This window comes from Magnolia sinica, chromosome 3, assembly GCF_029962835.1.
Source record: "Magnolia sinica isolate HGM2019 chromosome 3, MsV1, whole genome shotgun sequence".
Classification (NCBI taxonomy): domain Eukaryota; kingdom Viridiplantae; phylum Streptophyta; class Magnoliopsida; order Magnoliales; family Magnoliaceae; genus Magnolia; species Magnolia sinica.
In genome coordinates this window covers 25,755,788-25,827,876 of record NC_080575.1, presented here as the reverse complement: position 1 = coordinate 25,827,876, position 72,089 = coordinate 25,755,788, and the positions used below count along the sequence as shown (strand labels likewise).

At 39.0% G+C, this 72,089-nt stretch overlaps 2 protein-coding genes and 1 non-coding gene across 4 annotated transcripts; all 3 read left to right on the top strand.

The window, feature by feature from the left end:
- The first annotated feature begins 12,301 nt into the window (after nt 1-12,301).
- LOC131239725 (fimbrin-2) lies at nt 12,302-46,239 on the top strand. 2 transcript variants are annotated; one of them, XM_058237565.1, is made up of 15 exons: nt 12,302-12,576; nt 12,668-12,838; nt 13,700-13,941; nt 14,034-14,205; nt 15,780-15,818; nt 16,023-16,091; nt 16,208-16,324; nt 19,130-19,341; nt 24,601-24,756; nt 24,863-25,062; nt 25,244-25,401; nt 28,563-28,659; nt 45,269-45,360; nt 45,736-45,925; nt 46,020-46,239. In XM_058237565.1, exons 1-14 carry the CDS (start codon nt 12,490-12,492, stop codon nt 45,919-45,921), a joined length of 1,998 nt encoding a protein of 665 aa, XP_058093548.1. In that variant the 5' UTR covers nt 12,302-12,489; the 3' UTR covers nt 45,922-45,925; nt 46,020-46,239. The 2 variants fall into 2 exon arrangements, with proteins under 2 accessions (XP_058093548.1, XP_058093547.1); XM_058237564.1 differs by having other exon boundaries at nt 12,303-12,576; nt 45,736-46,239.
- A 3,031-nt stretch (nt 46,240-49,270) lies between these two features.
- LOC131239724 ((RS)-norcoclaurine 6-O-methyltransferase-like) lies at nt 49,271-51,792 on the top strand. The gene is made up of 2 exons (XM_058237563.1): nt 49,271-50,082; nt 51,274-51,792. The coding sequence occupies exons 1-2, from the start codon at nt 49,333-49,335 to the stop codon at nt 51,568-51,570; spliced, it is 1,047 nt and encodes a 348-aa protein (XP_058093546.1). The 5' UTR covers nt 49,271-49,332; the 3' UTR covers nt 51,571-51,792.
- Nucleotides 51,793-69,102: 17,310 nt separating this feature from the next.
- LOC131241583 (small nucleolar RNA R71) lies at nt 69,103-69,209 on the top strand. Its single transcript, XR_009169143.1, has one exon. It is a non-coding gene; the product is annotated as a small nucleolar RNA R71 (small nucleolar RNA).
- Nucleotides 69,210-72,089: the final 2,880 nt, after the last annotated feature.

The following is a 72,089-nucleotide window of genomic DNA, read 5'->3' as shown; positions in this document are numbered from 1 at the left end:
TATTGTCCAAGGAAAGCAAATTCGATTTCAAGCCAAGTGACTCACATCACCCCTTAAGTGTTTTATCTCATTTCTTTCATTTTTCTTTTGATTTTTTATTTTTAATAGTCTATTTGATTTAACCAAATATCTCGACAATCTTGAAATCAAATTTATTGAATTAAATAGACTATGACTACCGTAATGGTTAATGCTTCAACCAAGTTAGCCAAAATTGAACCGCTTGCTGGACAACAATTTAAACGGTGGAAACATAAGCTTATGTTTATACTGACCACCCTTAAAATTTCATACATACTATCCAAATCATTTAGTATAAATCTATCAAATCAAACTAGAGTAACAGATGAAAATAATTATAAAAATTATATTATGAACTCTTTGTCCAACAAGTTATATGATGTGTATACTTTTTATGAGTCTACTAAGGAAATATGGATTGCTTTAGAAAAGAAGTATGTTTTGGAAGATGCAAGCGCTAAGAAACATACAATTGTTAATTTCCTACACTACAAAATGACATATGATAAACCTGTCATAAATTACATTCACGATTTTCAAATTTTAGTTCATGAATTGTCATTAAAAGGAATCAAGTTTGATGAAGTGTTTATGTCAAGAGCACTGATAGAAAAGTTACCACCCTCCTTGAAAGAATATAAAAATAAAATAAAACATAAAAAGAATGATGTCTCATTAGAAACTACAATCATACACATATAGATAGAGGAAGCCAATAAAATAAGGACCAAAAAGAAAATGCAAATGAGGTAAGTTTAAAGGCAAATATTGCGAAATCTAGTAAAGAAAATAATAAGAAGAAAAAGAGCAAATGTAATAACTGTGACAAGCCTGGACATTATGCTAATGAATGCAGCCTAAAAAAGAAGAGTACAAATAAGAAATTAAAAAAAAAAAAACTGTTACAATCAAAACCTGCAGGCTTAAGAAAAATAAATACGAGACCCATACTAATCTTGCAAAAATGGTTAATGAGTCTAACATGGGAGTAGTTGTAGTGTCATTAGTTTTTCTTGTAAACAATTTAGAGTGAGTGCCAAACACCGATATAACTCGGTACGTGTACAAAGATCGTAACATGTTTACATCCTACCAAGTATCAGGAGATGATGAACAAGTGTTCATGTGTAATGCTATAATTTTTTCAGTTGTATGAGAAGAGAAAGTACTTCCAAAACTCACTTTCAGAAAGACTCTAATGTTGAATGATGTCCTACATGTGCCTGACAATAGAAGAAACTTGGTCTCCGGTCCACTCCTCAATAATGCTAGTGTAAAGTTAATATTTGATTCAGGCAAGCTTGTAATGACTAAGAATGAAACTTTTGTAGGGAATGAATATTGTATTGATGGTATATTCATTGTAAATGTGTCCAATGATAATAATAAGAAGACATCTAGTTATGTTTATATCACTGAACATTTTTATTTATGGCAGATAAATTAGGTCATGTAAACGTTGCATCTTTGAATAAAATGAAAAATGTTAGGTTTATTATGTATTTAAGAATTTGATGAATGCGAATCATGCATAGAATTGAAATTCATTAGAAAACCTATTAAATTAATAGAACGATCCTCTATTTTATTAAAATTGATACCCAATGACTCAAGTAATTTTAAAAATTACATGTCTAGAGGTGGAAAAAGATATTATATAACCTTTGTAAATGACTACTCTGAGTTCATTAGAATCTTCTATTAATGAACAAAGATAAAGCTTTAAAAGCTTTCTCTAAATATAAAACTGAGGTTAAAAATTAGTTAAATATAAAAATTAAAAAACGTAGAACAAATAGATGAGAAGAGTATGAATCTTCTCAATTTTGAGACTTGCATAAAAAGAGTAGGATAGTTTATGAAACTACACCTCGTTATACACTAAAACATAACGAATAATATAGCATAAGAATAGAACTCTTAAAGAGATGATGGATGTTATGTTGAATAGTTCAGGCTTACCTTCAAAGATGTGGGGAGAAGTAATTCCGGCAACTTGTTAGATCCTAAATAGGATTCATTCTAAATCTTCTGAACAAACACCATATGAACTTTAGAATAACCATGTTTCTAGTCATAAATATCTTAAAGTGTGGGGGTGTCTTTCCAAAGTAAAATTGCCTGAAAGTAAGAAAATGAAAATAGATCCTAAAATGAGCAAGTATGTATTTATAAGGTACGCACAAAACAATGTAGCCTATAGGTTTATAGTTCTAAAGACTAAGGATACTATTCTAAATCATAATATAATTATAAAATATAGGAATGTAAAGTTCTTTGAGAACATATTTCATATGAATCTAAATCCATAACAATAGAGTAAGTTAGTATATCAGATATCGCGTCTACTAGTAAAGATGCTTACGAGCGGATAGTAGAAGAGATAGAACCAAGAAAAAGTATAAGAGTTAAAAAAATAATTAACGTAAGAGATGTTTTTTTTAATATATTCTTAATAAAAGATAATCTTATAACCTATACAGAAGCGATTAACTCTCCAGATACAACCTTTTAAAAGGAAACAATAAATGATGAGTTAGAATCTATTATATCCAATTAAACTTGGGAACTTGTATACCTACCACCTGAAAATAAATCAATAGACTGTAAATGGGTGTTTAGAAAGCAACTAAAATTAGATGAGACTATTGATAAGTCTAAGGATAAGTTAATAGCAAAAGGCTTTAAACAAAAGGAAGTAATAAAATATTTTAATACTTATTCTCCTATAACTAGAATTACAACTATCAGGCTCTTAATAGCAATAACTTTTATATATAAATTAGTGGTACATCAGATGAACGTTAAAACGGCTTTCTTAAATGGAGACTTAGAAAAGAAAATATATATGGAACAACCTGAGAGTTATAGAATATCAGGTAAAGAAAATAAAGTGTATATAGATTAATTAAGTCACTATATAGTCTAAAATAGACTCCTAAATAATGACATGAAAAATTTGATGATATTTTGAAGTCAGATGGTTATCATATGAATGATGCAGATAGATGTGTATATAGTAATTTTTTTAAAAATGATAATGTTATTATCTGCCTTTATGTTGGCGACATGTTTATTTTTTAAACTAATATTAAATTAGTTAATGCAACTAAAAAATTCTTGTCATCTAAATTTAACATGAAAGACTTAAGAGATGCTAGTGTAATCTTAGGTATTGATGTAACTAGGAAAGATGGTGGTATTGTATTATCATAATCTCATTATATTAAAAAATTATTGAGAAAGTTTGACCATTTTGATTATTTACCTATCAGTATACTTTATGATTACAGTATGACTTGCATGAAAAATATATAGTAGTATGTCTCAATTGGAATATTATAGGATAATTAGTTGCCTCATGTATTTGACAAACCACACTACACTAGACATAACTTTTACAGTAGAAAGTCTAAGTATATATACACAACTCTGGAAATACTATTGTAATGCCTTGTCTAGGATTCTGATATACCCAAAAACAGTATGGCATATGGTTTACATTATAATAATTATTCTATTATATTAGAAGGATATAATGATGTTAATAGAATCACTAATTCAGATGAGACAAAATCCATTAGCGGATGTGTCTTTACTTTGGGTGGAGGAGTAGTCTTTTAAAAGTCTACCAAGCAAACATATATCACTCTGTCAACTATAGAATATGAGTTTATTGCCTTAGAAAATATTGTATCAGAAGCCAAGTAGCTTAAAAATCTCTTAACTGATATACCGTTGTGGTCAAAGTCTATATCAGTCGTGTCTATTCATTATGATTGTCAAGCATATATAACAAAAGAAAATAATAAAATATTGATGTAAAGATCGGACATATCATACACAATATAGTGAAACACACGTTACATGATGAAGTCATATGTATTGACTTTGTGAGGTTAGAAAAAATTTGACAGATTCTCTAACTAAAAAACTATCTAAAATATTAGTCAATGATACATCGAAGGGAATGCGAGTAAGCTTAATATATAAGTTGCTAGCATCGTCAGCCCAACCTATGCAAGTGAAGATCTCATGAGATAAGTTAAATGGGTAAACAATAAGACATGGGGTAAACGATTGCAATAATATAAATGAACCCTTTTATAGTGTAGTAGTGTGAAAGCAACGCAGAAGGATAAATTTTTAAAACTCTTAATGAATCTATAGTCATATATTTTGTGGTGTATATAGTTACTATATATACTTAATGGAATTCACATATATGTGTGGAAGTGGAGGTCGCTTTTTATGAGAATCTAGATGAATTTTCTAGAGCACTCATAAAATCTAGATAACAGTGTGTGATCGAAAAGTACCGAACAACAGAATCACTTGCAGAGAAAGAGTTATGTGAGTGTCATGTATTTACAATTTACACAAAGAAGATTCGAGTTCAAGATATGATGTCACCTGATTCCTATAATCCTTTTTTGTTTCCTCTAATGTCAATTCAAGTTTATGGTGACACTAACACCATTACACAACTATTACACGTTAGCCCGAAAAGGTTTTTTATTTTGAAATATGTGTAGCATTGTTGTATTTTATTTCAAAATATGAAAAATGAAGAATTTCAAGTATTTTAGTTTTCCTTAAAATTTGAAATTTTTGTTGCTTTTGTGTTGTAAGTTTAGTCTCACATCGAATTTGCTCTATAAAGTTTTCTTGTATATAAGATAGACTTTTTTGCCTTAGAGCTTCAGCCTCCTTCAGGGCGGCATGTGAATTTGGTCGTGTGATAAGACTATGCCAATGGTCCTAATATATGTCATTGACCACACATGCGCGCACGCCAAGTCGAGCTCGAGTTTGAGTTTGTGTGCATGTGCATGACGGGCCGGGCTAAGCCAAGTTGTGGTTGCAGATGCGGGTGTACGCGCGTGGGTGTATATGTATTGGTATTCGCGGGACTATATTTTGTACGAGAGTATACTTGCACTTATGCCTTTTTTATTTTGAAACAAAGAGATGTGGCTGGTCGGTTAATCACACTTATTAAGTTTAAATCCAAATGACTAAACCCTTTCGAAATAGTGCTTAATGCATCACTTCAGAGTCTGTATAAGACTTACATTTCATTTAAAAAACACATGAAAACCATTTCTGCTCTCCTGTGAAAAATTTTCTCTTTTCTTTTTCTGTTTTATAAGTTTTTGATTGTTGAATTCATCGTCGGGTTAACTTAGCACTTTTGAGTTAAATTGTAAGCGGTTCAAGCCTGCATACAGTGAGTGCACCGCTAAGACCTGGTCATAATCGTTGTATCTTAGAGATCAATTGCTTTAAAAACCTAAGTGCACTTTTGATGTTATTTAAGGAAAGCAAATTATATTTTAATCTAAGTAGCTTACATCACGCCTCAACTCAAATTTATAAGTCTTCTATCTTTTTTTTTTCTTTTTTCTTTTTTTCTTTTTTTTAGTTTTTAATTTTTAATATTTCAACAAAAGCTTTTCCCTTTCCCATTGCATTGTCCTGGCCATCTGACTGGATCCAATCAAACGTAGACTATTAAATCGCATTGAAATGCACGGATTTCTAATGGAGAAAATACCGAGGCATGGCAAGTAAATGGTTGCTCTAGTTCATCCTTGAATCCTCATTTTAGGTGCATAGCCCATCTATGATGAGCCCCACACAAATACATAGCCGTATTCCCCAACGATGTATCCATGCCTGGAAAGATGATAGACCACGATCTACCGGTTTTCAGTAAGTACAATGATTGAATGCGACTTTCCACATGAATTGAGCACAACTAGGTGATAGCTTGAAAGGTACAAGATAATTACTTCACAAAATATAGAATGATGAGTATGAAATATGTGGGGCCCACTCGTGGGGGCTCATTTCAGCCTCCATAAACAAAACTTGCAAGACCGAGCACCGTCCATTCCATTCGAGAGTATTCAACCACCACTAACGAGTTTATCACTGCGTATAAACGCCTTCTGCATAACGTAGGATATACACAATACAAGGACCATGATTCATGATCCGGAACATTCATTGGTCGGGCCCATCAAGGATGGATTGGACCATATCATGATTTCTCTTTTAGTGGTCTATTCTGTCCATACAGAGGAAGGGAAATACATCAACGGTCCATATTCAACCGAAAAGGCCAACGTTTGGTGTCCAACATCTTCCAATCTCGGAGATTTTTGTGGCATGGTCCATCAACGGTCAGTCGGAAAGGAATTGGCTGGTGTACAACACCACTAACTTCGCTGGTGTGTTGACATCATGAAGTTCGGTGGGGCCACCTTGATGTATATTCCTTACATCCACACCGTCCATCCACTTTAACAGCTCATTTCAAATCATGTGTTTTAAAATAAAAAAAAGCAGATCTAAATCTTAAGTCAACCATACCACAGGAAACAGTTGTGATTGAATACCCACCGTTAAAAATTTCTTACTGGCCACCGGAATGTTTATTTTCCATCCAAGCTGTTGATAAGGTCACAAAGACCTGGATAAAGGGACCACACAGATATCAGCTTGATCCAAAACTTTTATGGCCCAGAAGAAGTTTTTAATGATCAATCACCAATGTTTTCTGTGGTGTGATCCACCTAAATTGAATCTGCTTCATTTTTGGGAAAATACCTTAAAATGATCATTCAAAACGTATGGACGGCATGGATGTAAGTTAAATACATCAAGGTGGGCCACAACTCAGGGAACCGCCCCTGTCAGCACCAACGATAGTGATGGTACAAAAGTTCCAGTGATCGCATGATTTGGTGCACCCCTTTGTAGCTTGTAAATAAAGAAGACCGTGTTCTTGGATATTTGGCTTGCAAGCAACGGTGGGCCATCACGTTGTCTAATCAACGTGATTGTTACACTGTCGCCCTTTTTTACTGGGGACACCATATGAATGGCTCTGCCTGGGCGATGAACGGGATTGCTTGCGAACTACGGTTCCAACAAGTAATGCGACCTACCATACTGGAACTCGCATCCCACGTGAAGTGGGATTTGTATGGATCCATGTATAAATTCGAACAATGTGGCGTTCTGCGGTAATGCAATTTTCAAGTGCATCTGCATGCGCTAGAAAAATCGCCCCACGCTGCTGCAGTGGCACATTGTTTATAGATCCGGACCGTTCATTGGGGTGGGCCTTGCATGAATTTTTCCTACCCAAAAAAAGGCCGTCCAGAAACGAAGTGGGTCATAAATTTATGAAAAAATAGGTACTTGAAAGTGGAGACTAAATGGTCTAGGCACCAAGTGCATGTATGGCTCGGATAATGTGTAGAACGACTGATATGGGGCTAGTAGAGCTTGATCTGGGACTGCTGATGAATTTTCGCCACCTTGATCTTGCCACTCTAACAGATGTTGGGCGCATGTGTTTGCAGTTTCGGATGCGAGTCATCCAAAACTCGTGAGGAAATAAGTGAGGTCGGTTTAGTAGCCCGCGGGCTACTTGAAATTAATTTAATAGTTCGAACCACCGATTTCAATGGCCGCGGGTCCCACCCCCACGGCAAAAATGTAGCGTGAACGTTTGCCTGAAACTGCACAAGTGGCAGGTGTGGACGTGTCCTTAATCTGTAACCGTGCATGTCACATGAATGGACGACGGATGCGGGTTGCGTGTAGCCCCGTTGCACGGAGCCCGCAGCAGCTTTAGGACACATCCATTCCGTGCTTCAGTTTTTTTTTTTTGGGTTAGCTTGTTAGTACACACCCCAGTACCCCACTGTTAGCCACCCGAATCGACACCATGATCTCAGTGTTGCAACGAGGTATCTTCTCTCGGTCTCTCATTTTTTTTTAAAAAAGGTTTCTTTTATGATCATATAAACGAGGTAAATAACAACACTTACGTAGCCATACAAAAAATAAAAAATAAAAAAACAGTAGGGGTGGAGCCGCCGACAGTTGGAAGCCCACCTTGACACTAGCTAGCTTGGGCCCACCATAATGTGTTTGTTGGATCCACAAAGTCCATCCATTTTGCCAGCTCAATGTAGGGCACCAGCCAAAAAATAAGGTAGATACAAATTCAGGTGGGCCACACCAAGGAAAACAATGGGGATTGAATATCCACCATTAAAAACTTCCCTGAGCTTATTGAAATGTTTATTTGCCCTCCAACTTGTTAATAAATGTCACAAAGACGTGAACAAAGAAAAATACAAATACCAGTTTTATCCAAAACTTTTATGGCCTTTGAGAAGTTTTCAATTATAAGTGTTCAATCCCAATTATTTCTTATAATAGGTATACTTGGAATATAGACATGCTTAATTTTTAAGTTCATGCCCTAAAATTAATTGGAAAAATGAATGAGTGACTTAAATAAAATGTACACATCATGGTGGGGCACACATAGCTTTGACACTAGTTGAGTGGCTGGTGTTGGGGTCATGGCGTCCCATCTAACCAGCTCCCAACTATTTAAAGAAGATGCAAATATTATACTAGTCCTATTTATGGCGGTACATGAACCGAGTTAGCTTGGTTAGCTTATTCAACTCAGCTTGAAAAAATTCGATTCAATTCGGTTTGAAATTGAGTTCGAGCCAAATCAAGCTGTTTTTTTAAGCTCGAAAAAATTTCAAATTAAGTTCGAGCTTGCTCGAGCTTGACTCAACTCAGACCCAACTCGAATCAAACTCGAATTGAACTAGTTTAGTGACTCGGTTACTTGGATATTGACATTGCTCACCAAGTATTTGATGAAATGACCCAATGAAGTGTCAGTTGATGATAAGGAAGGTTTGTATATGAAACAAATACCATATATTTTTTCTTGATTTTGATGTTGCTTACAAGATGTTTGATTAAAAACCTGTAAAATTGTTGTTGCTGTTTTGCATACAGTGAAAATTTAAAAGTACAAATTATGTGTTTGTGAAAATGCTGAACAAGTGAACTCGGCTTGATCTTAACTCGAACTCGACTTGAACTGGCCCGAGCTACTAACCGAACCAAGTCGAGCTGACTAGTCAAGCTCCGGGACCTAGCCGAGCCGAGTTCGAGCATGTGTCAGCTGGTGGCTTAGCCAAGTCTAGCTATGTCAAGCTCAACTTAATTTGACTCGTGTACACCTCTAGTCCTATTTAAAAAAGATGCATATATTATGCTAGTCCAAAATTTTTGCAGCCCAAAAATGCCTTTTTGTGAGCCTTAATCCTCAATTTCAACTACATGCACTCACATCTCCCATATATTTTAAAGCTTGCATTCCAAGAATGACTGGGCCATACCGACGGATGGAACTTCGTGTCTCCACTTCATACACCGGAGTTTGACAGACATTGCAGTGGGCCCACAAAACTTTAGTTCACCACTTCATGTAACGGGAGTCAGACGCAACTAGCGTGGATGTAAAGGAAGATCCAGACTGCACAGGATCCCCAAGCTCAAAAATCACAGAGTCCGCTCCTCTACAAATATCTATCAAAATACAAAATAAAAGCGACCGTCTAAATTCACTGCACAAAAGCGTGTCGTCTGGAAACGGGGCCCACCTAATGAACAATCCCATCTCATCCACGTGGCCCAAATAAAATTCCTTAATGGGTAGTTATTTGATACTCTGCCAAATTATTATCATTCGTACCTCAAAGCAAACCGTCCATATGTTAGGACCCACTACAAGTAGTTTATGAAAAGAAATTCTATTGATTGTCTATTCTAACCTTAGATGATGCATATGAACACGAACAATTTATGACTTTTCATCTTAGCCGTCCATTACAGATTTCAACGAATCATGCAGTTATAAAAATGATCTAAATTCGGTTCTCCGTGAGTTTTGGTTAATTGACTTATCTAAACAGGGCCAGTTTGGACGGTTCAGGTACATGTATGCTACATGTAGATTTTCCAAGTGCATGTGCATGAAATGTCAGTCTGCCAGATTATCAAAATCCTTAGTAAGTACCAATGCCCATTCAGGTAAAATAAAAATACCTTCCCCCACTATTTTCAGGAGCGAATTAGGTGAGACCTCTCCTACTCACCCAAGACGGTGCGGCCCTTACCGTGGGGCCCACCTAAATATATATTATGTATCCATGCTGTCCATCTGTTTTTACATATCATTTTAGGATATCAACTCAGAAATGAAGAAGATCAAAATCTCTGGTGGACCATGCTTTAGAAAGCAGTGGTGATTAAACACCGCCATTAAAAGCTTCTTAGGGCTACGTTAATGTTTTCATGGTATTTACTTGCCATCCAATCTGTTGATGAGGTAACAGATATCAGCTTGAACCAAAACTTTTGTGGCCCATTAATAGTCAATCACCACTTTTTCATATGGTACGCTTCACCTGATAATAGGATATGCTTTGGATCATGCACTAAAATGATCTGGCAAATAGGACGAACAATGAGAATATACATACACACGCACACACACTCGCAAATGCTTTGTGCCAACTTTTTTGAGAAATCATCAGACGTGATGTGACTCCAAAGTATGAATAGTCCATGTAAAGCAGTACCTCAAGAAACCTCCTACACCCAAATTTTACTTTGATCCAAAACCTTAGTAGGATATGAAAAATGCAAATAGTTTCCTCATTTGCATTTTTCTTTGCTATGGCTCACCAAAATTTTAAATCTAAGTGATAATTTATTCCTTACGATTTCATGGGATTCTGCATCACATGGATCATTCTGATTAGACACCCATGGCATGTGTGTAAAGGTGCACACATGAGCATATCTCTCTCTCAATATACATATCCAAGTTGGTCCCACGTAAGGGCCGCACGATTTTGGGTGGGTGAGGCCGGATCTCACTTGAACTGCTCCTCTATTTTCATAACAAAAAATGTTAAAAAATTGATACCCTAGAGGAGTGTAATGGATATTATTTGTGCATTCATAAGCTGTACGTAAAATATAAAAAATTTAAAATAAGCCATCCACATGGTCTGTCCCAATTCTGATGTATTATGAAAAGAGAAAACTAAGCTTACTTGATTAGTTAACCATCCAATTAATATTTAATAGGCATTAATTGGACAACTAAAACAAGAAGACATCCTATGTTCTTAGTCCAACAAACAAATGCTCCCAAGTGATTCGCCTTCTATTATAGAACAATGTTCTTTCCCTTCTTCTCGCATTTAATTGGATGGAAAAGCGGGTGCTAAGAAAAGATCCATAAGGTCCACTATGATGGGTGCATGGCATCCGCTCAATCCATCAACGTCTCAATTCATACACAGGACATGTCCAAAAATTAAATCCTATAAAAAAAGAACTTAAATTGGACCACATGGAAGGGAATGGTCTAGATGAGCTCTATGGTGAATTGGTGTCACTACGTTTTGTGGACCCACCATGATGTACGTGTAATATCCACACTATTCATTCATTTTGTAAGATCATTTTATGATATGAACCCAAAAGGGAGGTAGATCCAAAGCTCAAGTGGACCGCACCATTAAAAAATAGCAGGGGTAATGCTTCTCACATATGAAACCTTCCAAGGGACTACAATGATGTTTATTTGCCATCCAACTTGTTCATAGGATCACAGGACCTTGTTCGTAAGGTCACACGGGCTTAAAATGAGGTAAAAACAAATATAAGATTGATCCAAAACTTTTGTGATCCCATAAAAATTTCAATGGCTAACATCTAATTGACACTAGTTTCTATGGTTTGGTCCATTTGAGATTTAGATTCATCTCATTTCTTAGCTCAAGTCCTAAAAAGATCTCACCAAACGGATGGACAATTTGGATATAACACATACAGCATGGTGGGTCCCGTGGAGCTTGGTGACGTCAACGGACCCTTTATCTGCATCCCACATGAAACGGTCAGAACATGATGCCCATGATTGACACTTTTCTATGCGTACCATCATCTTCATAAGACATTTCTGAAGGGAAAAATCAAATACCAAACCTGATTTAAATATTCGGTGGGCCTGTGAAAGTTTTAACGGTGGGCATTTTCTTTCGCACTATATATTCTTGTGTGGTGGGTTACTTAGTTTTTGAGTGACTTTGAATTATGTTGCACAAACATCTCAGTGGGCCATATGGATATTTTGCTGCATGACCAATCAAATGTGCAGAGCGAACATTTGCAGAATACGAGGGGAGAATTGCCACAGCATTGCTCCCCACAATTTAGACGGTTTGATGTCATACACTGCATGCCCAGTGTATGGTATCTATAAGTGCCTGTGTATGAAGTGTTATACACAGCTGGAGTATCAAATGGCTCCCTGTTTTATATTTCCTGACAAACGGGAACCTTTTTCAAAACTTCAATTTCTGTCCGCGTGAAATAGATCAGATGCGTAGGGGTAGTTTCGTCATTTTTTGAATTCTCAAAAGGCCTCAGATTTTCATCAGGATTTTTCACTTTCCAGAGAGAGAGAGAGTAGTGATTCTCATTTCATCGCCTCCTGCTTGCTAACATCTGAAAGCAAGCAGGAAAAAACAGCAATTTGAAATCCATTTTGGAGAGATGGCAGGCTACGTTGGGATTCTCGTCTCAGATCCATGGCTTCAGAACCAGTTCACACAGGTGGAGCTTCGCAGCTTGAAATCCCATGTAAGCATTTCAAATCCCATTTCCTCTCTCTTTTCTCTGTCAGTTGCCTCTTTGTTTTGTTGGGTTTGAGAATGCTGCTGGTTTTTCGCAGTTCCTGTCGATGAGGAGGGAAAAAGGGCGCGTCGCCCTTGGAGACTTGCCTTCGAGGATGTCGAGACTGAAGATTGTAGGAGAGAATCTGACCGAGGAAGAGAGGGCTGCCTTTCTGCATCAGTCGTATCAGAACATGGACGATGAGGTCGATTTTGAAGTCTTTCTCAGGGTTAGTTCTTCTCCTCCGATCCCTTCCATTCTTCTTTCTTTCTTTCGGCACTCTGTAAAACAAGCTGCCGTTTGCGTCTGAAATGCTGCATTTCTGGTTTTTATTTATTTATTTATTTTAAACTGATTTGACTAAAAATGTATGTTAGAACAGTTGAAGGGAAGCTTGCTATCGGTGTTTGTGGTTTAGAATTTGCAATCATTCTTCGGTGGGCCGGAAATCGTGCCAGACTGTTGGGGACGTGGTTTGGTGATCCAGACCATTGATCTGGTGGGCCGCATCATGGATGTGGAGTGCCCTGAAAATCTCACAGATTGGAAGATCCCGGTGTCCAATCTTTGCACTTTTGTTTTCATTGAATTTGGACCGTTGCTGTATTTTTTTTTCATAACTGTGAAGGCCACTGATTGAAGACTTAGGATTTTTTGATCGGGAGTTTCCTTTTTTTTTTTTTAAAAAAAAAAAATAAATTATTTGTGCTGTCCGCTATCCATGGTTGGGAAATTCAGATCAATGGTCTGGATTACTCAACAAGGGACCTCACCATTGTGGAGGCCAAGGTTTGACGTATTCTCCGATACCAGTGATATGTGCCGGTATCGGCAATGAACAATACAGCTGTTTCGACTCATATTGGCTCGAAACAGCCCAATAAGGGGCAGGAAGGGGAGATACCACCCCGTATTGGTGGTGAACAATTCGTAAGCAAAAACCGGTTTGCAAACTGTGTTAGAGACTCAGGGCTTGAGAACAAGGGAGGTTCAGATAACACTATCTTTTTAATTGCAATAATCACACTTTTCTACTCTCTCCTTTATTCCCCATTTCTCTCTCCATGTATAATTTTAAATGTTGTTGCAGGTTTATTTGAATATGCAAGTGCACGCAAATGCGAGAATGGGCGGCAGTGCGAAGAACTCCTCTGCATTTCTGAAGGCTGCTACCACCACATTGCTTCACACCATCAGTGAGTCTGAGAAGACGTCTTATGTTGCACATATCAACAACTACCTTGGAGAAGATGCTTTCCTAAAGAAATACCTTCCTATAGATCCTTTGACTAGTGGCCTCTTTGAGCTTGCAAAAGATGGGGTTCTTCTATGGTAAATTTTGGTTAATTTTTTTCAGCCGTCACATTTATTTGAATTGAATTTGGGTTTTATTAATTAAAAGAACCATTCATCAATTACTGCAGTAAGCTTATCAATGTGGCAGTACCTGGGACAATTGATGAACGTGCGATCAATACAAAGAGAGTACTTAACCCATGGGAAAGGAATGAAAACCATACGCTCTGCCTCAATTCTGCCAAGGCCATTGGATGTACAGTTGTCAATATCGGAACACAGGACTTGATCGAAGGAAGGGTAAGTCTATCTTCCATTTTAGTATCCTATACTATTGTCAAGATTGGTCTTTTTTCGAACTCTTGTTGTTAGGTGAAGCTCTTATTGTATTTCATCTAGATTCTGGAAAGCATGAACTATCAGAGTCCATTGCAAGCTTTAGAGTGATAAACCTTGCAAGGTTTCAATGTGTTTTGGATAAATTTTGTTGTGAATGAAATGCGTGTGGAGGATTCTTGAACAACAACAATCTAATCTCATGCATCCTATCCGGGTGCATTTGTCCTTTTTAAAAGCTTAACATAGTCAAACGTGACCTATTGAGCAGTGGGAAAGAAAGCTCTCTAACGGTGCCTGACATTTACATATGCTTATTTGGAAGATTCAGAAGCAAGAAGATGCTGGCATCTTTTGAGTGTATGCTGTGGAAGTATTGTTAGTGGTACTTTTGTGGAAGTATGGACTTTATATTGCCTTACTTTTGTGAGCTGATATCAACCTGTATTGAGTTTTTTTTTTTTTTGTTAATATATTTTAAATTTTATTTGGGGGAGGCTTTGGGTTTTCTCTTTTTCCCTCCACTGAAACTTGCTAGCTAGATTTGAGGAAGAAAAAAAGAAAAAAAAAAAGAAAAAGAAATAGGAAAACAACAAATCTAGGCCTATTTGAGGGGTTGAAGTCGTAAGCACCAATTTGGGGAAAACCTTTGTTAGAGGTAAGCTTGATATTTTCTCCCATTTTCTTGCTAGATTTTCATGCATTTCATTAAAATGAGTCGTGAACTAACAAGTATGATTATTTTGAGTGACTTTTGCTTTGGTTTGCAGGATTTCATAACTTGGGTTTTACTTTTTACTTTGATTTTGTGTTTTTATTTTCTTTTTCTTTTTTGGTTTATTATCCTTTCACTTAAACTGTGCACCTATGCTATGTTAGATGGCTTAAGCTTAGACATCTATAAATAGATTATTAATCTTATATTATATGTGACAACCAACAACTAGCAAGTATTTAACTTATATCAACAGTATGCTTAACCACACTATCTACTATCACCTATATGCGTTACCCACGTTTTTTTACTTTTACATGCAAATACTCAATCTGTTTACATTACTAGTTTACAAGCTATTAAATGTGTTAAAACTCTGAAAAAGGTCAATAGGGTCACTGGAAATGTTAAAACTCAGAATTCAACACTGGATAGACATCCAATGGTTACTATACCACAAGGTAGACTGATACGGCCATACATGCATGAAAGTATCTGATAGGCATTTTCCAATTTTCTGATTTGTGTTATTTTTTCCTTTTCTTTGAGCTAAAAGAAAATTCACACCAACTCGTCCAACACGGACATTAACACAGCTGATCTACACTGATTCGTATTGGTTGGGCTAGAGGCCTATATGGGCATCAATACAGATATTTGGGACCTTGTATAGATGTCACCAGGCTGTTGCTGGATCATTATGTTACGAACTCACTGATATATCATCTCTTTGTTTCTTGTCAATTAATCTTAAGTCTTTTATGTGGCTTCCGTTATTATTTTCGTTAGTTTGAAGAGTGATACATTTGGCTTACATTTTCAGCCTCATCTTGTGCTTGGGTTGATATCTCAAATCATTAAGGTATGTTTCAGGGTTCCTCTTCACAACTGTTGTATTTATGTTGATGCATATTTTTACATGTAGATATTTGAAGGACAACATCTGGTGGACACTATGGATGCATAGAGATTCACAGATTTAAGGCCGCATACATACATTTTTATATTGTTCTATTGCAACTTGGAGCTTAACCATTATGCTTTCATTTAATGATGTTAATTTTAGATACAACTCTTGGCGGACCTCAATTTGAAGAAAACACCTCAGTTGGTAGAGTTGGTTGATGATAGTAAGGTGAAAACTAGTCCTTTCTTGGAAATTTGTGTTTTTCAGCTGCTAACAACGATGACAGGTTGAACAGTAGAATACAACTTTGTACAGTTTGTGATGTGTATTTTACAAACCAACAGGATGTGGAGGAGCTGATGAGTCAACCTCCAGAGAAGATCTTACTTAGGTGGATGAACTTTCAACTGAAGAAAGGCGGCTACAAGAGAAACATAACAAACTTCTCTTCAGACGTGAAGGTAGGTATATGAGTAAAAGATTTTAATTGAGTATGGCAAGGATCAAGCATGTCGGATCCTCTAAATCTCAATTTCTCATGATACTTGTACAACAAAGGTTGGTTATTGGGTTGTATTTGTAGCTTGTATGGCGTAGTTCCCTCAAAATTTTAATTAACTAGAAACATTTGAGTTCAAAATTCAAGTGAATCTGGAGTTCAATCTTGAGGAAGGGAATTGTTCCCTCATCCTTTCCCTAGTATCTGAGTATATGACTTGTGGACTGGCTAGTTTTCTTGAAGGATCTGAGCATCATAGACTCTATGTAAGTTAAAACTGGAGGTTATCATAGTTCGACTTTCTTTGCATGGTGCTAAATAATTGCGCCATGAAATTACTCTCTCTCTATATATTTGTGATCTGTTATTTTGGTAATTTGGACAGCTTTATGCGTTTTTTGCTTTTCATTTTACATTAAATGACCTATTAGAAAGAGTAAACTTGTACTTTTTTGATAGTTAAGCTGAGCTTGAACCTGAGGCCTCAATGTGAAACACTCCCTGCCTACCACTCATATACAGGCTTGAAGCCAAGTAAAGTTGTTCGTGAATATCACAGTTTGTAGAAAGATGTTTTCCCAAGTGTCTGAAAATTTCACTGTTGAAATCGGAACTTTACTGGCCTGGAAAGATTCCGGTCTGTGTTCTGGTGTTTCTAGTCTGATTTATATGTTTCTGTAAAAATCCTCTCTCTCTCTCTCTCTAACATAAAGCTTTTTGGGATTTTTCTGGTTCATTTTGGCCGGATTCCCTAAACGCATTAGAGTATAACATGGAGTGATTAAATATTCTGAAACTCTCTTTTAAGCGTTTCCTATTTTTCTCAAAACTCTATAGAGAGGTTTATGTTGGATTTCTTGTTCTTTTCACCTTAATGCAATATTTATGGGTGGTATTTGTAGAACCCGCAAAATGTGTGATTTTTTCCCTGCTTTTTTTTTTTGTAGTATTTATTTTATATATATAAAATTTGTATGTCCTTCCTGGAGGAACAAAGTGGATTGGCAAAAATGCTGAACTGTTTTATTTCAGTTGGAAAAATGACCTGGTCCAATGAAATCGAAACAGAAGACTACAGATCTATCTTCTCTCAGTATCTTTGTGTCTTGAACATTCATAAACTTGGCTTCCATAGATCTGTTGACAAGAAGAACAATGAAATGGAACCGATGGCTGCAGATCTATTGTCCCTCAGTGTCCTCGTTTCTTTAGACATTAACAAATTTGGGTTCCATACATTTTTTGAATGAGGTCTGCAAATGCATGCTTGGGAGGTATCAAATCTATTGGATGAATACTATGACATGTTCACTGATAAATTGGTGGCTTTCTCTCATTCCATAGAGAGTTGAATTCTGAGGCTGAAAGGCTAGCGAATCGGGGTTACTGAGAGAGCTGTCTATAGGGTTGTAAACACTCAGATATTGAATATCTGTATCCAATATCTGGCTTAAATATCCATTATCCATATGCTGCTTATATCCGACTTCTTTGGATAATATCCGATTCCGTGTCTGTATCCAGCAATAAATCGGATAGCCAAATGATAGTCGGTTAATTGGAGGTCCGATTAATACCTAATTTAAAAAAATTAAGAAAGATAAGTTCAATAGAATAAAATTAGAAAAAATACTTTAAAAAAAAACAATATTTTCATTGGATGAATACCTAATAAATTAGTAAACAAATAGCGGTTACACAATTACCTAATATCATTGCGGTGGCCTTACATGCAAAATAGTTGTAAAATACATCCATTTTACTCCTTCATTTACACTGGAGAGAGACTGGAATGGCTTCTCAAATCCCCAGTCTCTCTATTTTGTTATTAGGGCTTTCATAATAAAAGAAAAAGTACAAAAATACCCCTCCATGCTTTAAGTTATTATATAAGCAAAGCCCATGGACCTAACTCTATTCTAATACATTTCAGTTTAATAATAATGAGAAATCACATGTGAGATCATCAGTATTCAAAAACCTTGTATGAGAACTTGTATAGAGAAGGATTTCCCGCGGCAGAGTTGTCAATTTGACCTGGGCCAGTTAACCCGTCTCCCCCCGCCCCTCCTGACGATCCAGCCTAAAGACTATCGACCGAGATCATCACAGTCGACATACGATATCATAAATTAGTTTTTAATGTTTTAGTTAAATATTATTAGTTGGGTAAATTACAAAAATGGCCTTGTGTAATCGGGTAAGGATATGGTAATATCTGTGTCCCACCCACTTAGAAGTCACATAATTTGGTGAAAATTCCACACTTAGATCTGATTTTCTTGAGTCAGATATGGTGGGTAATTGGGTAAACAGATATCCATGCCAGATCTAGCCTTATATAATATAAGGGAACTCTAGAATTCTTTAATTTGGATGGTCTGGTATGAGGAATTTTGTGTTAGTTTATCAGGCATTTGAATAGGTGCTGTGCATCTGCAAACTAGTGGGCTCTTGTGTTCTCTTGATAAAGTTCTAATGCTATTAAAGAAAAAAGGCTGCGTGAATCACAGTGAAGAAATTGCGATGCATATTCTCTAGTGCTGTGGAACTTCAGAACTCTGTTTCTGTTTGCTTTAATTAGATCTGGACTTGGTGAAGTTGGAACATGCAATATTATCTGTGTATTCAACTCCTATATGTCAATAATGGAGTCAGTGGTTTCTTGTGTGCTAAATTTCTTTAAGCTGACATTTTCAAGTGTGTCTTTTCGATAGATTTCTGGTAATAATACCAATGTTTCTTATACAACTTGCTGCCGCTACAGGATGGAGAGGCATATGCTTGTTTGTTAAATGTTCTTGCACCAGAACACAGTACCCCAGCTATGATGTCTGCAAAGGATCCTTTACAAAGAGCTAAATTAGTTCTTGAGCATGCAGATAGGATGGGTTGCAAACGGTACCTAACTCCAAAGGATATTGTGGAAGGTTCACCGAATCTTAACCTTGCTTTTGTTGCGCACATTTTCCAGCACAGGTGAGAATCAGAAGCCCTCAAACAGATGCCATTGATTTCCATTGAGATGATCAGTTAAACCTTATGCTGTTAATCTAGAATATTTATCTTTGTGAAACTTGTGCTCTTTATTATTCTTGGATGCTAGCATATAAATTAGCTAGTTCATGATAAAATGTAAATTTTTTTTTTTTTCTTGAAAGATGTAATTTATTAAGGAATAACTGCATCTGATTAATACTTTAGTTGTTGGTTAGGAATTCCCGGTTAATTAGTTCAGCCTTTCTAAGGACAACTTTAATGGTGATGGTTTTATGCATATAAGCGATTTTGTTAATGTCATTTGGAAGAAGTGGCATGGTCATGAAGCTTCACATTTTGGGAAGATGATTTGGACAGATCTAGGCTCCTTTATGTAGAGCTGTCTGTAGTTGCACATATATTCTAACAGGTTCTGTAACTAAACCAAAGCCTATCAGGCAAGCAGAAGAGCCTAGTCTGTTTTCATCATAATCATGAAAATATGATGATACAAAACTATAGCCTTAAAGCCTATCAAACACTCAAAGGTGCAGATTGTTGTTGGCCCACTTGACTAGTGCATTTGCACTGTAATCATGGAAATCTGGTAATACCCAACAATAGCCTTAGAGAATGAGAGAGTCAACATTGGAAAGGGAAAGGACTAACTTGAAATTTGATCAAGAAGGATCAAAATCCTAGTGAATCATAAAAAGGAAATCAATTAAGCTAGAAAATCTGAAAATAAATCAAGGAAAAGGCATTAGGATGGGGCGTCCATTGTTATGCCTGTTTTTGCTAGTGTTTTTCCAAAAATTACGATCTAAACTATTTTTTTGAAATGAAAAATATATTTTATTAAAAAAAGAAAATCTAAGGAAGAAAAAAAAAATATGAGGAGAGATGACAAGTGATCCTCCCAAACAACACAGTAAAAGGTAATGTCCATAACCCAAAAAACATACAAAGAAAATCCTGGATTTAGAGAGAAGACTAGGGTTCTACCTGAAAAAATAATCCTAGCCAATGAGGATTTAAAGAAGAATGCTTCTTCGAACTTAGGCTAGATATGGTCCATTCTACAACCATAAATTGAATCTTCCTCCTTAGAGACATAGCTGGAACACCTTTAACTAAAACTCCTATTTATTACATTTTCACAAGCAACCTTGTCTCTTAATTCAAGCAAATTGGAGCATGCTCCTACAATATCTGTCTCTACCTTTGTGCTTAACAATATCACAAGGGTAAATATATGTGTCATGAGAGCATTGAAATCGATCTTTGAACTGAGAGACAATAATTTCTTCTGGATGATGGTAAGTAAATGGGCATCAGGAACATGGAGAGAACCAAAACAAGAAAGGAAAATGAATGGAACCCATGCAAGGTATTTCGTAACGGTAACAATGGCTGTAACATCCACCACTGTCACCTTTACGATACGGGCTGTAATGGCCGTTGCGGTCTCTCTCTCTCTCTCTCTCTCTCTCTCTCTCTCTCTCTCTCTCAAATTTATTAAAAAAATCGAAAACCTGTATCGACCCCACAATGGACCATTATGGGGCTGTTACAGCCTTTACGGGGGACGTAATGGGCTGTTACGGGTCATTTTTTCGATAATGTTTCGTAACGTGTAATGGTTGCCACTGTTACCTTTACGTAACGAGCTTTATGACCCCCAATATTGTCAAACTGCATAGAATTGCGTAAGCCATCAGGCTGGACTGATTGCTTATGCGATCGCATAAGCAATTGCTCTGATTGCTAGTGTTTTTATTTATTTTTTATTTTTTATAAATTTTTTTAAATTTTTTATTTAACATATTTCATTGTAGTTTGACTATTAGATGATCTAAAGTTATTGAAAATTTAAAAAATGGGAAAAATTCTAATAAATTAAGAAAAACTATTTAATTGCTACTAGTGATTGGATTGGATTTTTTTTTTTTTTTTTTTGAAATTATATTTTACCTATTTCATTGTAGATTAACTATTAGATCATCTAAATTTAAGTTATATTATATATAACAAAACAAATTTAAACAATCAACAAGTTACGATGAGAGAGAGAATTTAGAGTGAGGGAGAAAGTATGCAACAAGTTACGATGAGAGAGAGAATTTAGAGTGAGGGAGAAAGTATGCCATCGCATACTTTGTATGTGATGGCGTATTCGTATACTTATGGCATACAAAAGTATGCCATTGCATACCCATCCCATCATGGTATATGCGATATATGCGATCACGTAAGTAATAGCTGTTACGGCTAACCATGAACCCACGTTAGTAATAGGAAGAGATTGTCACTACTAATAAGAATGTTAGATGTTCCTTCATTTGCAATGAAGAGATGTACCTTTGGGCTATAAGCATCATTTTAGTATTTTCCTTTTTTGTTTCTTTTTCATAGTTTCGTTTTATGGAGTCACTACCATAGAGAATCTCATGTTTAGTGGATGGAGGATTAGAAGATTAAACTCTGGTGGGAGAATACATGACCAATTGTTGGAGAAAGAGATGTCACACATTATTGAAGTCGCACAAATGAGGATGTGTTGTAAGAGTGATTTCAAACTTCTTGATGTACCTCAAGCTCACCAAGGACATAAGAGGATCTTATTCATGTTAGTAATATGATAATTAATGGCAGCCAGTTGATAAAAATGCCCTTTTATATTGGTCTAAACGGTGGATGTTTACCTTTTGCAATTCACAATTCCTTGAGCAGATGCTTCAGATTTGATTATGATTGTTGAGAGAAGGATGTCTTGAGTGATTGATAAATAGAAGGGTGTCTCGATTGCTTCAACAATGCATGAGCAGTTGGATTGTGAATATAATAAGAATTTCTAGTGATAGTGTGGAATTCATCTAGGTAGCTATTATTTGATCATGATTGACACATACATCAGAATAGGATTAGATTTTACTTGAGTAGTTGAGTTTTTCACCTCCAGGGGACTGGATGTAATTTTCAAATTTAGAAGGCAGAATAGAGGAGCCATTGAGATGACCAATAAACCCTTGTGCATAGGGCAAAGGAATGATTTGGCTTTTCCACAGAATGTAGTTGTCAGTGGAGAGTTTGAGATGAGATGGAGTAAAATAAGGGTGAGGAGACCAATAAGATTAGTGTTGAGAGTCATACTCAAAAAAGTGGAGAAAAAAGAAGTATCAAATATCTTTATTTTTTGATGAGAGAAGGGCTTTTTTTTTTTTTTTTTTCTTTTTCTTTTTTCTAGTGGTGAAAATGGAAAATATATTAACAAAAGCAATAAAATACAATAGGCAGCACGCCAACACCAACTATACAAAAACCTCTACTTTGCTCAAAGCAACCTAACCTAACCTACCTGGTGGACCCATATATCTTCTAAATTATAACCCTTAAACAATGGGGGTCCTCGCCTATGTCTGCATATTGCCCCTAACTCTATGAAACAACATTCCCACCGACTCCGACTTGTCGACAAATATTCCACTATTCCTCTCCTTCCACCAAGGTATTCCATAAAGTAACGGTGGCCATAATGACTTTTGTTATTACTATTACGATATGGGTTGTAAGGGCCGTTATGGTTTTTTTTTTTTTTTTTTTTTCTGAAAAATCCTACTTTGGTATGGCTGTTTATAGGATTGTTACTGGCGGTTACGGGTCAATCTTTTCATAACGGCCCCGTAACGCATGACAATTACCACTGTTACCTTTACATAACCATTTCGGAATACCTAGCCTTCCACACAGACCAAATTATTGCCAGAAATCCAATCCTCCAAAGAGCTAACCTTTTATTTTTGTTGAAAACCAACCCTTTCCAAGCTGCTGATTCTAGCATCATGCAATCTAATCCAAATAGCTCAATCAACTGCCTCTAGATTTCTGCTGCTACAGCACATTACATGAGCAAATGATTGGTCATTTTCTCATTACACATGCACATAATGCAAATGTTTGTGATAATCATCATCCTTCTCCTGTGGTGGTCATTGGGGTTTTTAGTTTATTTATAGAGGAAAAGAACATTTATTTTGCTTGATTAGAATGAGCATATGTGTTTTCTATAGACTTTTGAAGTCTATCTAGGAGGATTCTAGCGTATTGAGGACTTTAGAGTCGTAACGGTTCATGATTACAATATCGAGACCATATAGGAGATTCTTAGAGTATTTTGGAGGATTATATAATATTACAGGAATGCCATCATCTACAAATCATCCTTAGAGCATCTACAAATTTTTAAGAATACCAAATTGAAGAACTCATGCCCTTTTTAGAAACTTCTTAAAGGAAACTTTTTTCTTTTCTCTTACAGATAATGACAGATTGAAGTTGCCGAGAGTTTTGGGGGATTTTTCAGTTTTGTCATTTCACCTGTCAAAGGACATGCAGTAGTGCATGCATTATCGCTTGTTTGAGGAAGTTTTTGACCTTCATTGGTTCTAATGAACATGTTGGCCTCCGTATTGTTGGAAATTTAAAACACGATATAATTTAAATTTTTTGAAAATGTCTAGATTTTAATTAATCTAATTCTACTGATCCCCATCTAGATATTGTCAAGTTTCAACAATGAAAAACCTAAAACAAAGGGCTAGGATTTACTTGTAGATTGCGACTATTCAAAACCATGTAGATTGCCGATGGCATACCTTCAATCGAGAAGGCTGTCCCAGATCTATACCAGATGAGGAGAGAAGGAGGGTTAACATGCCATTCCCTACAGCAAGGCTAGGGCACCACACAAGAGCCGTCCAATGGTGGATCCCACACGTGTGCACGTTTGGATGTAGAGGAGGAAGAGAAAGATTGATCTCTCTCTCTCTCTCTCTCTCTCTCTCTCTCTCTCTCTACTCTTTCATTTTATTCATGTATTTCATGGTTCATACACGAATGCATATATTGGAATGCTAAATCTCAAGTAATCCCTAAAACAATAATTTTTGGATTTTTGTTTGTTCTTCTAAAATTTTCGTGGCATTTCTCTTCTCATATAATGTTCATATGTCAAGTACATATCACTAATCATAACGCATGTCCGTTCATAAACACATCACCATACCACACCATTTGATGATTAACAAGTTCAATGAATTATGGTTGTCTTCGTAGAATGAATCACACTTTTTTAAGGGGTGCCTATTGATTTATAGACTCAGATTGATACCTTTTCTTGTTCATCTTTTACTCTTATCATGCATACATTACTTCTTGTATGGAATGTTTTTATTTCTGATAATAGTTGGCCCCTTGTAGGAATGGGTTATCATCAGCGACCAAGCCAATCTCCTTTCTTGAAACTAGCTCCGATGATGTGCAAGTCTCTAGGGAAGAAACATCATTTCGGCTATGGATCAATAGCCTTGGAAACTCAACATATATTAATAACGTCTTTGAAGATGTTAGAGATGGGTGAGCTAGTAATCTTATCATAATTAGCTTATCTCATTGAACTAACATGCTATTCTCCCGATGTTTCCTTAAGTTCTTTTTGAATGAATTCCCTCTATTTGTGCAGATGGGTCCTTTTGGAGGCCCTTGATAAGGTGTCACCAGGGATAGTTAATTGGAAGATTGCAACGAAACCGCCAATTAAAATGCCATTCAGAAAAGTAGAAAATTGTAACCAAGTTGTAAAGATTGGAAAACAGTTGAAGTTTTCCCTTGTTAATATTGCTGGAAATGATATCGTGCAAGGAAATAAGAAACTCATTCTCGGTATGTCTCGTTCCATATTGTCTTGTAGACCTTTATGTGCTTGTTTGAAATTTCTGAACTAAAAAAGCTTTGGGTTGTGCTGTAGAAAGATGATTCTAAAAGTTTATTTGTTGGGAGCATTTGATTTGTGAGTCCTAATGTCATACTTCCACTCAATGAGAAAATTATTGGCCTGTTCCAGCTTATTTGTGGCAACTGATGCGGCACAACATCCTCCAACTTCTAAAGAACTTGAGATTGCATTCCCATGGAAAGGAGATCACAGATGCAGATATTCTCAATTGGGCCAACTCCAAAGTGAAGAATGCTGGAAGACATTCTCATATGGCCAGTTTCAAGGTATTATGGCACAATGTTTGACTGGAAAGGTTTTGCACATTACATGGCCTGCATCATAACTAAAGCTTAATTCCACTTTATCATTTCAAGGTATGCCTCTAAGGCACAACCATGCCAAGGCATGGCCAAACATAGGTGGCGAATGCTTCCCAACTTGTCTTGTAGATGAAGCTTATACCTAATGCTTGGAGGTGCCCATTGCCCAAGCAGTTTTGTCATGGCCGAGGCATTGGTGCTTCTAACTTTGTGTTTCCTCTACTTTTTGGATGAATGATTGAATTATTTATAAAAAACGATTAAGGTTGAGTTTTGTTTTGGCTTCTTTAAATTTTTTTGAGAACTTCAATCGCTTCCATTTTCTGCTGATAAGAGAATGAAAAACACTTAAGGGAAAAGAATTTTTATTACTCCATGATCTTTGATTTTGTTGATACCATTACCCAGAGAAGTATTATAGTTGTGAGGAACATCATTTTGGCTGGTTTCTGCTGTGGCATAACTTGGTCATATGTTTTGCATTAGAGGGCTAGCTTTGTCTTTGAATTTATTCCATATTGATGATTTTGTGTTAATGTTTTACTTCATGTATGTTTGGTGATTATTATTTTATTTCTTTATGTATTTTAGTTATGCACTGTTTGGATTAATTGCAAATTATCATTTTATGGTTTAATTTCAACGAAGAAAATTTTACAGTTGATTGATGTGAATCATCAATGAGGCAAGGTTAAATTGAGTTTTTAAGATGCTTATTGCTTCTTTTTGGATCAAGAGAACGGCCGTAATGGGTCTTATAGAATGGTAATGTTGGGAAACGTCGATGTCACGGGGCTTTAACGGCCGTTACAGAAAAATGGTCTGTAATGGCCCCATCATGATCCGTTATGGAACCAATGCAGGTTTGTTTGTTATGCAGCCAATGCAAGTTTTTCAAAAAAGAAGAAGAAGAAGAAGAAGAAGAAGAAACGAAAATAAAAAAAGAGGCTGTAATGGTCATTATGACTCGTATTGTAACAATAACGGTGGTGGCCGTTATGGCCATTGCTAAAGCTGTACACGAGTTGAACCGAGTTGAGCTTGGAACAACTCGGCTTGGCTCGGCCAGTAGCCAACCCCAGCTCAAACTCGGCTTGTCTCGGTCCTCGGGCCTGACTGGCTAGCTCAACTTAGTTCGGTCAACAGCTCGGGCTAGCTCAAGCCGAGTTCGAGCTTGTGTGACATTTTCTCAAATATATAGATTGCATCTTCAGTCTCCCACACTTCGAATGCAAATCAGTAAGAGCGCTTTGTAGGCATTTTATCAAAGACTTGGCGAGCAACATTAAGATCAAGATAAGAGAGCAGTCCTATAATGTAAAGTTTTTTTTATTTTTGTTTTTTTGTTTTTTTGTGAGGATTTGTTTCTTCAATCTTTCCTCGAATACCCATTTCGAGAATACCCTGATATGAGGGTAGTCCAAGAAACAACACTTACGATGAGGCATTTCATCAAACACTTGACAAGTAACATCAATATCAAAGTGACTGAGTCACTAAGCTGATTTGATCCAGGGCTCGAGCCGAGTCGAGCTCGAGCAAGCTCGAACTCCGCTTGAAATTTTTTCGAGCTCCAAAAATCAGCTTGACTCGGTCCAAATCCAATTTCAAGTTGAGGCGAGTCACGCTTTTCCGAGTCGAGTCGAGTGAGCTGACCGAGCTAACTCGACTCGCGTAAAACTCTAGCCATTGCTACCATTATTGAATACCTTGCACTTGGACAATCCAATTGATCAATCTGGACTGTCCAAAAGTCTAACACATTTCATGGGCCATCATACAAAAAAATCACACCGATTGGATGATCTGATCCACCTATTTAAGTTGTTGGTTTTGACCTCACATGACTACATCTTTCTCTTGCTCGGGTGGCTCATGACTTTGTAAAACAAAGTCTTGGTGATTTGGGAGGTTAGAAATCATAATGTTTTTTTATACTTTCACCAAGAGTGTCATTCAAAATGAATCACTGACTGTGGTTTAGGATGGCTAGGACTGATGGACCAATGTCTTACTGGATGGCCACCTCCCACAGCATTCCTTGGTTTAAGGAACTGAACTCTTGGATGTAGAGGGAGTTTACTGTTTAGGGACGTGACAAATTGCAGTGTTCTGAAAGAAAATTGAAGGCACTCTACAATGTTTTCAATCAAGTCCTAGTCATAAATCAAATGTGTGAATTGCAGCATCTGAGGGATCCCTTGGAGGCAAAATGTCTGCAAACATTTGTCTGCTGATTAGTCAAGGGACGTCCCAACTGATCAAAGGGATGAGATTGAGCTAGTTTAATTCATGAAGCATTTAATTTAAAACCATGAATAACCATACATATCTTCATGAATCAAGCTAAGAGGTATGAAGGATCTTAAGAACCCATATTTTTTAAGAACCCATATTTTTTCAAGGGGAGATGAAATCATCTGAAACTTCTAGGTTTGCCATCTAGAAGCTCATGTGAAGGTGTAAGAGATTTGAAGCCAAAAATACTCAACACGGTTAGCTAGCTGAAGGGTTGTAGAGGTAGAGGAGGGCTTTCCTGTTCTCGAGAAGGTAACTCTTGTCCTATTCATGCCTCTGGGGTGCAGGTTGCCTGAAGCCTCTTCTTTTTCTACTTGAAGATAGGTGGTGATTAGTCACCTTAAATTCTTGACTCTTTTTGGATCAGCTAGACATGCAGTAGCCTTTTCCCTCTACCAGGGATCCTGAAAGCTGGGGCATCTTTACACATGCTACACAACAGGATCTTATATTCCTGCGGTATCCTGTTTTTGATCTCTCTCCATTCTGTCTTCCAAAATTTCATGTCATTGTGATGAGCAGATTAATTTTTAAAATTCATGGAGTGCAGATTCTGAAAAAGAATTATAGCTTTTCTGGACAGCAAGTGAACGTTTTAAAAGTAATCCCTCGTGGAGTCATGGTTCATGTGCATTGCGAGCTAGAGCATTTTTTTCTCAGTGCCTTGTTCTTGAATTCCTTGCTCTGCATTCAGACTTAACTTTACATGTTTTTTTTTTTTTTTTTGCCATCATTAAATTAAATGATTTTTGTTGTAGCATTTTAAGAAAAGGTTAGTTCATGAAGAAGTTTAAGCTTACATGTTCTGATCATTTGGAAATTTACAGGATAGGAAGCTCTCGGATGGCATTTTTTTCCTCGATTTGCTTAGTGCAGTGGAGCCCAAAATTGTAAACTGGAGTCTTGTCACGAAAGGCGAAAGTGGTAATCTCTGCAAATGATATTGTTTGTTTTGAAGCAGCAATTTTGTAGACATGTCTTAGTTCTGAGAGTTTTCATTGTTTTGTTGCATATTAGCTTCCTATTCATAATTGTGGAAACAATATAATAGTTTAGCCATGTTGTTGTGAAGTTCCATGATATAATTATTATTTGGTTGAGTAAGATTATCTTCAAGCTATATATTTTTTCAGCAGGCTTGTAATTGTTGCCTTGCGACATGTGAGATTCACGCCTTCTGCAAAATTATAAAGAACATTTAATGTAGGGGCATTTTCACACTGGGCTTGAGTGGGGTAGCCTATGGGATGTGGGGACACACTTGGGGCGGGCCGCCCATGTGAGGCGGGTGGCTCGTGCGAGGCAGGCCCCACCTGTGCGAGGTGGGTGGCTTATGTGAGGCGGCACCCATGTAATGTGGGGCCCACGAGGGGGGCTTGGGCTATGAGATAAAGGGATTAATTTGCCATGCTCTAACAGTTCGAGCTTTTAGAGCAAGTGGTTAATTGTCATGCATCAACATTCCCTTAGAACAAGGGTCACTAGTATTGCATCTATATATCATTGAGAGCATTTTTTTTTTTTGGGTGGGTTTATACTTATATTGGATTGTGGGGATTGCTGAACTGCACAATAATATTGTTTGTTTGTTTTATGGGATAGATACCGTTAATAACACTTCCGAATCAATCTATGATCAAAATTTCCAAGTATACACATGTGCCTAGATCCAGTACTATGATCCATGTGCATATTATGCTTGAATGCACTGCATGAACCTTCCTTCATGCATCTCTGCTTCTAGATGGAGACTGGCCTGGGGTATTTATTTGCCCCCCCACATGCTTCAAAACCTTGGCCTGCAACCATCATCCATGTTACCTCGCCTTGGCAGCTGCGGGAAAGCTTCAATCGTGCAACAGTCTCATTCATTGTCCATTGCTGGATCAGGTCTTGTTTTCCATTCTTGCAGCATTTGACGCTGTACCTTGCCCAAATATCTCCTTGTGATTGCATTGCACCAAATCCTAAACCTGCTTCTTGTGCCTCCTGCCAATTGTTTCCAGGCATGCTTCACATCGCCCAGCTCAGGTAACCTCGATTGGCGCTTAACACCTCATGCCCTCCCACATGTCTGCTCGATTGAACTCTTTTTTCCAATGTGTGTGATGTCACCAACTCATCAAAAATCTTGATACTATGGTTTCTAGTGGACATATTTAAGTTACCATCTCTTTGTAGTTTCATCTTTTTCTTTTGATTCCTTTTTTTTTTTTTTTTTTTGCATTATGTAGTTTCTATTATTCCTTTTAGATCATGGGAATATGAAGAGCTTTTAGTGAGATGCTTGAGAACCATAAATTGAAAGACCCAGATGTTATGCACTGAAAGAAAAACTATTATTCTCACTGTTTACTGATCAAGGAGCAATACATGAATTGATTAATACTAGGTCTCTTGAATCGAAGTTTGATATAGTATTAGAGGTTATTCATTTAAAAATAGTACCAAATGTTTGATAGCCTAAATATAGACAAAAATGGTCATGTTGCTAAAATTTATATGTCATGCACTATGTATTTATAGCCTTTGAAAGTGATTTTAAAAAAAAAGATTTTGAGATGTTAAACATGCTAAAAATTGCTTTACAAAAGTCTTATTGATGAGGATTCTGACACTCATTGAGAATTATTCATGGAATTTGTTGAGGCACTTTGCACTTGACAAAGTTCAAATGTGCATTATTAGATGGAAAGGATTGGACTGTACTCACCTTGGGTGTTTTAGTAGATAAGATGCTTTAAATTGGTGAGAAACATTTTCATTTTCTCTTTCTATTCTTGTATAAGGCATAACGAAACCTCTGACCAGTTGCAGATTTACATGAGGAAAATAATTGCAGATATATTGCCAGTGGTGGACCGGGCATGGATTCAACCTGGAATCATGCGCTTGAATTGAATCGACATTATGTATCTATTAATAGGACTTGAGCCTTTTGACTTCATGTGTTATTGGTGAGGAATATTTAGGAAATCTACAGAATGCACACTCCCCCTTGTGGGGAACTTTCTTAATGCCAAGTAACACATAGCATATAGGTCCCTTACCTATACCTGTTGTATGGAGGAATTCAAAATTGTTTCAGGGACAAATTCACACTGCTCTGGTCCAATTTTTCAATGCATAGTAGGTGCTACATTTTATGCTTGCATTTGGCTGAAAATCTTATCTATTTGTAAGTTTTTCAGGGTTTTCAACTTTTGGACCAAATATTTTAAAATTTTGTTTTGATCAATTTTTATATAGAGTTGCACTAATTGTTGAGGGATTAAACTTATGAGCCATATATGAAACTTTGGGAGAATGATTGAGCAAAAACTAAGGCATGAGAATAATATATTAGGCAATCAGTTTGGTTTCACGGTAGGGAGGTCTACCATAAAGATAGTTTCCAACTTAGACTATTGATGGAGAATTATAGGGAGAAGAAGAAGGATCTCAACATGGTCTTGAATGACATAGAAAAACATATGATAGGGTCCTTAGAGAGTTAATTTGGCGGGTGTTGGGAAAAGGAGTTTCAAGAGGATGTATTGTATGTGGGAGAGGTAACAAATGTGCGGACCATTGGGGGAGATATAAGTGAGTTCCCAATTACTATAGGCTTGCACCAAGGTTTGGCATTGAGCCCTTACCTTTTCGTGTATGGATGGGGTAACGAGGCATTTGCAAGAAGAGATCCCATGGTGTATGTTGTTTGCAGACGGCATAGTTTTCATTGACAAGACAAGTGAAGGAGTAAACACAAAGGTAGACATATGGAGGGGAGCTTTAGAATCTAAATGATTTAAAATTAGTTGGACCAAAACAGAGTATGTGGAGTGTAATTTTAGTAACAATAAGAGTGGTGGTGAGGAATTAGTTAAAATTGCTGGCAAGAAAGTTTCCCAAAATGACCATGATGCAGGACATGGAAAATTAAATATGATATGCAAGATTTCAGGCTTAGATCCTACCAATTCAGAAACAATCACACAAATTCCACGTCCCACATGAAAATCCAAACATTCAATTAAAAAGGGGAATCTATGTGGGTCCAAGCCGACACAGGCTAGGACTGGACCAATAAAAATTATAAACCAAACGATGTCAAAGGGAAATAAAATCAACTACTCATGCATAAAAATCAGTCCCTAATCCAAGGGATTCCCTAATTTCAATTCAAGGAACCCTAAGGTGATAAAAAGGGGCAAATCAATTAGGGATCATGTAATCTAGGGTTAAGATTCATGAAAAATGGCTATGAGAGGATAAAAGAGGATAAAAACCTGAGCTAAAAGATGATCCCGCGTGTGGACAGCAACAATGGCCCAGACGGACGTGCGTGTGATCCTGGCCGCACGTGTGTGGGGCCCACTATTTAGAAAAAGGCCACCTTAGCCCTGGTCGGTCAGGGATGGACTCCAAAACTCCCAAATCTCAGCTCGATCCGATGTACGGTTTGTGCGTGGTGCTCCGCCGAAGTTTCAGCTCGCCTGCTGGCCGAAATATGGAAGCCTGCTGTAATGAAGAAATCTGATGCAATAAAAGGACAAATTTGAAGTACGGAGGTGGGGGAAAATGGAAAAAAAAGATGATGGAAGATGGGGGTGAATTGGGATCGATGTGGCTTCGCACCACGGTAGTTAGCCCTTCGAAAAGGGAGGGCTTCGCACCCACTTTTGAATTCTTCCACAACTCACGAAGAGAGCAGAAAAATGAAGCAGAAATTTTTTTATTAACTTCAATGAATGAAAAGAACTACAAGGTGTGCCTATTTATAGGGAGAACCCTATACCCAAAAACTCACCATGTGCGACACCTATTACTTGGCGATGAAGTAAACTAAAATAAAAACCAAACAAGGAAATATAAAGCGTTCACGATGTTCTAAATAATAACAATAAGCAAAACCTAAAATATAAAACCAATCCGACGAGTGGGCCACGATTATGAGATCTAATGGTGGGCTTTTCTTGACTATCAGGCCACTTTTCTGAACCAAAACTTGATTTCTAACTAGGAGGCCCTCCCCGGACGTCGTCATCGAGCTAGATCGATGGTGGGGTCCTCCTACGTACATACGTGCGTAGGGGGCGGGCGGCATAAGTGCGCGTGTGCGCGTGATGTCCCCATCAGACCACTTTTGATATCTCGTGTTGAAAATTTAGGAGAATGAAGAGATTCAGAAGTATGTTGTCGACTTGTCGTGCCCTAAAATCAACATTCGGGCTCTCCATCTTCTTAAGCACTGATCATAGGTTGCTCCAGCTACCTCGCCATGCACCAGACTTGATGAACGGGCTCACCAAATTTCCGAACTCTAAATCTGGCTTGTGGTGGAGGGAATTTTTTCTAATCATATGTGCATTATGTATTTTGTCTTTTAGTGGTTTGGTTTCAACAGTAGGTGTTTAATCACCACTGTTTTCAATGGTATGGCCTACCCGATTTTTGGATCTGCCTGATTTTTGGGACATTGGCCCAAAATGTTGTGGCCCACCAAATGGACAGACTGGATATAAAATACATACATCTAGGTGGGGTCCCAACATGGCCCCACTAGCTGGCCAATTCCAATAATGTATAAAAGCATGTCGCTACACGCAACGTGCATGGTTGCACGGTGCTTGCTGCAACGTATGTTTGCATCGATTTTTTTATATATATATATATATATTATATAATAAATTATATATATTCATATATATTTGAAAAAAAAGTAAAAATCATGGACTTTTCAGTTGTTGGATGGAAAATAAACGTCATGGTGGTCTTAGGTTGATTTTCACGGTTGGAGTACATAGGGTGGCCCACTTGGTTTTTGGGTCCTCGATCGGTGGATCATGTCCAGGGTCTATATGAACAAATAAAAGTCATGCATAGGTAGTGGACCCCCACGGATGTGGGCCCACATAGGTTTTAATTCCAACAGATTTTTCTTTCAGTTAGTTGTAGAAATGGGTCGGGCCCATTTTTGGATCCGATTTACGATCGCGTGGGGCCCCCATTTGGCGAAAGGGCATGACCCTCTAGTAACCTTATATATGGGCTTCAAAACCCCCTAAGGTGGGGCCCATTGGTTGTGTGTGTCTGAATCATGGCGAGGGCTCAAACATGGGCTCTTGGAAAAACCGTGCAGAAGTGCAGTACAAAAACCCATTTTCGGTGGCCACAACCCATATTTGGCGACCGAAAAGTGCCTTGGGTATTCTCATGCATGAGTTCCAAAAGCCCTAAGGCGGGGCCTTGTGGTCATGTGTATGCAATTAACGGTGATTGCCCAAAGTGGGGTAGTTGCAAAAACCGTGCAAAGAAAAAACTGCACAACCGGTTTTAGTCCACTTTTGGACGTTACACACGGTTCACATGGGGCCCGCTATAGGCTATCCAAGAGGCTAATCTTGAACTCTTGCTGAGACCTACAAGACTCATGTGGCGGCGCTCAATTCTGATGTGAGTGGGGCCCCCCATAAGGTTACAAAATTGGTGAAGTTCTTAAAAAGATAGGTTGCTAAAAATTAACGAAGTATAAAAACCCGAACTTATGAAAGGGAGGGTGGGGGTCCCACGATTAGTGGGCCCCACATGTTGCTAGTTGACAATGTGGCTATCCTTGGTGGGCCCAACAGAGGTGTCCTACCTCGGCCACAAGAAAGGAAAGAAAGGGAGAGAGATAGGGGAGTATGACCCACCTTAGTTGGATGAATGGTAGATGGCTTGGATCCTTGCTAGGCTTGATGATTGGCCCACCTCCTAGTCCCACAACTTTCTTTTCTTTCTTAGAATTTATTGAAATTTGGCTAAGTGTTGTAAGGGGAAATATGCTAGAGAGACCCATCTCTTATATAGAGAAAATGAAGTATGATGTAGCATGTGATGTGAAATTTTATGCAAATGCCATTGGCGCAAAGTGAGGTGGATTGGTGAGGTGGTCTGGATAGTAGAAAGCCTAGGTGGCATTTATACAAATTTTTATTGGTGCTTGGGGTGCCTTAAGCAAGGTGTTCTGTTGCAGTAACGGTGGACGTAATGGTCCCCATTGCTACCGATACGGATACGCCCCGTATCGGCCGATATGGGATCGTAATGGGCGATACGGGGTGTGTAACGATCGATTTTTTTTTTTTTTTTTTTTGTCAAAAAAATCTGGAAAAATATCCATTAAATCTGGAATATTTTAAATATTCTAAATATGTATTCATTTATAATTTTGAACATGTGTATGGTGGTGTAACGGTCCACTCTTTAGTGAGTTGTATCGGACTGTCTGATGAATTTATGAACCTGACAACCTGGAATTGACTGCAAAACTCATAATTTTAATTTTCTAACTATCTAATATTAATGTTAGATATATTAGAATGAATGTAATATAAAAATATCTTACATGTGTAGGTGTTTGTAATTATTTTTCATAAGGAGTGAGGTCTCCAGAGTCCAGACTTGCATAAATTACAATATTGATTCTATTTTAAAGTCTTCAACATGTCAGAGGCTTCTCCTCCTATCCTGTGATTCCCGTCGTCCTCAAGTCAAGAATATATATATATATATATATAAATAGTAGTGCCTGATATACTCCTCTGCAACTTGATTAAGGATTACTTGATTGGTTGTCAGGGGAGTTATTTTAAGTACAAGTTCGGTAGTGTCAAGTGAGTGTTTGCTTGGTGAATGTGTGGGTAATGGACTAATGAGTATATAACAATACTTACCTTAATAAAAATATATACTTATAGTTACCATAATAAAATTCACGAGTCACCACTCACCACCAAAATGAAAATCTGCTTTGTTATAGTTGCTTGACCTCCACCTCATCATCATTCTCATCATCAGGCTATGGCCGTGGAATAAGTGTTACAAATTCATAATATCCAGTGCCAGAAGGAAAGACTAGGTCAACGAAACTAGAGGATGACTGATCATGACTAGGCAACCAGACACAGCATGATCATGTGCGATAGTTGGACTGGCCCAACCAGACACAACTTGATCAACTACCTGGTGTACTGCCACTTGGGAACTGTGTACCATAAATCAATTGATGCCTCGGCTGAAACAAATATTCTAATTATATATTTTTTGCTAATGGATAAAGTGGTGGATGAGATTGGAGAGGAGAATGTGGTGCAGATTGTGACAGATAATGAAGCAATATATAAGGTTGCAGGACATAAGTTCATGATAAGGAGGCCACATATTTTGGTCAACATGTGTTGCCCATTGTATTGATCGTATGTTGGAAGATATTGGGAAGAAGAAGAGTGTTAGGGATATAGTTGAAAGGACAAGACAAGTGATGACATTTATTTACAACCATAATCAAGTAGTCGCAATAACGAGGAAGTTCATGAAGGGATAAGAGTTGCTGAGGCCTGCGATGACTAGATTCGTAACAAACTTTATAGCCTTGGAGAGTTTATACCAGCATATGGGAGAGTTGAGTGAGATATTCGCTTCCTGAGATTGGCTCAACACAAAAATGGAAAGAAGACATCAATGACACCGGTTGAAGTTGTGAACACCATACGAGATAACAAATATTGGAAAAAAGTCAAGAGGATCCCAAAGGTGATGGAGCCACTAATGAGGGTAATTCGTCTTGTTGAAACCGACAAAGCACCTACCATGGTATTCCTCTATGATGCTATGGATAAGGCGAAGTTAGCAATTCAACGTGATTGTACAAGCTAGGAGTCTTATTGGAAGATTATCGATAAGAGATGGACAACACAACTCCATCATTATCTTTATGCAGCAGGTTACCTAAATCCTAGGTACAGATATGCCTAATCATTTGTTGCGGATTATGAAGTTCGTGTCGGACTAAAGAATGTGATAAAGAGATTAGATCCTGACTTAGAAATGCAAATGAAGGTGTTGAATGAATTACATACATTTGGAAATCGCTAGGGTAGCTTTGGAGATGCTCTTGCACAACATGCAGTATCTAGGTTGCAACCGGCCGAATGGTGGATGAATTTCGGAGAGAATACGAAGGCTTTCCAAAAAAAATTGCAATAAAAGTTTTGAGCCAGATAATATCTTCTTCTAGCTGCGAAATGAATTGGAGTTGTTTTGCACTTAATCAAAGAATAAGAATAGATTGCAGATTAGGATGTTGGATAGACTTATCTTCATGCACTACAAATATGAGACTAAGAATGCGACGGCATCATAAGAGCATTACAGGCGCCGGTGACACGGACTACTGTCCAATAAGCTTGGACAATATTTATGATGAAGACGACCCGCTTCTACCTTAGTTGGAAGCAATGGAAAAACAGATTGAAGAGGATAGTGAAGAATTGAAAATTGATGATCCAATAATACGCACGGCGAAACAAGAGAGTCGTTCAGCTATGTTGGACGCAGAAAGAGGGGCAACTTTCATGCAAAGTCTGGCTCAAGTTCAACGGAAGAGTACGAGCAATAGTAGCAGCGAGATCGAATCGGATGATCATGCTGGTGATGGTGATGACACCCTTGATGCTGGCACTTCTAGTGTTGCTCAGTACACCATACAACCATCTACAGATCGCGAAGCCGATGAACATCTACAAGGTACACGAGGTCGGACTTATGAGTGTATTGAGTCACGATACAACCAATAGGAGGAGGCTAGGTCTAGTGGTGCACCGGGAGGTCTAGAACATCAATAGACCCGTGGTCTTGGGCATTATGATGGATATTCTTATGGCCAATGTGATTATAGTTATACCGAGCCTGTTCTGTCACATTCCTATTGGATTAATCCTCCTGATTCATATACATATGATTATAGATATCCAGATCCAATATCCAAATCCAAGTTACTCATCACAGACACATTGTCAATCTTAAGATTCTTAACAGCCTGAGTACGGGCCCCAGTATGATTATTCAACGGGCACTGGTGGATATCTTTACTCGGGGTCGAAGTCATTGCGTATTCAGGATCAGTCATCATCTGGTTTCGTTGACCTGATCTTTCCTTCCGGCACTGGATATTATGGATATGCAACACTTATTCCACAGCCGCAACCTGATGATGTGGAGGTCGAGCAACCACAACAAAGCATATTTTCATTTTGGTGGTGAGTGGTGACACATGAATTTTATTATGGTAACTGTAAGTATACATCTTTATTAAGGTAAGTATCACTATATACCCGTTAGTCCATTATCTACACATTCACCAAGTAAGCACACACTTGACACTGCCGAACTTGTACTTAATAACTCCCTTGACAACCAATCAAGTTGCATGGGAGTATATCAGTCACTACTAATATATATATATATATATATATATATATATATATATATATATATATATATTCATGACTTGAGGATGATAGGACATGAATCATAGGATATGAGAAGTCTTTAACATGTTGAAGACTTTAAAATAGAATCAACATTGTAATTTATGCAAATCTGGAGACGTCACTCCTATAGAATAAATTATGAAAATAATGGAAACACCTACACATGTAAGATATTTTGATATTACATTCATTCTAATATATCTATCATTGATATTAGATAGTTAGAAAATTAAATATATGAGTTTTGCAGTCAATTCCATATTGTCAGGTTCATGAATTCATTAGATTGTCCGATACAACTTCTCACCAAAGAGTGGACCGTTACACCACCGTAAACATGTTTGAAATTATAAATGAATGCATATTTGGAATATTTAGATCATTCCGGATTTAATGGATATTTTTTCATATTTTTCTGACAAAAAATAAAAATAAAAATCGACCGTTACACACTTCATATCGGCCGTTATGGCCCTGTATCGGCCAATAGGGGGCGTATCCGTCGATACGGGGCGTATTCGTATCGGTAACGGTGGGGACCATTGCGCCCACTATTACCGCAACGAAACACCTTGCCGCTCGTACAAAGCCTCATAGGGGGCCATCCCAATTCTAGACTGGTAACTATTGTTATGCGCAAACTCCACCAGCGGCAAGTGGTCCTCCCAACTACCTTGGAAGTCCAATATACAAGCCCACAACATATTCTCCAGAATATGAATAACTTGCTCTGTCTGCCAATCGGTAGAGCTGTACATGAGCCGAATTGAGTCGAGCTTGGCACAATTTAGCTTGGTTTGTGGCTAGCAGCCTATCCTAGCTCGAGTTCGGCTCAGCTTGGTCCTCGAGCTTGATTGGCCAGCTCGGCTTGGTTTGGTCAGTTGCTCTGGTCAACTCGAGTTGAGTTCAATCTCGAGCTTTTGAGCTGAGTTCGAGTTCAAGCTTTTAAGTCGAGCATTTTCTTTCTAGTTTTAATACGGGAAGACCCTTTTCTTTATATTATATATAATATAAAATATAATATATTAATTAAGTTATAACTTGAGCTTAATTGAGTTGTGTCGAACCGAGTCAAATTCAAGCTGTGCTTCGAGCCGAGTCGAGTCGAACTGAGGCCAGCTCAAGCTCGACTCGAAATCCTTTTGAGCTAAAAAAATCAGCTTGGCTTAGCCCGAACCCCGAGCTTATTCGAGCCGAGCCGAACTGAGTGAGTTAATCCATCTAGCTCAGTTCATCGTCAGCTTTACTCGTTGGTCTGGGGGTGAAAGGCAGTGCTTAAGTTCAGAGATGCATCTAGCGCCTCCTAAAAACTCCTCTAAAATCGAGTGGTAAGCCGTGGGTCTCTATTTGAAACAATAGTTGTGGGAACTCCATGCAACTTAACCACCTGCTCCATACACAACTTGCTCAGCTCCATCGGACCATAGGTAGTGTGAATAGTAAGGAAATAGACAATCTTGGTCAACTTATCGATGATGACCCAAACTGCATCATGCCCTTGATGAGTCCTCAGCAATCCTACCACAAAGTCCATCGATATATGATGCCATTTCCAATCGGGAACTTACAGCGCCTGCAACTTCCCCGGAGGATGTCTACGTTCTACCTTCACCTATTGGCACACCAAACACCTAGACATGTAGTTCGCAATCTCCCTCTTCATGCCAGGCCACCAATATTGCCTCCTTATGTCTCTATACATCTTTATCCCACCTAGATGGATAGTGAGACGGGAATAACGAGCTTCGAGCTTCATCCATAACTTCTTTCATAAGATCGGCCACATGTGGGATGCACAATCTTCCTCTAAATCTGATTCCTTCATCGGCACCGATCTGCAAATCATGCCTCTCCTCCTCTGGTGCCTTAGTCATGCGAGACCACACCTCCTCATCTATCTGCTGTGTCTTAATAACTTCGTTGACAACAGATAGTTGAATGGTTAAACTTGAAATACGGGCCATGGAAGACTCCAGGCTCGGTTGAACGTCGAAGTCTGCCAATGCGTCTAACATCATCCATTGCTAGACCATCATTTGAGCAACAACACCTCACGGCTCAAAGCATCGGCAACCATGTTGGCCTTGCCCATGTGATACTATAAGATGAAATAATTGTCCTTTAAGAAATCCATCCACTAGCCCTGCCATATATTCAACTCTCCGCAAAAACAAATACTTGAGGCTCTTATGGTCAGAAAAGAGCTCGAACTTCTCCCCATAGAGATGGTGTCTCCACACCTTCAGTGAGAAGACCACTGCCGCTAACTCAAGTCATGGGTGGGGTAGTTCTGCTCATGAGGCTTCAACTGCCTTGAAGCAAACACAACCACTCTCCCCTGTTGCATCAAAACATACCCCAATCCTCTGAGTGAAGCATTGCTATATATACAACAAAACCACCACCCTCAACAGGAATGGGGAGGACAGGTGGGGATGTCTACTTCTTTAGCTCTTCAAATGCTTGCTCGTATGCCTCTGTCCACTCAAATTTCGACTCCTGTGTCAAAGGAGTCAATGGACCTGAGATACGAGATAATCCTTTATAAATTAGCGATAGTAATTTGCCAATCCAAGGAAACTCCGTACTTCGGTCACATTCGTGGGCCGACTTGATTTCAACACGACTTCCACCTTCGATGGATCAACAACCACTCCGTTGCGGGTAATCACATGCCCTAAGAAAATTACCTCATGCCAGAATTCACCCTTCTCTCGCTTCGTGTACAACTAGTGATCTTGCAGGGTCTGCAACACAATCCTCAAATGCTCCTTGCGCTCAGGGCTTCGGTCCTTGGTATCACCTCACAGTCACACGTGTTCGATCGACATATTCTGTAGACAGTATATAGCAATATCGAACACTCAGACATGCTTCCAGGTGGCTGGTGCCTGTTGCACCCAAACCTATGCAATATCGATTACACTATCGCCACGAGCGCGGAGGTGCCATCCATGCGTTGATCTGACGATCCGTTAGTGAGAGATGACCATTGAATTCATGATCTAAATTACATACTATGTTGAACAAGCAACCCTAGTGGGCCTACGCCTAAAAGGCCAAAACCCATGGTTTAAAGCCATTTAAGCCCCTAGCCCAAAGACAATAGCTACATGACAAAATAAGGCTCCAACACACTAAAAAGACAAGAGAAGCTTTCTTTTTAACCATCATCATAACCCATCATGAGAGGTGACCCATGCTTGATGCCTCCATCTCGCATGCAACCAATGCATGGCCTTGGAATGGCTAGGTCACTCTTTTCCATCAATCACAACTCACTTGCATCCACATCACATGCCATCTCACCATCCACCTCATTATTGGCCAATGCATGTTATTGCACCATCCTACTTGGCCAATGCATGTGCTAGGCCCTTCCACATCATCAATCCACCTCAACACTCCAAGCACCAGTAAAAAATTGTAGAATTGCTACCTAGACTTTCCACTATCCAAGCCACATCACCAATTCACCCCACTTTACACCAATGGCATTTGCACAAAATGCCGCATCACATGCCACATCGTACTCCATTTTCTCTATATAAGATATGGATCTAATCATGGGACCCCACCATCCCTTTCATAAGTTCATGTTTTTATACTTCGTTAATTTTTAGCAACTTTTCTTAGGATTTCACAAACTTTGCGACCTTGTGGCAGGCTCCACTCACATCGGAATTGGGCGCTGCCACTCGGGTCTTGTAGGTCTCACATGAGAGTCCAAGATTGGCCTCTTGGACAACCTGTAGTGGGCCCCACATGAATTGTGTGTAATGTCCAAAAAGTGCACTAAAACCGGTTATGCAGTTTTTTTTTGCATATTTTTTGTAACCGCCCCACTTTGGGCAATCACTGTTAATTGTAAACATATGATCACCATGTCCCACCTTAGGAGTTTGGAGCCCATGTGACTATCTGAGGCACTTGACGATACGCCGAAAAGTGGCCCCACACGATCACAGGATACGCCCAAAAATGGGCTAAACCCATTTCGGTACTGCACTTTCTGCATAGTTTTTCCAAGAGCCCATGTTTGGGCCCTCCCCATGATTCACACACACAACCAATGGGCCCCATGCGATCGCAAATTGGACCCTAAAATGGGCCTAACCCATTTCTACAACTAATTGAAAGTAAAATTTGTTGGAATCAAAACCTATGTGGGTCCACATCCGTGTGGTCCACCACCTGTGTATCATTTTTATTTGTTCATCTAGACCCTGGACATGATCCACCAATCGAGGCAGACCCAAAAACCAAGTGGGCCCCTTTCAACAGTGGAAATCAACCTAGGACCACCATGATGTTTATTTTCCATCCAACGGTTGAAAAGTTGTTGATTTTTTTTTTTTTTTGGTTCAAATATATATGAATATATATAATACGAAAAAAAGGTACTAACACATTGCAGCAAGCAACGTGCGGCCATCTACGCTGCATGTAGCAACGTGCTTTTGCATGTTGTTGGAATTGGCCAGCCGGTGGGGCCTATGTTGGGACCCCACCTAGATGTATGTATCGTATATCCAGTGGGCCACAACATTTTGGGCCAATGTCTCAAAAATCAGGTGGGCCATACCATTGAAAATAGTGGTAATTAAACACCCATTGTTGAAACCAAACCATTAAAATATGATACATAATGCACATAAGATAAAGAAAAAAAATCCCTCCACCACAAGCCGGATTTGGAGTTCGGGAATTTGGTGAGCCCATTTACCAAGTCTAGTGCATGGTGAGGTAGCTGAATCAACTTGGGATCAACGCTTTGGAAGTTGGAGAGTCCGACTACCGATTTCGGAGCCACAGATTTTGCCCATAGAATTCAAGCTGGGTGGAAGAAATGGCGATGTGGCTTTAGATTTTTATGTGATCTTCATACACTAAAAATGAAAGGGAAATCTTAGGGGATAGATATTAGACCAGCCATGCTTTGTTGGATAGGGTATTGGGCATTTAAGGAACAACATGTTCATAGGATGAATGTAGCTGAAATGAGAATGTTGAGATGGATAACTGGCAAGGATAGGATAAAAATGAATGCATTCGTGGGAACTTAGGAGTAGCACCAATAGGCAATAAGATGAGGGAAAGAACTGCACTAGTTAGTAGGAGTTGGTATAAGTAGAAGGCTAGAAGGAAAGGGGAAGGCCCTAAAGGACGTGGGTGGAGGTAGTAAGAAAAGACTTAATGACATATGCTTTAATTGAAGTTATGGCCCATGATAGAGTCGAAAGGCGGAACAAGATTTATGTAGTAGGCTCTTATTAATTGCTGTAAGGCTTAGATGATAATGATGATGGCCCTTTACCACTGTATCAGCCCGTACAACCGTATTAGTGTCAATATGGAGCAGATTGGCATGTATTGGCTGACGTGGCCCAATACATCTCTCCCCCACCCCCCCCCCCCGACGGATACTGTTATGTGAAGACTGATACAGCTGTAATGTAAAATAATATTCAAAACAATGGTAGCACCACGGACATATCCAATAGCCACCAATAGTATCAACGACGTCTCCAGCTTCTGTTTTTTTCCTCCCTTTCATATGCTTCTCAGGATATCCTTACAATGCGTGAAATGACAATCTTGATTTGATACACAGGTTTTAACGATCTTTGGGGTGCATCTTCATTTGATGCAAAGGTTTTAATGATATGTGAGGAATATTTTGCTGCAATGAGCCAGTAAACAAAGGAATTAGACTGCTGTTAGCCCATCATTTTCACTCATGAAATTAAGAAACAAGTAGAACAAACTAGGATCTTTGAATTATTGGCTAGGCTTTATCCTGATTTTGAGTTACACAGGGTGCTAATCCTGAAAGGGAGTTCGTGCTGTTGCTGGAATCAATTTACAACTATATTAGAGGATGTTATCAAATTTGAATGTGGGCTGTCATATGGCTCATTCTTGGGCCCATCCAGGTTTAGGATGTAATGGGTATTTTTGTTGTTGTCATTAATGACATTCTTGTAAATATTGAAAACCGTGATAGACTTGAGGGTGGTGGGAGGTGTGAACCCTAATCTCGTTCTCTTTATCTCATTCTTTCTCCTTTCTTCTCTTTTTCTTCTTCTCTTTCCTCCTTTGTCAATCTGTCCACATAGTATCGGAGGGAATTTAATCCGGGCATCGTTCTTTTTCTTTCTTCAACATTTCGTTTTTCCTTTTCGTTTTATTGTTTTGAGGTGAAAATCTTAGGTATTTGGGGGCCTATATACTTGAATATCTCACAACCACTGTATGATGGGCTGTGTAATCATTTCCCATGAATGTGTGTGAGGCCCACTTTCATATAAATCCATCGTGATGGACACAAGTGGGGTGTTGTGTGTTTATTGCCAGATTTTTGATCAAATATGAGATCAGAAATATGTGTTGAATGAGGGTATTACAAGGGTTAAAGAATCAATGTGCATGTGAAGGTCGAAATAAGAAGTTTCATCAAGTGATTGAGTTATCTGATATACATTAGTTTCTAAAATACGTGCATGATAAGTTAAAGCGCTATATATATATATATATATATATATATATATATAGGCATGCTCACGTGCACATAGTAGACAAAAGAAACAGAAAACTTGATGAAGAACATACGTCTGGATTCGATTGAATCGTTCCAATACGTAGAACTTTTTGGTGACACTGATAGGACCCTCTGTCCGTACATGTTTTGAAGCCTCATGTTGTATTGAAGAGTGTCCAGGAGTCAGCATGGTGTAGACCCAAAAAGTAGAATTGTCAAGGTAGCTCTAGCTCAAAGCCGTCACACCATTGCTTCAATGCCATTGCTTTCATTCCCGTTCACTCCCTAGAATGCACCCTATTAACAGACAAGACCACTTGCAATAAATCGTACAACCTCTACCCTGCAGGTGATGAATGGATTTGCGCATCGTGAGTGTACAATTTAGTTTACACCTGAGCTGCACAATACTGAATCTTCAACAAGACGGATTGGCATTGGATTTACTGTTATTCCTGCTATGTTAATTCACCAGTCCAATGCCTATTCTGATGTCCTCTTTCTCTTTTACTATCCAGTCCATTGCCTATTCTGACGTCCTCTTTCTCTTTTACTATCTCCATATGTCAATATTAGACCATCAATAAAATAGCACTGTTTAGAAAGATAGATACAATGATTAAGAAATGTCATTTAAGCTTTTACAATGCTTTTGTATCTTATAATGGAATTTCTCACTTTCGAGGACGTGCAGGTGAAGAGAAGAAGATGAATGCTAGCTACATTATCTCCATTGCAAGGAAGCTTGGATGCTCCATTTTTTTGCTGCCGGAAGATTTAATAGAGGTCATATTCGTTACAGGAAAGAGATTGAATTGGCTTGGAAGCATGAAATTGCTGTGCCTCCACTTTTTATGCCATACACAAACATGTTTCTGATAATCTGAACCTTTCATTCAATAAAAAAACTCCATAAATTGTCAATTAACCAAAAGTAAGAATGAATTGGACAATCCAAACCATGTAAAAGATGGTGTACAAAATTCACCAATCAGATTCTGGCTTCAGGATTCTTTAATTGACTGTCCTAGATGAATGAATGGTTTGGATCATCATACAAATACCATGTGTATGGTATAGAAAATGGATGCATGAAAAACCCGTGCTTCTGGGAGCAGCGGAATTCATGGGTACCTCATAGTCATATTTGTGTGGTAACAGGTGAATCAGAAGATGATACTGACACTTACAGCAAGCATCATGTATTGGTTCTTGAAACAACCCATTGAGGAGAGGCCTATTACTTCAGATAGCGAGAATGGAAGCTCTTTGGAGACTATCTCAAACTCCACCACAGACGACTGCGCTTCCGAGGGTTCCTCAACAGAAGAGAATGGAAACAGATGATCAGGTGATCCGCTCGAAATCACCTTTCAAATTCAAATGTTGTTTTATTTCCCCAAATTCTTTTTATGTTTGTTTTATTTTTGTGATGATGCTGGTAGATATCACATATTCATTCGCTTGTATTCAAGACCTCAAGATGTGAATTGGAGTTGAAGGTTGGGATGGTTTAGTTAGGATGTTGTTTTCATCATCTTGTTAGAACAATTGTAGGCAGTGTATTGATTGGCTGAGAAACGCCTTTGTAAATATTACTGGAATTTGTTTTCTTCGATAAAGGGCAGGTGTGTGGCCCACCCATCACGTCTTCCTGTTTTTCAACGAACTGTGTACTACATTCTAAGGACTGATCCAGTGCCAAGGCTCCACAATTTTACAGTGGGTGGGTGTGGATATTGTGGCCCACCGCACCTATCAATGTTGAATGTTGGTTAGGAGTGATTTTTGGACCTACAGCAATGGCTTGTGGCAACCAGCCTTCTTCGGCATTGTATGGGGCCATGAGGTGGTAAGGATTTCACACATGAAAATTAGTGCACATTGGCCGAGCCCCCCAGATTGGCCATACCCTCAAAATCACACCAGATGGATGATCTTGATTATCCAATTGGGTGACCTTTGCACATTGATTTAAACTGACTGTTCGTCGATGATTGTGTCCCGTTCCTTTCCCATTGAACGATTGTGATCAGACATTTTTTTCCCTTCTCTCTCAGCTAGTGACCATTCTGGATGGGCTGCTGGATGAGTGGTGTGGATTTTATTCTTAGATGGCCCACTAACGTACTTGTCATCCTAGCATTTCCTGCATACATTTCAGTTTCAAAACTATTGGTTTGTCGGTTCAAATCTTATGAAGTATGATGGCCTGAAACTGTAGGAACAATCATCCCTTTATCATTCATTCACCCCCAGGGGAAAAAAAAAACTTTTGATTCTTCAGCAGAGTATGATGCCTGACATGCATGAGCTAATGAATTGCACACGTACCATATGGTAGCCTTGGTTAAAATTTCCAAATTGTGGGTCCCATTTTAGTTTTTGGTGACCCAATAGCTACAGTCGTTTGATTTCCTAACTTGCTTTATTGGTGGACATTTAATGAATGGTTGAAATGAGAGATGGTCGACAGACATAATTCAACAGAAAATTTCCCATTAATCAGAGGGTATGGATGATCAATCTTAATATTGGATGATGACCCATCAGGATTGAGCCCTGCAACATGGACTGGTTAATTTGAGATGATCTATGCCATGTACCTGCGTATCAACGATCACGCTCTGACAGAGCATCAATTTTACGATACTTCGTCAAATTGAAGACGAGGAATTGAAAAAAGGAAAAAGGTAGCGCTTTCAATGGTACACGGTTCGTGGACCCCACAATAACCTTGACAATGATTATAATGGTCGGGGCTTCGGTGGATCCCTGACCGTGGGGCCCACTGATGTATGTGTCTTGTATCCACGCCGTCCACCTGTTTTGAAAACTCATTTTAGGGCATGATCAAGGGTTCTAGCACCCATAGGTGGTGAAATCCCATTACGGCGTGTGTGGTGGTGTGTGTGCGTGTTAAAAAAAAAAATAAAAAAAAAAATCCAAATCTCGGGTGGATTATAATACAGGAAACAGTGGTAATTGACCATTAAAATCTTCTTGTGGGCCACAAGTTTTGGATCAAGCTGATATTTGTTTGGTATCTTCATCCAGGTATTTGTGACCTTATCAACAGGTTGGATGGAAAATAAACATTCCGATGACTCCCATGAAGTTTTTAATGGTGGGGATTCAATCACTGCTGTTTCCTGTGGTATGGTCCACCTAAGATTTAGATCTGCTTCATTTTTAGGATCATGGACTAAAATGATCTTTCAAAATGGATGGACGGTGTTGATGTAAGGCACATACATCACAGGTGGGCCCCACAGTTAGGTATCCACCCAAACCGCGCCTGATTATAATGGACTACACTGATAGATCGACCGTGAAATGAAAATCTCCCACGTTGTTAGATCTATCCTCCAGACTATTTACTGTTGAATGCGGACAGTTTATGTATTTTTGTTCTTAACCGTTCCTTTGGCAGACTGGAAAATTAAAAGGTTAAAATCGTTCCAGGAGTTTTTGGGCATGGTCCATCCATGACATATCCACAAACCAATGGTCTGGATCAATGAACCATAGTACCCAAATAGTACAGACCCAAACCCGAGTACACTACTCTGGTCGAGGATCACATAATTCCTCATAAGATCCACGTATCGGTAATCTAGATCACTGATCTGCTGCATCCCAATCTGGACAGACCATGATCCAAACCTTATATTGAGTGGATATTCAGATCCTTTCTATAGGTGGGATTCAAATGGACGGTCAATAAGAGAAATACTAGAGGACATCTATTCACACTCAACTGAGGTAGATATTTGGGAGATGGTCCATCCAGTTATAGAACAAACAAACCAATGGTCTGGATCATCAAAACAAAGGTCCCAGTGGTCAGAATTAAAAACCCTCTCCACGGACTTGGAGGGACTCGGGTGGGGGCGAAATCAGGTCAAAGGAAAGCCACCCACGTGACTCTTGCCCTACTAGATGCTCTCAAGAGCCAAGACCCCTTGTAAGCACGTGGGCCGAGGTATAAATCCACTATTCGGTACAATTGCAAAGCGAATCGCGCGAAGAGATATCGAAGGGACTATTAGAGTAACACTTGCAACCATCGAACACACGTGCGACATCCTAACCATTCAACAGGTCACTGCCACCATGAAAGTCTAAAAATTTAGGCAGGTCTACTGAGCAGCTTGGCCACACCTTTATTAGAAAAATTCACAATAAAAAAAAAAAAGAAAAAGAAAAGACAAACATGATTAACGGTCTAAGACTACTCTATAGTTGGACTTATTTGTGCGGCTAAGATGAAAATTGGACCATCTTTATTTCTCTACTATGGGTCCCACCTTTTTTTTCCTTTTTCTTTCTTTCTTTTTTTTTTTTTTTTTTTTAAATTAATTTTTTTTTTTTTTTTTTACACACGCGCACACACACACGCCGTAGTGGGCTTTCACCACCTATGGATTCTCAACCCTTCACCGGGTGTTGAAACTGCTCACTCCACTTTAGCACGTGTGCCTAGGCTTTTCAATCTATCCTCCCGCGAATCTCTCCTGCATTTCTCTAGCAACAATCACGTGTGATGTGGTGGGCCATGACTCGTGATCAAAATCACAAAAAAAAAAAAAAAAAAAAAAAAACAGCGGACATAACTCCCATGAAGAATGGTAGTTGGTCATGTCTTATATATGAGATGATATATATGCACTGAACTCGTCGTATAAAACCAAGTACTAGTAAGAAGCTCTGACATTCAATCCCATCTAACTTCCTCAGTAGAATCTACAGTCAGTGATGGAGGTCCAAAAATCTGATCAATCTGCCCAAGCTAAGATATGGAAATTCATATACGGATTCGTCGATACGCTTGTTCTCCGGTCTGCCATCGAACTCGGCATTGCAGACATCATCAACAACCACGGCGAGCCGATCACCCTCTCCGACTTGGCCACACAACTTCCGGTGCAGCCCACCAACACCAACAACTTGTTTCGCATAATGCGGTACTTGGTGCACGTGAAATTGTTCACCAAAGAAGTCGATGACGACGGGACGGTGAGATATGGGCTACAACCGGCGGCTAAGTTCATATTGAAAGGGTGGGACAGGAGCATGGTCCCAGCCATAATCGCGATCACGGATAAAGATTTTATGTCTCCTTGGCATTACCTTAAGGACGGTCTGGCCGGAGGCAGGACTACTGCATTCGAGAAAGCCTTGGGGAAGGGAATTTGGGATTACATGGCGGAGAACCCAGCGCAGAATCAGTTGTTCAATGAGGCGATGGCGTGTGATACGCGGCTGTTGACGTCGGCTTTGATCAGGGACTGTAAGGATATGTTTAATGGAATGAAGTCGCTGATCGACATTGGTGGTGGCACAGGCACCGCGTTGCGAGCCATCGCCAAGGCCTTCCCTCACATGAAGTGCACCGTCTTCGATCTCCCACACGTCATAGCCGATTCGCCGAATTACCCAGAGGTCGACCGTGTTGAGGGCGACATGTTCAAATCCATTCCCAGTGCCGACGCCATTTTAATGAAGGTAATGCTTGTTTTTCGATTAATTGGGACACTTGATCTTTTAATTTTCTTTAATCCATACAGTCTGGCAACAGTCTAAAATTTGATCATACTACACCTATGGATTGGGTTGGATAGGAAATCACAGCTGTCAATCCTAGCATATGATGAAAGGATTCCTGCTCTTCACAATTATTATTAACCAAGGAAAATAATTCGTAGTAAAGACAAGATAGACTTTGACCAGAAAAATCCGCACTCTAGAAAATAGATTATTCCGAGTGCGGGTTTTTATAGGTAAAGAGAAATCAAATGGATTTAAGTAGAATTTTATAAAAAGTATCAATAAGCTAGGCCCATGCTACGATTTGTGGTTGTTTTAAAATTTTGTTAAATGACTTGGTGACTCGGATTGACTCATTCAATCTCAAGTTGAGTCATGACTCACCTGAGTACGTGAGGTTCAATTGATCCAAATCAACTCGGAGGAGTTGCATGGGAACTGTTGGTTAAGAAAAGATCCACTAAACATTTGGCCTTAATTGCTAAACAATACCTCTAATCAATGACTAGTTGGTGACTCCTTAGTGCTGCAGGATAATTAACCACTTGCTCTAAAAGTTTGGATTGATAGAGCATGACAAATTAATCCCTTTATCTCACAGTCCAGGCCTCGCATCCCATGACCCCTCTTGCGGGCCCCACTTCATGTAGGTTCCGCTTCACATGAGCCACCCACTTCACACGGGTGGGGTCCGCCTTACATGAGTCACCTGCCTCACACGGCCGCCCACCCCGAATATGCTCCTGCATCCTACAGGCCACTCCACTCGAATCCGGTGTGAAAATGCCCTTGCATCATTGAGTCAACTTAACTAGAGATTTCCAACCATGACAGTAGAAAATTAATAGTTCATCCTTGCATCTCAGTTTCCAATCAACCAGACTTTGTTGAGTCGACTAACTCATATCTCACCAACATTGTACATTGTAGCTCACCTTAAGAATGCAACGGCATGATATTCACGCCCAAGATCTAATTAGTGTGGCCCACCTTATGTAAAGGTCATGTCACCCGTATTGGATGAAAGGCCCTGATTTGGCTGAATTGATGGGACCCAATCTAACAATAAGAGAATTATAACTGTTTAATGCTTATATTAAATAAAACTATCAAACATTACTTATCATTTGTTAATTTACAATGAAACAGTGCATCCTCCATGATTGGGCCGATGACGAATGCATTAAGATCCTGAAACAATGCAAAGAAGCGGTCCCGCGAGACGGTGGGAAGGTGATAATTGTCGACATTGTGTTGGACATGGACCCTGTGCATCCATACAACAATATGAGGCTGTGCATGGATTTGGACATGATGCTTAATACTGGAGGGAAGGAGAGGACTGAGGAAGAATGGAAGAAGCTCATCCTGAGTGCCGGATTCAGTGGGTACAAGATCAAGCATATATCAGCTGTTCAATCTGTCATTGAGGCATACCCCTATTAGCATTAATCTATCTGTTAGTTGGTTCTAATGTTGCCTTAATCTGATTGAAGTAAGAGGTGTTGGATTTGGTATTCTAAGGGTGTAATGTGTTGTCCCTTTGATAGGTTTTTCTTTTGACCTTGATGTAAGTTTTTTGTTTTCATTGTTATTTCTAAATAAATTCTCTTGTTTTTCCGGTAAATAAGGAAAAGGAAATGAGAAAATCAAATCAAATCAAGGCTATTCATGGTTCCAAATAGAAGATGAAAAGAATTTCATAGTATAATTAAATTGATCTAGAGAGTATGACTATAATCAAAAAGAATTTCGAGCGGCTTCCATTAGGCATTAATGCCAAGGAGCAGTTACATTCTAAGCTGTCGTCTGACACAAGCCCTTAATAACATACTTGAGAAAAACTCTTGATTAAAAGATAAAATCAGTGTAATCATCCTATTGCATGGCAGGTAACGTTATTAGTCCTTAATTATTCGTCTTCATAGTGTCTGAAACCTCGATTTGGACAAAGAGACTTGCAATAGCTAAAGCGTACATGAGTGGTCATTGGGAGGGGGGCTCACATGTCAAGTACAGGTAGAAAGTGGTTCTTTAGCTCTCTTCATTTAGTGATAAGACCCTCAGTACATGTCAAGGACAAGTAGAAGGTGGCTCTTTAGCTCCCATCATCTAGGACCCTCTATATTGAGCACTGGTCGTGATGAGGTCAGCGCCCAACTCAGGGGCTAGACCGTGCGAGAGGTCCATTATGAGTTGGCCATAGTGGTGGGTTCGAGGAGAGCTTCATGCCTTGGTGCTGTGCATTGACAAGTTTGCACTTGGGCATAGAGCTCGATCTAACAATGCTTGGTAATGGTCTCGAAACTTATATTTGGAAGGTGGGCGCATGGTGCAAGGCAGATGCAGAGATGGGTGTGATGAGGTCGATCACTATCTTCTTCAAAGATAACTACTCTAAATTCACGGAACTTCTCTAGACTTATAGATATTTCTCGAATCCACGAGGAAAAAGCAAGAAAAAAATAGAAATAAATTCAAGAAAATTCGAAATTTGATTGATTGATAGTCATCTAATGTGTCCCTGTTACACCATTAATATAGAAAAAAAAATTCAAAATTCGTAAGTACCAAAATAGCAAAATTCTAACTCTAATAAAACTCTTGTAAAGCCTAATTTCTAAAAATAAAAATTCCAAATAAACTTTTGCTAGAAGAGTCCTAGCATGATTACAAGTTATTTCTAAAAAAGAAGAAAATCTAAAACTCTAAAAATAAAAAAAATTATTAAAAAATCAAAATTACTAAAAATAGTAACTTTTCCTTAAATTTTCAATTTTGAGATGAAAGCGCGCGTTTTCTAGTGAAACGGACAAATGCGACCCAATTTGTGGGTTGATTCACCTTGGATGGCCTGTTTCAGTAAAAATTAATGGGTTACGTGCCTTGTAATGATACCCGAATCAAAAGTTATGGCCAATTCACGATTCACCTTCTTTTGGTCCAACGATGCTAGGAATGTATCGGTGCCACATCCTACATTAGACCCATCCACTTGAAAAAAACTAATCCTCGAGTTATCTAAATGACTTCACTCATGATACTCAAACAATTTATGATGTTGATGTTTATCAGCCTTTTCCTTGTACTTTGCATTAGGATCTTGAGCTGACACAATACATGTACTATTCTCTCCATGACTTGAGTAGTATGGATCAGTTCCTTCACTTGTGCCGGCAAGATCTCACATTTTTTTTGATAATGTGGGCAATTAGTCAGACTTGTCACTGAGACAAGATTAATATGATTTTGTATATCTCGTATGGGAGACAATTTTTTAGGGAGTTCATTAAGCACAATTGCCTTGAACTTTTGCAACATTATTTTCAAATATTCTAGGATGTTCACAAGCTCCATATATTTTTCATTTTCAACTAATGCATATATATCTCCCATCTCCTTATATTGTTTAACAAAATCCTGTTTGGTTATGAGAAACTGTTCATCACCTTTAGAAGTCTTGGGTTGGCTCTTCGTTCCCATATAGACGAGGATAGTCTTTCTACCGTCTTTAATAAATATAAATACATTATTTCGGCCTCTATGCTTAGCATTAACATTATACTTCCATAGTCGACCAAGTAACATGTGACAAGCTTCCATGTCCACCATGTTACAAAGTACTTTATCTTTATAATTTTTACTAATTGAAAACGAGATAGTACATTGTTTATTTACCTCTGTTTTATTGACCTCATTGATCTATCTAATCGTGTACGGAGATGGGTGCCTTTCTGTTTTCAATTGCATCTTTTCTACCATTTTTCTTCACGAGATTCTCACTGCTCCTGACATCAATGATCATATTACAAACTTTTTGTTGTATAGCGAACTTCGTTTGAAAGATGTTGTGTCACAGTAAATTTATCTCTACCTTTGACATGTATAATGAGTTCTTCACAATCAAAGTGGTGGCCTGCGATTCACCATAATTGGGTGATGCTCTAAGGAAATCGGTGTTGTGTCATACAACGATCACGGGCGATTGAGCATCGCTTTGGGCTTGGGGCAGAATTAATGCATCCACAATACAGTTGAGGGTTGCCTCTAGCCCTTGTATGGTCAATGACTCTCTCGGTGGAAAGCTTCCATTCTTTCCAAAAGATAATGCATCTTTGAATCACCGTCGACAGGATTTTAATCCATACCTTTGTTATTTGCCATCAGTCCGAGGGGAGTCTTCGCTCCGATACCAATTGACGTAGGGATGAGCATGATGAGGTCGATCGCTGTCTTCCTCAAGGATAACTACTCCGAATCCACGGAGCTCCTCTGGACTCATAGTGATTTCTTGAATTCACGAGGAAAAAGAAAGAGAAAAATAGAAATAAATTCTAGAAAATTTGAAATTTGATTAATTGATAATCATCTAATGTGTCCCTGTTACACCATTAATATAGAAAAAAACCAAAATTCATAATTACCAAAAAAATAGCAAAATTGTAACTCTAATAAAAATTCTAATTCTAATAAAATTCTTCTAAAGCCTAATTTCTAAAAATAAAAATTCCAAATAAAATTTTGCTAGAAGAGTCCTAGCATCATTACAAGTTGTTTTTAAAAAGAAGAAAATCTAAAACTCTAAAAATAAGAAAATATTTAAAAAAATTAGAATTACTAAAAATAATAATTTTTCCTTAAATTTTCGTTTTTGAGCTGAAAATGCGTGTTTTTTTGGCGAAATAGACAGATGCAACCCATATTGTGGGTTAGTTCACCTTGGATGGCCCGTTTCAGTAAACATTAATATGTTATGCACCCTTTAACGATACCCGAATCAAAAGTTATGGCAAATTTACGATTCACATTCTTTTGGTCCAACCATGCTTGGAATGTATCTGACGTAGGGATGAACGTGATGAGGTCAATCACCATCTTCCTTAAGGATAACTACTCTAAATCCACAGAGCTTCTTTGGACTCCTCACAAAGACTTCTCGAATCCACAAGGAAAAAGTAAGGAAAATAGAAAATAAATTCTATAAAATTCGTAATTTGATTAATGAATGAATAAACGAGTTTACACCCCTTTAAATAGGGATACTAAGCCATGGAAGAAGTTTCGGAATTAAACTACAACTAAAACTCATAGAATTCGCAACTTACTTACTATTTATAAACAGTCGTGATTCTTCCTAGTGCGCATGGTTTTCGGCCAAAAATAGTAAGTGTCCTATTTGGTTGAACCATGATGTTTTATTCTAAGCACTTTTCATGTTGGGCGCAAATCCTAATGCCCAATGGATGAAGAGTTATACTTAAACTAAAACTTACTATAAATTGTAAAAATGAAATTAAAACATGAATTCGATCGTCGATCTGATGATATTTCACAAATACGGCATGGATAACCCAGGGTAGCAGGGTTGGGTGGCTAAAGTAGCTTATCCTACCCCAAAATCATATATGGTACATTTGATAGCTCATTCCGGTTTGCGAGATATGTCCATTTTAAGTTCTCACGGTCCGGATCACCTCCTCTTCCGATGGGGCCTTTTCTGATCTAACTTAGCCATGAAACTGTCTGCGACCTAGTCTACATCAGTCCTCCCCACTTTAAAAGAACTCGTCCTACTTTGGTTCATGATATTCGCTCAGGTCCACGACGTTGAAAGTCTGTGAGATTGCCATATCATCCAGAAGATCAACAACTTAAGCGTTGTCATTGATCTTTCGAATGATTGGTATTAGTCCAATATTTTTATTCTTTAATTTTTTGTATGTCTCGGTCGAAAATCTCTGTTTGCATAGATAGACCATAACATGGTTGCCCACCTCGAACACTTTTTATTGCCGATGCTTGTCCGCTTGCTCCTTATACTTCTTGTTTGAGGCATGTAGCTTGGTTTGTACCTCCACATGAATGCCCATGATCTTATCTACCATATGTTCTGCTGCAATGCTCATACCTGAGAGCTTGGGCAGAGGGACCAAGTCAAGTATTTGGCGAGGTACTCGACTGTAAATAATCTAGAACGAGGACTTTCTTATCGAGCGGTTCACCATGCTATTGAATGCAAACTCTACTTGAGACAAGGCCAAATCCCACTGCTTTGGTTTTTCACCTGAAATACATCGAAAGAGGTTTCCCAACGTGTGATTCATAACTTCAGTTTGTTCATTAGTTTGTGGGTGGTAGGCGCTACTGAATGAAGTCGTGTATCAAATCGAGTCCACAAAGTTTGCCAAAAGTGGCTAACGAACTTCGTGTTACAATAAGAAGTAATGGTCTTGGGCACCCCATGTAGCCGCATGACCTATCTAAAGAATTGATTCACCACGTGTGTTGCATCAAGGGTCTACTTGCATAAGATAAGGTGTGCCATATTGGATAAACGATCTACCACCACGAACATCAAATCCATATTGCGTTACATTCGTGAGAGACCAAACATGAAATCCATAGATAAATCCTCTTAAGGGCCATCAGGCACAAGTAACAGGGTGTAGAGGTCCGTATTCTAAGATTGCCCCTTTGAGGTCTGAGAAACATGACAATGTTGCACTTCTTTTCCCACCTCATGTACCAATTGTGGCCAGTAATACTGCTCCTCCATAAGAAATCGTGTCTTATCTGACCCAAGGTATCCACCAAGGCCACCTCCATGTAGATTCTGAATAATTTACTCCCTCAGAGAACTTTGGGGGATGCACAATCGATTCCCTTTGAAGAGGAAACCGTCCTGTATATGTATGTCATTGTGTTAACCTTTTTGGCACTTCATTTAAGAATCTTCGAAGTCCTTGTCCTTGGCATACAGGTAGGGGTGTACATCGAGTCTAATCGAGTTGAGTTGGCCTCAGTTCGACTCGGCTTGGCCACTAGCTAACCCCAGCTCGAACTCGGCTCGACTCGGTCCTCGAGCCTGATTGGCCAGCTTAGCTCGGTTCGGTTAGTAGCTCAGGCTAGTTTGAGTCGAGTTCGAGCCAAGATCGAGCTAAGTTCGCCAGTGCAGCATTTTCACAAACACATGGACTGCACCTTCAAAATCTTACTGTATGTAAAACAACAGCAATGGTTTTATAGGTATTTTATCAAACACCTTCGAAACAACATAAAAATTAAGAAAAAAGAGTATTTGTTTCATATACATACCTTCCTTGCCACCAGCCACACTTCATTGAGTCATTTCATTAAACACTTGGTTAGTAACATCAATATCAAAGTAACTGAGTCACTGAACTGGTTTGATCCGAGTTCGATTCGAGTTGGGTTCAATCTAAGTCGAGTCGAGATGGGGCTAGCTTGAACTCAGCTCGAACTCATTTTCGAGCTAAAAAAATCAGCTCGACTCAGCTTGAACTCAGCTTCGAACTGAGTCGAATCCAGCTTTTTTGAGTTGAGTCGAGCGAGCTAATCGAGCTAGCTCAGTTTGTGTACATCCCTACATACAGCTCCTTGAGATAGTCGATGCCGACCACCTCATTGCTCATTGTAAAAATCAGTGATACACGGCGGCTAAGTGCATCAGCTACCTTGTTTTGTTGCCTTAACTTGTGCTTCAGAATAAATGTGTATTCCTGTAAAAACACAACCTATCTATAATGCACACAATTCACGTTAGTCTGGCTATTAATAACCTTTAATAATTAATGGTCAGTGTACAGAACAAATACTCTTTGAATCAAATAATGCCGCCATTGTCGTAACACTTGAACAACTGCGTACAACTCAAGCTTATACGTCGACCCCTTCTTTTGGGCTTTGCTGACCTTCTCGCTGTAAAAGGCTACCAGCATGCCTTCTTATGATAATGCTCCTCCAATTTCGACATATAAAGCATCAACTCAACCTCAAACATCTTCTTGAAATTAGGAAGAACCAAGACCGGTGTTAGGACAACTGATGCTTGATCTCTTGAAAGCTCTTGTCTGCCTCATTGGTCTACTTAAATGGTCCCTTTTCATGTAATCTTTAATAGGTGTGGCTATCGTGCTAAAATTCGCACGAATCGACGATAAAATGTTATTAACTAGTGGAAACTCCTCGCTTCATAAATGTTTGTCAGAATCGGCCATTCCCTAATGGCTCACACCTTTTCATCATCCATACGGATGCCCGTAGATGTTACAATAAATCCTAGGAACAACAAACTGTCTGTTAAAAACTATACTTCTTCAAGTTGAGGTACAATTTGTTAACTTGTACGACTTATAACACCTGCCTGAGATTTTCCCTGTACCCTATCTCATCCTGGCTATATATCAAGATGTCATCAAAATATGCTACCACAAAGCGGTCAGTGAACAGCTTTAGCACTTTATTCATCAAATGCATTAAAGTGCTTGGTGCGTTCGATAGACCGAAGGGTATGACCAGTCACTCATACAACCCTTCCTTGGTCTTGAATGCCGTTTTACACTCATCATCGGGTTGAATACGAATCTGATAGTACCTGCTCCTTAAATCTAGCTTAGAGAACACCTTGGCCCCTTCTAGCAATCGAGCATGTTGTCTAAACATGGTAATATTGGGAACCGATATTTGATGATAATTTGTTGATTGCCCAGTCGTCAACACACATGCGCCAGCTCCTATTTTTTTTTAGCATTAATAATGTTAGTACGACACATGGGCTCATGCTCTCTCTCAAAAGACCTTTGCAGATCAATTCTTCCACCTGCCTTAAGGTATCTTACACTCCTTCGCACTCATTCGATAGTGAGGACGGTTGGGCAGGCTAGCCCCATGGATGAAGTTTATGTGATGTTGGATGTCCCTCATGGGGGGCAATCCATCGTATAAATCTTCAGGCCATACTTCTTTGAATTCGTTTAGCAATAGCTTTAAACTTGGAGGAAGGCCTATACCTCACCAGTTTCCTTTGATTCCTCCATAAAATTTCGAATGGTTAGGAGGGAACTCCCCTCCACTTTAGAAGATTTAGGGGGGGTGCTCTGGTGCCATAGGGGCAAGGATTATCTTTCGACTATCTTTGACGAAGACGTAAACATTGTCTCATCCTTGGTGTGTCGCATCACCGTCCAAATGCCATGGTCGAACGAGTAACATATGACATGCTTCCATGTCGACCACGTCACAAGGTATTTAATTTTTGTAAGTTTTACTAATTGAAAATGAGACAGTGCATTGTTTAGTTATCTTGGTCTCGTTCACCTTTTTTAATTAGCCAATTGAGTACGGGGAATGATGTTTTGTCATTGGTAGTTGCAACTTGTCCACCATTACTTTTGAGATGATGTTCTCTCTATTGGCACTGTCTATGATTACATCAGAAACCTTATTATTGACAGTGCATCGCGTAAGGAATATTTATGTCGCAGTGGATGTAATTCCTTCCATAGGGTGTATAGTAATCGCATCACAATTAGAGATTTGCCATGATCCTCGCCCGTCCATTCATCGCCATCTACTCCTTCCTCATTGGCTTGTTCATTTTCATCAAAGCCGGTGTCTTCTTCTACGGCCTCACCTTCAGTGCCCCCTTCGTTCATGGCCAAGTGTGTTGCGGGACGTTGAGGATAGGTGTTTGATAAGTGGTCCAATTGGCCATAGTGGTAACAATTGTTTGACATTGGTTGAACGTAAGGATTTGAAATCCTACTCGGACCCTTTTTTTTAGGTACTAAATGTTGAGGCCTAGATGAGCCACTCCCCGTATCAAGGTTTGCGATGGCAGGAGGTTGATGACATCCTCCTACTGGTTCTTTTCTTCACGCCAACATTGGATCCTGTGTGGGACCTGTCATGGGGAGTCGACTTAAAGGATAAGGCTAATTAAAGACTCTTGCAAGCTGCGTTTCTACCATACCTGCCAACTGAACCGCTTCATTCATGGTCCCGATTGGGTGCATCTGAACTTAATCCTGAATTGCCGATCGTAACCCACCTATAAATCGTGTTACCTTCTTTCGGGCATGTGAGAGTTGTAATTGCTCCCACCATGCAGAAGTACTGAATTTTAATTTAAACGCTACTAATTTCACTTTTTTATGCTCTGACACATCCATGTAATCAAAATATCTTTCTACTTCGGCTAGCCAATCGTGGAAATCTTCTATGCGTAATAAAGCATTAAAAATAGGAAGTTTGACCTTACCTCGATAGTCTCTTTCAGTATGATCTAGATGATCGCCTCCATGAATTGGTTGTCGGGCAAAGCCTTCATCAAGGTCCTCATCGCTAGAACTCGAATCACATGGTGTAGCCTTACGATTTACCACTAGTGCTTTACAAAAATTAGGGTTATGCCGTATAGCAACTACATCTGCAAGACATTCGAGAGTTGCCTAGAACTCTTGTATGGTCAACTGACTCTCGCGGTGGAAAGCTTCCATTATTTCCGAAAGATAACAAATCCCTATATCACCATCTACATAATTTTGGTTACCTTTATTATTTGTCATCGGCCCAAGGGGAGTCCTCACTTTGATACTAATTGATGCAGTGATGAATGTGTTGAGGTTGATCATCAAGGATAACTACTCCGAATCCACGAAGCTTCTCTGGACTCCTCGCAGAGACTTGTCGAATTCACGAGGAAAAAGCAAGGAAAATAGAAAATAAATTCTTTAAAATTAGTAATTTTATTAATGAATGAATAAATGAGTTTACACACCTTTAAATAGGAATACTAAGTCATGGAAGAAGTTTTAGAATTAAACTACAATTAAAACTCCTAGATTTCATAACTTACTATAAATAGTAAACTTACTATTTATAGACGGTCGTGATTCCTCCTAGTGCGCATGGTTTTCGGCCAAAAATAGTAAGTGTCCTATTTGGCTGAACCATGATGTTCTCCTAATTATTCTAAGCACTTTTCATGTTGGGCACAACTCTTAAAGCCCAACGGATGAAGAGTTATACTCAAACTAAAACTTACTATAAATAGTAAAAATGAAATTAAAACATGAATTCGACCATTGATTTGATGATATTTCACAAATATGGCATGGATAACCTAGGGTAGTAGGGTTGGGTGGCTAAAGTAGCTCGTCCTATCCCAAAATCATATATGCTATGTCCGATAGCTCATTCCGGTTTGCGAGATATGTCCGTTTTAAGTTCTCACGGTCCGGATCACCTCCTCTTCCGATCGGGCCTTTTCTGATCCATCTTGGCCATGAAACTGTCCGTGACCTGCTCTACATCAGTATTGGTGCCACGTCCTACATCAAAGGCCCTCTCCTTTGCTGGGGTCCTAGTGCATGACATAGTGTCCTCCTAGTGAGGGATGAAATGTTCAGGCAAGTGAAGTTCATCTTAAGATCGTTTACACTTGAAGTTCATTATTTTCTTCAAAATGTCCAAAGGTCTTTCTTTGATTATATATTTTTTCATATTCGTCTATGTTTTGAAATGAGTGTCAAGGTATTTATAGGTTGGTGGGTGTTCACTCCCCAAGTATAGGGTTGTGATGTAGTAATAAACTCGGTAAGACCGAGGTCGAATCCACAGGGACTGATACCTGTACGTTATCTGAAACCAAGTAGAACTAGAACTAGACTAAGATGTGATCTAAACCAAAGAGAATTTAAGAAATAATTGCGGAATAATTATCTAAAACTTTAAGGGATTCTGAGGAAGGAAACTAGGGATTCAGAGGATCCACTTGTAGAGATCAGGGAGATCTTATGCTTGCATCAGGAATCATGGAATTCAAAATGAACTTACTTGATCTGGTTTTCAAGAGATGAAAGGTATATGAATTAGAATGGATTCCATCACCAAACCATGCCCAGGAGACAAAGTAAACAATAGAATTAAACTAATTACCAACCAATCAACAATGTATGAGGATAAGGAAGGTACTGTCATCCTACCATGCCCATGGGACAATGATGAACAACAGGGCTTCCTGACTTCATAAATATAAAAAGGGGAAAGAAATATTCAAAGCCATTGCAAACCCATTGTAATTTCAGTCACAACAGACCATTAAAGACTAAAAAATATTCCATTAATACAAATCAACTTCAGTTCATGAATTTAAATGAAAAGCAGGAAATAGTATCTCCCATCTCGCCACAAGCTTCACCTCTTAGCCCTAGCTAAGAGGATTAGCCACACATGAATGGGCTGATATGGCTGAACTTAAAAATAAAAAGAATTATAAAGAAAAAGAAGAAAGGAAACCAAAGACGTGCAGCAGCACCCTCCCTGACGTGCAGCAGCAACCTCTCTTTCTCTTCCTTGAATCCTTTCCGTAGCTGCTCCTCTCACGGCTGCACTTTCCCGTCCTCTTCCTCCGTACTCTCTCAATCTCCTGGCCGAGCTCACTTGACGTGCAGCAGCAGCAGCAGCAAAAACTCTCTCAACGTGCAGCCCTCACCTTCCCAACAGCCCCGGTTTCTCTCTAACCAAGCCTAGCTCCCTTCTCTCTCCGTTTTTTCCTTTATAAAGATGGAACGCTCCCATGCCAGCAGCTCTGTGGAGTCCCAAAGGGAGTAGGATGCGGAACTCTTACGCAGCCGAGTTCGTATGCGCAGCAAAAGCGCAAAACGACTTGCGTTTGGAGAGAATTTGCGGCGTGATATCGACCTACCTGACAATTCTGAAATCTTGGCTAGGATATTGGCTTCCGGTTAATTTATGGCCCTCAGGCTATGTATGAAGTTTTGAGCCAATCAGATGGCAAGAACTATGTGATCTTGCATTTTTCACCAATTTCGGGCCTCTTTAACGTGAATGGCCTGCTTTCCTCGGACCCTTGATGCATAATTCCATCGATCTTCGTCTCCTGGAGTCCGTCCCTTGCCTTGGGTGTCATCAGAGCGTTCAATCCATGCTTTTAGTACCCTTTTCCAGTCCAAGCTCGTGAATACACCCTGCATCACAAATATGATTAAATCAGGCCGTTAAACAATACTATGTTTGTAAATCCAGGTAACAACTGGGTCTGATATGTAATATTTGACCCTCAACACAACCCCCAACCAGCATTTTGCTAGTCCCAAGCAAAGTATGCGAAAAATAAATTGAGAATTACAGGATAATTTCTACAACTCAAAGGATTTATGAAAAATTGTTCAGATACTCGAATTCTAAGATTCATGAATGTTGGCATTACTTTTTCCTGAAATTAAGCTCACGGTAAACTTCATAATCAAGTTCAAAATATTAGTCCATCAATTAGTATAATTCTAAATATTGAATTCCATGGATGTATAGTCCAATCTCGACTTGTCAACATTAAGATTCACCTTAATATTTAAGGATATCATTGATAACAAATAAGAGAAATCATGATAACCCAACTTGGTTTACACCTTATCTTTTTATTCTTTTAATTTTTGATTTGATTTTTTTTTTTTTTTTTCATTAGGAGGAACGTCAAGAAGAGGGATCAAATCCTCACCTACAGGGAGCAAACCTAAGGTAAAGACTGTACGCCTAACTTTTTCACATATCATTCATGGGGAATCGAATCCTCATCTATAGGGAGCAAACCTATGGTAAAGACTGTTCGCCCAATCCATTCAATTTTCCAAGTTGGTTCCTTTCATGTTTAGTGATTACCAAGTTAATCCTTCAATATCGAACTGAAACCTTAATATGCATGCGAGATGTGTCCTGCGAATTCATGACTCAATCAATGTTTACAACTTTTAATAATGGATTAACAATTCAAACTTAGCTGTGAAATTCAATAGATAACTGAATCCAAGAGTCATAAAGTACCAACATCACGCATCTTGTAGTTCTAAATCCAAGATGGCCGTCAAAATCGCTTCAAATTCATATGAAATTCTAGAAAAATTTAAAAATTTTCACAATTTCTGCTTAAGACTAAGAAAATATTGATTAGGAAACCTAATCTCCCACCCCCAACCAAAAATCTACATTGTCCTCAATGTAAAAGAAATTGGCATGTAATGCACATGGGACAAAATGAGTAACTGAGAAGTAATGGGAAGATAGTACCTGGATGATGCATAGAGAGACACTTTCCAAGAGATCACAGCATGGGTGTCGGTCAGCACGAGAGAAAAGGCAACAAAAATAACACAAAATAAAATCCTACCTATACCACTTTCGTAGGTGCTCTCGATTGCATTTAGCGTATGCAACAAGCCTTTAAACCCCTAGGTTACCCATAGTGGACGAGTTGTAGTCTCGTGAGGGTTTGCAGTAATGTTACCCACAAACATTGAACTGACTAATGAAACAAATGACATGAAATGAAGAACTGGGTTGCCTCCCAGGAGCGCTAAGTTTACCGTCTTCAGCCAGACAAATAAAGCAACTACCCTAGTCCTAAGAAAACAGAAAACTTACCTATACCTCCATCAGACTAGGAGATTAATCCTGGTAAACAGGATCAGTCAGAGGCATGGACATGTCCTCTGAATCAAATTTCTCGACAAATGGTTTCAATCAATGTCCATTGACTTTAAACTCCTTGCTATTGTCGGGATCTCTTATCTCAACGGCCCCATGAGGAAAAACAGTAACAACAATGTAAGGGCCGGTCCAACGAGATCGAAGCTTACCTGGGAAGAGATGTAATCGAGAATTGTACAAAAGGACCTTCTGACCAGGCGTGAATGATTTTCGCAAAATGTGTTGGTCATGAAATGATTTCATCTTGTCCTTATAAATTCTCGAATTATCGTACGCATCATTCCGGATTTCTTCAAGTTCATTCAATTGAAGTTTGCGTAGCGAGCCAGCGTTGTCCAAATTGAAATTAAGATTTTTGATCGCCCAGTACGCTTTATGTTCCAATTCCACAGGCAAGTGACAAGCCTTCCCATAGACAAGTCTAAAGGGAGATATTCCAATAGGGGTTTTAAATGCAGTACGGTATGCCCATAAGGCATCGGTCAATCGAATTGACCAATCCTTACGATCAGGGTTGACCGTCTTCTCCAAGATGTGTTTAATTTCCTTATTAGAAATCTCGGCTTGCCCACTTGTCTGTGGATGGTATGGGGTGCTCACCTTATGAGAGATACCGTATTTCTTCATTAAGCTCTCAAATGGTTTATTACAAAAGTGTGAGCCCCCATCACTAATGATGGCTCGAGGCGTTCCGAATCGAGAAAGAATGTTTTCTTTTAGGAATTTAATGACCGTGCGATGGTCATTCTTTCGACACGGAATTGCTTCGACCCATTTAGTGACATAATCCACGACGAGTAAAATATACAGATTCCCAAACGATTGGGGGAATGGTCCCATGAAATCGATGCCCCAGCAATCAAATGCTTCAATGATAAGGATGAGATTCAATGGCATCATATTTCGACGGGACAATGCTCCCAATTTCTGACAATGCTCACAAGCTTTGCAAAACTCATGAGTGTCCCTAAACATAGTGGGCCAGTAAAAGCCACACTGCAGAATCTTGGCCGTGCTCTTTTTAGCAGAAAAGTGACCACCACAGGCCTCTGAGTGACAGAAGGAGATGACGCTCTGATGCTCATCGTCTGGTACACATCTCCTTAGAATTTGGTTTGGACAATATTTAAATAAATAAGGATCATCCCAGAAAAAGTTGCGCACCTCGGTGAAAAATTTCTTCTTATCTTGCGCAGTCCACTGTGTCGGTATGGCACCTGTAGCAAGATAATTAGCAATATCAGCGAACCAAGGTGAATGGGAGACTCTGAACAGTTGTTCATCAGGGAACATATCATTGATATGGGTCGCCCCAAGGGAATCAGCGGTATTAAGGCGAGAAAGGTGATCGGCCACTACGTTCTCTACTCCCTTTTTATCTTTAATTTCCAAATCAAATTCTTGGAGTAGAAGGATCCATCGTATCAAACGGGGCTTAGAATCATTCTTAGAAAGAAGATACTTAAGTGCCGCATGATCTGTGTAGATAATGATTTTGGATCCGATCAAGTAGGACCTAAATTTGTCCAAGGCGAACACTACAGCTAAGAGTTCCTTTTCCGTAGTCGAGTAGTTTACCTGGGCAGAATTTAAAGTTCTACTTGCGTAATGAATGACGTAGGGCCGCTTATCTTTTCTCTGGCCTAGGACCGCTCCAAGAGCATAATCAGAAGCGTCGCACATAAGCTCAAAAGGAAGGCTCCAGTCGGTGGCTGCATGATAGGTGCAGTGGTTAACGTGCCCTTAAGCTTGGTGAAAGCTTCCTGGCACTGCTCAGTCCACTCGTACGGAGCATCCTTTTGAAGAAGATTACATAAAGGACGAGAGAGAAGACTAAAGTCCTTTATGAATCGCCTGTAAAATCCTGCGTGTCCTAAGAAGGATTGCACGTCTCTGATGTTCTTGGGTGGAGGTAGGTTAGAGATAAGATCGATTTTTACCTTATCTACCTCGATTCCCTTGGACGAGATGATATGCCCAAGGACAATTCCCTTCTGAACCATGAAATGACACTTCTCCCAATTAAGTACCAAGTTCTTTTCTTCACATCTTTTCAGCACACATTTAAGACTTTCCAAGCACTTGCTGAAAGATGGACCGTAAACAGAGAAATCGTCCATGAAGACCTCTAGATATTGCCCTACCATATCAGAAAAGATACTAAGCATACATCGCTGAAAGGTGGCAGGGGTATTACATAGTCCGAATGGCATCCTTCGATAGGCAAAGGTGCCGTAGGGACATGTAAATGTGGTCTTTTCCTGGTCTTCAGGGGCTATCTCTATCTGGTTGTAGCCTGAATACCCGTCAAGGAAACTGTAATAGGAATGACCAGCTAACCTTTCAAGGATCTGATCAATGAATGGTAAAGGAAAGTGGTCTTTCCTCGTGACGGTATTCAACTTCCTGTAGTCAATGCATATTCTCCAACCAGTAGTGACTCTAGTTGGCACGAGTTCATTATTAGCATTGGCTACGATGGTGATTCCAGACTTCTTAGGGACCACTTGAGTTGGACTCACCCATTGACTATCAGATATAGGGTATATAATACCCACGTCCAGTAGTTTAAGAACCTCGGCTTTAACCACTTCCTTCATGTTTGGATTTAGTCTACGTTGTGGTTGTCGAGCGGTTTTTGCATTATCCTCAAGATATATGTGGTGAGTACAAATCGAGGGATCGATTCCCTTGAGGTCCGCTATCGTCCATCCCAGGGCTCCTTTATGCTCAATGAGAGTAGATATAAGCATACTCTCCTGTTCTTTCTCCAGGTGGGCAGAGATCACCACCGGGTATGTCTCATCTTGACCTAAATAGGCATATTTCAAATCAGAGGGCAAAGGTTTTAGGTCAAGCTTCGACGACTTGAGGTTAGACGGTAGAGGCACTACATCGGCTTGTGGCAATTCTTCAAATTATGGCCTCCATCGGTTAACTTCAAGTACCGGTGCAGTATCAAGCAAGGCACACGTCTCCCTAATCATGTCATCATCAAAATCATGGGAGTGGGCCAGGCACGTCTCTAGATGGTCGGAGGATAAGGTCAGCGGTGTCGTATCTTCCACGAAAGAGTCAATCATCTTAATGTTGTGGAAATCGTCATCATCTTCTGAGTTGCTGCCGTTATTGAAAAAAATGTTTGACTCCAATGTCAAATTTCCAAAAGACATAGTCATGATACCATTCCTGCAATTGATAATTGCATTTGACGTGGCAAGGAATGGGCGACCAAGAATGACAGGAATCTGAGTGCTCATGTTATTGATGGGTTCGGTGTCCAGGATGATAAAATCTACAAGGTAGTAAAACCTATCGACCTGGACTAACACATCCTCAATTATCCCTCTTGGTACACGAACAGAGCGATCAGCAAGTTGTAGTGTGGTTAGGGTGGGTTTTAATTCACCCAAACCTAACTGGTTGTATACCGAGTAGGGAATCAGATTGACGCTCGCTCCTAAGTCAAGAAGTGCGTGATCAATTCGATGGTTCCCGATTACACATGATATGGTTGGGCTACCGGGATCCTTGAATTTTTGTGGCACGTCTTGCTTTAGGATGGCACTCACTTTCTCAGTCAAGAAGATTTTCTTTTGAATAATTTTCCGTCTTTTGGTCGTGCATAAGTCTTTCAGGAATTTAGCATATGAAGGTATCTGTTTAACGACATTAAGTAGAGGAATGTTGACTTTCACCTGTTTCAACACCTCTAGGATATCCTGAGAGTTAGAGAGAGATTTTGGTGAAACCAACCGTTGGGGGAATGGAGTAACTGGCTTCTCTAGAAGTTTCGGTTCTACTTTTTGTGGGGCATCACTGGATCCATCATTGTTGTCCTCTTCTGGTTCTTGAGGCTTTTCGGGCCTAACTGGAAGAGTTTTATCAATGATCTTCCCACTCCTAAGAGTGGTGATGGATTTAGCATGCCCCATCTGTTTTGAAGAGCTGGGATCATTATTCTCGTACTGCGGTTTAGGATTGGGGAGAGGTTGTGCAGGAAGTATCCCCTTTTCTATAACCGTCATACGAGAATCTATCTTTTGCATAAAATTTGTGATTCCCCACATTGCCTGAGCCAGCTCTTGTATGGGATTTTGAACCGGTTCCTCTTGAGGTTTCACTTGATTTGGATTTTGATTGAAGAAACCTGGAGGAGTTGCCGTTTGTCCATTCCTCCAACTAAAGTTTGGATGATTTTTTCAGCCAGGATTGTATGTGTTGGAGTTAGGTCCAGTAAAAGGTCTTTGATAGTTATTTACGGCATTGGCTTGTTCATTCAACACTCCTAGAAAGGTAGGTATTGTAGGACAGTTTTCAGTTGTGTGAATGTTGCAATCACAAATGCCGCAAACAATTTCATTGACCTTATCCTTCTTTCCTTCCATGGCCTCAACTTTCCTTATGAGCGTAGTCACTTTACACTTGAAATCATCCTCTTCTTTCAAGAGATATAATCCACCTTTCTCCTTTAATTGAGTCAGCCTAGACGTGGTGTTCGCCATTGGGTAATAGTCCCATGATTGTGTTTTTTCAGCGAGACTATCGAGGTAATCCCATACCTCGTCAACATCTTTGTTGATGAACTCTCCATTACACATTGTCTTGACCATTTGGCGCATGGAAGATGTCAGTCCATCATAGAAAAAATTTGTAATGCGCCACGTTTCAAATCCGTGTTGTGGGCATGAACTGACCAAATCTTTGAACCTTTCCCAACATTGGAAGAATGTTTCATCTTCCTTTTGGGCAAAGTTCATGATTGCTTTTCTGAGGGTAATTGTTTTATGATGTGGGAAGAATTTTTTTATGAATTCCCTTTGCATGTCGTTCCATGTGCCAATGGATCTAGGACGCAGTGAATGTAACCACGTCTTAGCTTTCTCTTTTAAGGAAAAAGGAAAGAGTTTCAGCTTAATTGTATCCTCAGATACATTAGGAAAACATAATGTAGCTATTATCTCATCGAACTCTTTCAAATGTAAATATGGACTTTCAGATTCAAGTCCATGGAATTTGGGAAGGAGTTGGATAACTCCTGGCTTGATGTCCATTTGTCCTGTGTTTTCAGGAAAAATCATGCATGAGGGCATACTCACTCCCGCCGGTTGTAGATAATCTCGTAGAGTACGAGGCGGGGGTGCCTGTTGCACCTCATTCTCATCTTGGGTATCCTCCACCCTAGGTGGAAGTAGATGAGGTCGGTCTTCAGCCATAACCTCAGTTAACTCAGGGGATTTCGAGCGGTGTCTAATCTTGCGATGGATAGTCAACCCCTCAACCAATCCTCCTTCAGTCGAGAGACGTCGAGTGTCGTCACGGGCCCACTTGGGCATGAAAAACACTCGCAACCCTCGATTAAAAACCTAATCCTAAGAAAGGAAAAGAAAATCTAGAAAGAAAGAGAGAGTTGGAAAGAATTTACCAAATTGGAGTCCTAAGTTAAAAACCTGCAAAATAAAACAAAAATAAGTTAGATTCTAAAAAGAGAAGAATGATCCTTTAAAAGAAAAATAACAGTAAATTAATTTCTAAAAGAAGGTATTCTTAAAAGAAAGTGGAAATTTCTAAAGTAAATTACGGAAGATCTAAACTAGAAAGTAAATTATTAAAAGAGAACTGAAAAATAGAAAGTAGGGAAGGAGCTTACCGAGTTAGAAATTTCTATCTTAAAGGCCTAAAAAAATAGGAAGGTTAGTTTCTAAACAAAAATTCTAAAAATAAATTAAGAAACAAATTAGATTCTAAGAGAGTTAAAATTACTAAAAATAAAAGTAGAAAGTTAATTAAGAAATAACCTAGTTTCTATTTCTTACAGATGAGAGGATACTAGAATTAGAAAATTTCTAAGATTTAAACCTTAATTCTAAAAACAGAAAAAAGTAGAGAATTTTAGGAAAGAATTACCAATTTAGAAATTTATGTCAGGATCCTACAAAACAGGAAACAAGTTAGTTCTAAAAATTAAATAGAAATAAGAATCTAAACTAAAGTTAATAAAATCCTAATCTCAAACTAATTCTAAAACTAATTAATTTCAAAGAATCATAACCGTCAGCCCCCCGCAACGGCGCCAAAAACTTGTTCACTCCCCAAGTATAGGGTTGTGATGTAGTAATAAACTCGGTAAGACCGAGGTCGAATCCACAGGGACTGATACCTGTACGTTATCTGAAACCAAGTAGAACTAGAACTAGACTAAGATGTGATCTAAACCAAAGAGAATTTAAGAAATAATTGCGGAATAATTATCTAAAACTTTAAGGGATTCTGAGGAAGGAAACTAGGGATTCAGAGGATCCACTTGTAGAGATCAGGGAGATCTTATGCTTGCATCAGGAATCATGGAATTCAAAATGAACTTACTTGATCTGGTTTTCAAGAGATGAAAGGTATATGAATTAGAATGGATTCCATCACCAAACCATGCCCAGGAGACAAAGTAAACAATAGAATTAAACTAATTACCAACCAATCAACAATGTATGAGGATAAGGAAGGTACTGTCATCCTACCATGCCCATGGGACAATGATGAACAACAGGGCTTCCTGACTTCATAAATATAAAAAGGGGAAAGAAATATTCAAAGCCATTGCAAACCCATTGTAATTTCAGTCACAACAGACCATTAAAGACTAAAAAATATTTCATTAATACAAATCAACTTCAGTTCATGAATTTAAATGAAAAGCAGGAAATAGTATCTCCCATCTCGCCACAAGCTTCACCTCTTAGCCCTAGCTAAGAGGATTAGCCACACATGAATGGGCTGATATGGCTGAACTTAAAAATAAAAAGAATTATAAAGAAAAAGAAGAAAGGAAACCAAAGACGTGCAGCAGCACCCTCCCTGACGTGCAGCAGCAACCTCTCTTTCTCTTCCTTGAATCCTTTCCGTAGCTGCTCCTCTCACGGCTGCACTTTCCCGTCCTCTTCCTCCGTACTCTCTCAATCTCCTGGCCGAGCTCACCTGACGTGCAGCAGCAGCAGCAGCAAAAACTCTCTCAACGTGCAGCCCTCACCTTCCTAACAGCCCCGGTTTCTCTCTAACCAAGCCTAGCTCCCTTCTCTCTCCATTTTTTCCTTTATAAAGATGGAACGCTCCCATGCTAGCAGCTCTGTGGAGTCCCAAAGGGAGTAGGATGCGGAACTCTTACGCAGCCGAGTTCGTATGCGCAGCAAAAGCGCAAAACGACTTGCGTTTGGAGAGAATTTGCGGCGTGATATCGACCTACCTGACAATTCTGAAATCTTGGCTAGGATATTGGCTTCCGGTTAATTTATGGCCCTCAGGCCATGTATGAAGTTTTGAGCCAATCAGATGGCAAGAACTATGTGATCTTGCATTTTTCACCAATTTCGGGCCTCTTTAACGTGAATGGCCTGCTTTCCTCGGACCCTTGATGCATAATTCCATCGATCTTCGTCTCCTGGAGTCTGTCCCTTGCCTTGGGTGTCATCAGAGCGTTCAATCCATGCTTTTAGTACCCTTTTCCAGTCCAAGCTCGTGAATACACCCTGCATCACAAACATGATTAAATCAGGCCGTTAAACAATACTATGTTTGTAAATCCAGGTAACAACTGGGTCTGATATGTAATATTTGACCCTCAACAGTGGGTCCAATTTTTCTAGCATCCTAAGGAGGAAAACGTC

Bases quoted from the DNA above. Each gene is read 5' to 3' on its own strand.
- LOC131239725 (XM_058237565.1), top strand. From the start codon at position 12,490: ATGGCAGGCTACGTTGGGATTCTCGTCTCAGATCCATGGCTTCAGAAC. The intron at 12,577-12,667 runs GTAAGCATTTCA...GGTTTTTCGCAG, and splicing joins TTCGCAGCTTGAAATCCCAT to TTCCTGTCGATGAGGAGGGA. The intron at 13,942-14,033 runs GTAAATTTTGGT...CAATTACTGCAG, and splicing joins AAAGATGGGGTTCTTCTATG to TAAGCTTATCAATGTGGCAG.
- LOC131239724 (XM_058237563.1), top strand. From the start codon at position 49,333: ATGGAGGTCCAAAAATCTGATCAATCTGCCCAAGCTAAGATATGGAAA. The intron at 50,083-51,273 runs GTAATGCTTGTT...ACAATGAAACAG, and splicing joins CCGACGCCATTTTAATGAAG to TGCATCCTCCATGATTGGGC.